This window comes from Triticum dicoccoides, chromosome 5B, assembly GCF_002162155.2.
Source record: "Triticum dicoccoides isolate Atlit2015 ecotype Zavitan chromosome 5B, WEW_v2.0, whole genome shotgun sequence".
NCBI classification, from domain to species: Eukaryota; Viridiplantae; Streptophyta; class Magnoliopsida; order Poales; family Poaceae; genus Triticum; species Triticum dicoccoides.
Window position 1 is genome coordinate 110,772,997 of NC_041389.1, and position 72,089 is coordinate 110,845,085.

The 72,089-nt window shown below is 47.3% G+C and overlaps 1 pseudogene; it reads left to right on the top strand.

Annotated features, from left to right (window-relative positions):
* The first annotated feature begins 35,086 nt into the window (after nucleotides 1-35,086).
* Nucleotides 35,087-45,072, top strand: LOC119309187 (annotated as a pseudogene).
* The last annotated feature ends 27,017 nt before the right edge of the window (nucleotides 45,073-72,089 follow it).

Genomic DNA, 72,089 nt, shown 5'->3' on the forward strand with positions numbered 1-72,089 from the left:
TTTTTAATACCGCTCGCAAGAAGTAGTAATGCTACCCTTAGCAGTAGTACCGCTACCCCTAGCAGTAGTACCGTGAGGTCAAGCGGTACTACCGCTCCGACGGTTCTTTTGGCTTTTTTGCCTCCTCGCTGTTGTGTTTCAAAGGGCTACTACCGCCCTAGCGGTAGTACCGCTCCTTGGAGTGGTAGTACCGCTCGGTGCGGGCTGTGAGCATAACGGTTGGATTTTTCCCCACCTATAAAAGGGGGTCTTCTTACCCATTGAACCTTATCTTTTGAGCTCGTGTTCTTCCCCCATTGTTGACCTTCTAACTCTCAATCCCTCCATGGATTCTTGCTAGTTTTATAGGGAAAAGAGAGAGGAGATCTAGATCCACATTTCCACCAATCACTTTCTCCTCTATGTGAGGGGAACCCATTGGATCTAGATCTTGGAGTTCTTGGTGTTCTCCTTCTTGTTCTTCCTCTCATCTTCCTCCCTAGCATTAGTTGCTTCGGCGGGATTTGAGAGAGAAGGATTTGGGCACTCTGTGTGCCCTTGCCATTGCATTTGGTGCATCGGTTTGAGTTCTCCACGTGATACATGGAAGTTACAAGTTGAGAAGCTTATTACTCTTGGGTGCTTGGTACCCTTGAGCTTGTTACTCTTGGGTGTTTGGACACCCTAGAGCTTCGTCCTCTTGGGTACCTTGGCGCCCTAGACGGTTGGTGGTGTTCGGAGCTCAATCATTGTGGTGTAAAGCTTTGGACAAGCGTTGGGGTCTCCAATTAGGTTGTGGAGATCGCCCCGAGCAATTTGACGGGTACCGGTGACCGCCCCAAGGGTTGCCAAAGTGTACGGGTTCGGTGACCGCCCTCAAGGGTCACCATTTGTACGGGTTCGGTGACCGCCCTCAAGGGTCCCTTAGTGGAATCACGGCATCTTGCATTGTGCGAGGGCGTGAGGAGATTACGGTGGCCCTAGTGGCTTCTTGGGGAGCATTATGCCTCCACACCGCTCCAAACAGAGATTAGCATCCACAAGGGTGTGAACTTTGGGATACATCGTCGTCTCCGCGTGCCTCGGTTATCTCTTACCCGAGCCCTTTACTTATGCACTTTACTTTGTGATAGCCATATTGTTCTTTGTCATATATCTTGCTATCACATAGTTGCTTATCTTGCTTAGCATAAGTTGTTGGTGCACATAGGTGAGCCTAGTTGTTGTAGGTTTTGTGCTTGACAAATTAACCGCTAGGTTTATTCCGCATTTGTTCAAGTGTCACGACCGGTTTTCTGGGTATTAATTTCCAGAAATTGGCCGTTGTGCTCACCAGCACTAGGATTACTGTTAGCTGATGAGGCACCAAATTGATAGAGAAATTCCAAGAAAAATACAAAATATGTAGTACAAGACCATTCTGGCCTGTGAGTACAACAAATGGCTTCTAGTGGTTGAGGGCGGAAGCGGTTTGTGGATCATCAGTGTCTATGGGACTCCATTTCCCAACAGGAACAGCTGACCAGGTTAAGTCACGAGGCTCCTATCACCGTTGCTTAGGTTCCGGGGCTGTCATCGCGTCGCTCCTCTCCGTGCAAGAAATCTGGCCAAGACAATAGCCAGGGACAAGCCAGGGAGTATTTTGAATGTACTTGCAAGCATTATGAACACTGGGATAATATAATTGATAATCATGCACTGAAATATTCTATGATCCCATCGTCAATCATAAATAAAAAATCTTTTATGCATGCAAGCAGGTTATTTATGTGCAACATGAATATGCAATAATGGAGTGGAAATAAAATGCCACAGTCGAGCATCTGTGCAACACCACATAAAGGGCTTATAAATATATAAATAACAAGCAATACCACAGTCGGGCATCTCAGCGACACCACATAAAGGGCTTATAAAGTAAATAAATAACAAGCAATGCCACAGTCGGGCGTCTCAGCGACACCGCATAAAGGGCTTATAAAACAAATAATCACAGTGAATATCTAGGGGGTAGAACCGTCCCAGCAATACTCAATGATATAATGGGTTAGTCCATATTAAGAATAAACATAATTATCACAAGTCATAAGTCATGACCCACTTCTGGTTTAGTAGTTTCTCCTTCGAAGACCGACACTAAGACCGACACTTGACCCATCCCAGACTGTATTCCTTAACCATGGACACGACTATTCGAATAGGTTTAATCTCTGCAGAGGGTGTACTCTTTACCCACGAGTAACGGATTCCTTTAGTCCATCAAGACTAATTCCGTCTGTGGTCTTTTAAATGAAAACGCACCTGACTTGCACACACCAGCTTAACTTACCGGTGTCTGGAATCACCCACGACACTGTTAAGCAAAACTCTAAGTGGGGAGGCTACAACCTCGATTAGCATGGGATCACAAAATTGATACCGCGCGCAAAACTGGGGAAGCTACCCCCTCGGCTACAATCGAAACACCCATGCCCCCTGACCGGATGACTAGCTTTAATCCATGGCCTTGGTACCCTCATTCCGGCCCCTTTGTACGGTGTGTGCTAGAAAGGGGTTGACAAATTACTTAACCATACCCTACCTGTGGCAGGGACAAGTGGTAGCACGAAACAAGTGTGGGGGTTACTGGAACAAAACTCGATCTACGGTCGACTCAGGAGGTTTATAATTTTCCCTGCATGACATGTATAGCAAAAATATTTCAACCAACAGAATCACCTCTCATCATACCTTACTATGCCATACTGGACATAACCGTCCCGACGGAGACCGGTGACAAACTCATGCCTACCCAAGGCAAAGGTTTTCCCGGATTCCTTCCGGCATGCATGCAAGGCACATGAGGATGATTACCATCACAAGTGTGTTCATTTCCAACAGCATGGAAATCACTAATATGCATCCATGCAAATGATCATATCACATGAAATAACAAGTTCTCCGAAATGAGGTGGTGTTATAAACGTGTCAACGAACACAGCAAAAATATTATGCCGGGGTTCAGAATGCTTGCCTTCAAGTTGTGGAGGGGCAGGGTGCATCCTAAAACTTTTGAAAGTTTTCTCCTCTCTCCCAAAACCCTATTTAAAATATTTCTTAATTAACACACATTTCCAAAACAGCACAAAAAAGTTGTCTGAAACATTTTGAAATAAATCTTAAAATAAACTAGACAATATTTGGGAGAGGGCGGGAAAAGAATCAACTCATTTGGAGTTATAATTTAAAAATTATAGCCAGTCAAAGTTTAGTCAAAATCTGGTTTTAAAATAAAATAGAAAAGAAACGATTTGAATATACACGTACACGTCGAAAGCGTATTTTGGATTTACGCTTCCACTTACTCCAGCGTGGACGGCGCGCGTGTCACTGACAGTGGGCCCGCCTGGCCCACTGGTCAGGTTTGACCAGTCCATCTCTCCCTCCTCTTCCTCTGCCCGAATGGAGGCGAGGCAACGGCGATCAATGCCGGTGAACGGCGGCTCCCCGCGGGCTCCAGAGGGTCGGATGGATCCGCAAGACCGGGGCGGTCCTCCCGGTGGTTGTTGGGTTGGCGGGGGCGGAGGGAGTCGCCGACGGTGAGCTTCGCGGCAGAGGAAGCTTCGGGAGCAAAGTGGTTTTGGGGCTGCGGTGGTTCCCGATCAATATCGAGCAGGGGGGTGTGTTCACGGGAGGAAGAGAGAGCTTCTGGTGGAGAGAGTGGAGAGGGGGAGGCCCTGGTGGCGCCGGAATGGCCGGGGCAGTGGCGGCGGCTGTGGTTGCCGGAGATGTGGAAGGAGACCTCCCCGGGTTGATTGGCTGCCAATGGGGGTCCTAGGGAGATGGCTTGGGATTGCCTGCGTGCGGGGATGAGCTCGGGGCTCCTTAAATAGGCGATCGGAGTCGGTTCCGCGGCGGCCATGGATAAGGTCGCCGGCGACCATCTTTCTGTAGCTAGGGGGAAACGTGGCGGCGACGCGTGCTAGGGGACGAGGCTGTGGATGAGCTCGCGCTGTTCCAGGGGCAGGTGGCGAGCGGGAGAAGCTCGGGCGGTGCCGACATGAGCAGGGGCTGTCGGGCGGCCGTGGAGGCTAGCTCCTAGCTTGCCGGAGACATGGCGAGGGCATGCTTGGCGTGTTGCGGTGAGGAGGGGAGTGAGTGGCGTGGCTCTACAGAGCGGGCAAAACCAGGGGCGCGACGTGTCGGCTCGGGCACGGCACGTGCAATACGCGTGCTCTGCTCGCGCCCAGAGCACGCACGGAACGTGCTTGACGAAATGCCGGGGCATGCTAGGGGTCTCGGGTGAGGTTGGCAAGCAACAGAACTAGATTAGTGATAGAGGGAAGATCAATGGATAAGGTGGTTTGGTCAGGAGACCAAGTTCATAATGCAAACAAAAACTCATGCCAAATCTGTTCATGCTCTCAAGATGTTTTACAAAATGCCACAGGCACCTAGGCATTTCTTGGAGTGGCCAAATCTTCCAGAGTGGGGTCTCTTTAGATGGAAGAGAGCGTGGTGAGGTTAGTTTGTGAAAAGCACAAACTTGCTAGTGCTAGTTTTGCAGAACTTCAATTCTGGACAGGAGGTGAATGGCATCATTTCATGAACCAAAAATGATCCAATGGGTGCATGCTCCTGGACTGAGGGGTTTAGCATGGAGGAATACAAGTAGGAGAAAGCTCATGGGTAGAGGAGCAAGTTAGCAGATGGTTGTAGTACAAATCACCAAGTTGCACCAGAATGAAGATGAGGGTGATTCACTCAAATCTTTCAAAGAACATCACTGGGTTTTTGCATAAAAGTTGAATCATATGCTGCTACTAACATCCCATAATTTTGGTGGAGGCTAGAAAGAAGTATTTAAAAGAGTTGCAGTGCAAAATTGCCCACTGGACCAGAGAAGAAAATTGCGTGCAGAGCTCAAAATATTTCATTAATAAAAGATATTTTTGCATAAAAGTGATTTAAAAACATCACCTGACATCTCCAGATGTTGGTTGGAATTTTAAGTGTATTTATCAAATGGTTGTAGTTCAAATATGGCCATATAACCTTGGAAAACCATTTTTCAAGAAAATAAAGATCAAGCAAATTAATTATGTAATTAGTTCTACTAATAAAAGAAAAGTTTTTCTTGAGAGGTTAAACAAGTCCAATAACATATTTGAAAAGTTTTCACTTTGGGGAAAACTCCATAATAGCAAGAGAGAAAAAGGTTCAAAAATCAAAAGGGAGCCCAGAAAATAAAAGTTTTAATTTCCTGGTAAAATTTTAATTAACAAAACAAGGTTAAAAATTTTGGGGTGTTACATCAAGCCTCTATCGTAATTATTTTAAAACGCCTATTCACCCCCCTCTAGGCGACATCCACGATCTTTCAGGAAGGAAACACAATATCCGGATCGCCAAGCTTGCCTTCCATGCAAAGAGGAGTCCCATCCGGACACGGGCCGAAGTCTTGAGTCTTGCATCTTCACGCTTCAATAGTCCGGACGTTGTACATAGTCCGGGTGTCCGGATACCCCCTAATCCAGGACTCCCTCAGTAGCCCCTGAACCAGGCTTCAATGACGATGAGTCCGGCGCGCAGTATTGTCTTCGGCATTGCAAGGCGGGTTCCTCCTCCGAATACTCCAAAGTACCTGTTACGACGAATGGTGTCCGGCCTCGAATCAATGTTTTGCCCCTCGGCTTTAGTGCCTCAGTAATGACCATCTCCACATGTCGAGCGAATGCGAGGAGTCGAGGCATTGTTGCACTTGCCACCCTTGATCCTCCGGGCTGACCGTCTATTTGATGGGACGGGGATTCTGAGATCCAAACCTCACTCTTCCTCCCAGAGCTACCATCCAACAGAGCGCTCCGCGAAAAACCATTCCAGCATGGCCGGCCGTCCCAGCTCTTCTGCTCGCCCTTGTCGTTCCAAGTCGGGGGATTGGGGAGAGTGTTCAGTTCCTCATAGTCGTTTGTAGAGTTACAAACCCAAGGGTTTCTCCCTCCGGCGTTCATGGTCCCTGTCCGAGCTGGAATAGCCACTTATGACGGAGGGGAACAAGCTGAGGGATCTCCTAACCCATCTCCAGAGGAGCGTGTATGCCTCATCCCACATCTGCTGAGGGGCGTCGGGTTTCCTATCCACCGGTTTCTTCGCGGGCTCCTGGAGTTCTACGGCCTCCAGTTACACAACCTTACCCCTGCCTCCATTCTGCACATAGTGGGGTATGTCGCGCTTTGCGAGCTGTTTTTAGGCTGCGAACCACACTTCGGATTATGGAGGAAGCTATTCTACCTCGTCCCCCGCACCCAGGGAGAGTCCCTATGTCAAGTGGGCGGGGCCGAAGTATGGCGCATTGCCGAGACAGGATACCTGTCCGGCACTCCTGAAAAGGCACGAGAAAACTGGCCTTCAGAGTGGTTCTATATAGACGACGTTCCCCTTCCGGATCCAGTCCGAACAGGTCTCCCCAAGTTCAGCAACGCACCGCCGAGGGCACACCTAAGGTGGCGCCCCCGGGGCCCTCAAGAAGAGGACACAAGGGAAATATACTTCCTGATGAACAAGATAAAGTTACTGGCCAAATCCGGACTAACGATAGTCGAGGTCATGGAGATATGCATAAGGCGGGGAGTACAACCGCTTCAATATCGGGGGAAGCCCATGTGGCACTTCAACGGGGAAGACAACGCCACCCACTGCGGTCGTAAGGGTCCGGACTCCGCCAATGCTTTGGCAAGGATATTGTCCGATTTATACAAAGGGGAAGAGGAGGAATTCCTTCGCATTAAAAAGCGGGACGGATTCTCCATGTACAACCCCCAGAGTGGGTAAGTTGCCATTCTTTCCCTGCTTCACTTACTTCAGCGTCCTTCTGCTAAGATTACTTGCATCAATGCTTCCGAGAAGGAACTGAGGAGGGACGTAGAAGGAATCTTCAGCCCCTCCCCGCAACCAGAGGACCCCGGAAGGGCCCTAGATCCGGGACTCAAAGAAGATCTGGATATCATTGTGGAGCTTGTCAATGGGGTATTTTATCAAGCGAGTTGGGACGGCGCCTTAGTGGCCATTACGGCCGACTATCCTGGACTGCTCCCTGCGTCACGTGTAAGCCGAACTAAAAACCCTATCCTCCGAAGAGGATTCCCATCAGGATTATGATTTACCCTGGAGGCGTCGTGCTGTTTGGAGAGACGACGGTCGGAGCACGAGACCGAGCCCCTAGGGACTCGTCAACCACGGGAGTCCGGACCGGGCAGGCTCAAGAGGAAGGCGGTGAGGGTTGACACACCGCTGCAGAGGTAAAGTAATAACCTGTCCTACGGTTATAGTATTTGAAATATGACAACGCCCTTTGTGTCTGGCAGGAACAGGAGCAACCGGACTATATCCAGGGATCCCACCAATCGCGCCTCCACCAGCCAGGTTCTAAAACCTTCTTCGAGGGAGGAGGCGGACACAGGGCCAGAACCGTGCAGTTCTCTGATAGAGGACGCGGATATGTGTTCGGCCATGAACTCCGAGGTGGAGAGCGCCATGAATCACCGACGCAGGAGGGCCGTGCTTCGGAACAACATCTTTTCCGAAGAGGCTTTTAATGACTTCAATTCGGCAGACGCATACGTTTGAGCGACGAACCAGTACACCAAAGATATACGGGTAAGAAAGTTTTGACAAGTATGTATAGCAGTAGCCCCTGAGACTTGAAATAGTTGGGATAGCTGTTTGAAGGATCAATATATGCACAGGTCCTTGTGGTCAAGAATGAACAGTTGGCTCGGGAGCTGGAGGCATGTAAGGCCTAGCTAATGGACGCGGTTGCCAAGTTAGAGGAATCCCAGAAGGCCCCCTCTGGTGATGTTTGTTTCTCTTGTACGTAGATGTACCCGTTAGTAAATGGTTGGTGTGATTAGTCTAATACAAAATTCTGCAGACAATCCTGGGGTGAATCCTGAGGGCGCAATGGATGATGACTCGCATCTCAAAAGGCAGCTTAAGGCTGGCGAGCGCATCCTTACGCAAGTGAGGCAAGAGAAGAACAAGCTACAAGATGCCAATATTCGGCTGGACGTGGAATTAAAGGACGCCCGCGCTCAACTGGCGGACTCTGTGAAGGAGAACAAAAGGCTTCGACGCGACATTTATGGTGAGTGCTCCAACGAACTTAATGATAGTTCGGCGAGGAAGTATTTTGAAAGAATTTTGCTTGTAGGAATGTTAACGGGTCGCCCTGAAGAGGAGATGCCCTCATCTGCAAGTGATTTGCTGCAAGAACTCTCGCAGTTACACGAGCGTGCTCGGCAGGTGATGCACGGCGTTGCTCAGGCCTTGTGGCCATCAAGCCTCCTGCCGAATGGCATGGGGGAGCTTGCGGACCTGCTTCAAGGAGCCCGGTGGCTCTTCCGTCTGTGGAAGATATCGGCATGCCGACAAGTTGCAAGAGAATCCTGGGCAATGGTGAAGACGCGTTACACCAAGCTGGACCCGAACCATATGGCTGAAGTAGGACCGGTGGGGCCCAATGGGCAAGAAATTCCCGTAAGTCTGGTATATGACCAGGTACCGTTAGCCGCTAAGTATTCTCAACAGGATTGTAAGCTAGATAGCCTGTTAGATGGTATAGAGGAGGAATATAGTCAGTCCAAGTGACTGTGTAATTTAATGGGCGTAATTAGCCCCTAGCCGGATTAAAATCATTTGTCATGGCGGACCTTTTCGCTTCAGCCCCCGAATCCTACAGTCCGGGGTGTGTCCGAATACCCGCTCAGTTATACAAAACCGGGGTATGCGTGGAGACCAGGAGTATGGGTCATAAGTGCTTGAACAGACAAGTACCCATCTAGTTATGTTATATTACATGGATAGTAAGAAACATCTTCCATGGAGAATAGTTCCGTTAGGGGTTCCTTTCCCTGGGTATGCATGCGCCAATGCACATGTCCAGACTGTGAACGATGGCGCAGGATACAAAACTTCTGGGTTTTTTTGTTGTAACCAACGAATACATCCTTTGTTCACCGATCGAAGATTCTCTTAAGGAAACTAGCTTTCAGCTTCACCCAGTCTGAGGTACACATCCGGCTTAACCGGCATTAACAATCGCAGAGGTGCTCCCCTTATGCCCTAGCCAAATTAACGGGAACGTAGGGCATAAACACAAGAGTCAGGCAACCCAGCTTGGCCACATCTTAAGTCATATCGATGCATATAATGGTGAAGAAAAGGCACATATGGAAAAAGAACGCATATATGATGGGCAAAAGGCCATTTAAAGTAATTATGTCTAGCTTCCGAATAGGAAGCCCCCAGGTATAGCTTACACACATAGTACGGCCGGAGTGATCCGGGAGTCCACACTGTATTAAATACTTTGTGTGAAGAGAAAAAGGGTCGAGAAAGGAGAGAAAAGGGGTGGAGCATAATGAAAAAGGAGGGGTAAGGAGACGAACGCTGAGTTCGGCGTTAGGCGTAGAATCTTCGGAGTCTGGCCGCGTTCCATGGGTTCAGGCCGAGTCTGTTATCAGATGCATTACGTAAACGGTACGTTCCTCCGGTAAGAACTTGTCAATGACGAAGGGACCTTCCCACTTGGGTTTGAGTTTGTCCTTCTTCTTCTCCGGTAGGCGTAGAACGAGCTCGCCAATATTGTAAGTTTTGGCCCGCACTTCTCTGCTTTGATATCATCGAGCCTGCTGCTGATAGAATGCCGAACGGGATTTTGCGACATCGCGCTCCTCCTCCAGGGCATCCAAGTTATCCTGCCGATCTAACTCGGCTTCCTTCTCTTCGTACATGCATACGCGTGGCGAATCATGTATTATGTCGCAGGTTAGTACTGCTTCCGCACCGTACACCATAAAAATGGTGTATATCTGGTGGTGTGATTCGGTGTGGTTCGCAGCCCCCAGAGTACGGAGTTGAGCTGCTCCACCCAGTGTGTATCCGATTTTGTTAAAGATCGCACTAGTATGGGTTTTATGCCGCTCATGATGAGACCATTTGCCCGTTCGACCTGGCCGTTTGTTTGGGGGTGGTAGATGGAAGTTTAGTCGAGCTTAATGCCCATTTTGCCGCACCAAGTTTTCACCTCGTCGGCTGTGAAATTTGAGCCATTATCAGTGATGATGTTGTGGGGGACACTGTATCGGTGTACGACCCCGGATATGAAGTCTATTACTGGTCCGGATTCGGCCGTTTTAACTGGTTTGGCTTCTATCCATTTGGTGAACTTGTCCACCATGACCAATAAGTATTTTTTCTTATGGCTTCCCCCTTTAAGGGGTCCAATCATATCCAGCCACCAGACGGCGAAGGACCAAGTTATGGGGATTGTTTGGAGAGCGGTAGGGGGCATATGACTCCGATTGGCGAAAAGCTGGCATCCGACGCAATATTGGACAAGGTCCTGTGCGTCTGCTCGGGCCGTCGGCCAATAGAAGCCTGGACGGAAGGCTTTGCTGACTAGCGCTCAGGCCGCGGCGTGGTGTCCGCCCAGTCCGGCATGGATTTCAGCCAAGAGTTGCCGCCCTTCCTCTTCGGAGATGCACCTTTGGAGCACTCCAGTCGCGCTTTTCTTATAGAGTTCCCCTTCGTGGACTTTGTAAGCTTTAGAACGCCGGACTATGCAGCGTGCTTCGTTTTGGTCTTCGGGGAGCTCCTGCCTATTTAGGTAGGCCAAGAAAGGCTCAGTCCACGGGGAAATTACGGCCATGATTTCGTGGGCCGAAGATGTTATTTCGGTGGAAGAGCCTCCGATTGTGTCTGATGGTTCGGAATCTAGGGGTGTGTTCGGATCCGTGCTGGTATTGCCGGACTCCCCTTCCCATACTACGGATGGCTTGAACAACCTTTCCAGGAATATATTAGGTGGGACAGGGTTGCGTTTGGCACCGATGCGGGCGAGGACGTCCGCTGCTTGATTGTTTTCTTGAGCCACATGATGGAATTCGAGCCCCTCGAACTGAGCTGACATTTTGAGGATGGCATTACGGTAGGCCGCCATTTTCGGATCTTTGGCATCAAAGTCTCCGTTTATTTGGGATATTGCGAGGTTCGAATCCCTGCGCACTTCCAGTTGTTGGATGCCCATAGAGACTGCCATCCGAAGACCATGCAACAGAGCCTCATATTTGGCTGCATTGTTGGAGTCTGTGTATAATATTTGTAGGACATACTGGACCGTGTCCCCGATGGGAGACATCAGGACTACACCCGCTCCTAATCCGGCCAGCATTTTAGAGCCGTCGAAGTGCATGATCCAGTTGGAGTATGCGCCATACTCTTTAGGGAGTTCGGCTTCCGTCCATTCGGCGATAAAGTCGGCCAGTACTTACGACTTGATGGCCCGCCGTGGTTTGTACATTTTGTTGAACGGAAGGAGCTCGATGGCCCATTTAGCAATCCGTCCTGTAGCATCGCGGTTGTTTATTATGTCATTGAGTGGTACTTAGGAGGCTATTGTAATCGAACAATCTTGAAAGTAGTGTCGCAGCTTCCGAGATGCCATGAAGACCGCGTATGCTATTTTTTGATAGTGTGGGTATTGGGATTTGCATGGGGTGAGTACTGTGGATACATAATAAACTGGCTTTTGGAGCGGGAATTTGTATCCGTCAACATCTCGTTCGACGACGAGTACTGCGCTTACAACTTGATGTGTTGCCGCTATGTACAATAGCATAGGCTCGCCGATGTTCGACGCTGTTAGGACTGGATTACTGGCCAGTAAGGTCTTTATTTCATCGAGTCCGGCCGCGGCTGCATCCGTCCATACGAAGTGTTCGGTGCGCCGAAGGAGGCGGTAAAGAGGCAATGCCTTTTCTCCTAGCCTGGAGATAAAGCGGCTCAAAGCGGCCACGCATCCGGCTAGCTTCTGGATGTGCTTGAGGTCTGTTGGTATAGCCAACTGTGACAGAGCTCGGATTTTTGCCGGATTCGCTTCAATTCCTCTATTGGAAACAATGAAGCCCAGCAGTTTCCCCGATGGGACGCCGAAGACGCATTTTTCCGGATTCAACTTAATGTCGTATGTCCAGAGGTTATCGAATGTGAGCCTCATGTGATCTATCAGGGTTTCGACGTGTCTAGTTTTTATGACCACGTCGTCCACATATGCTTCCACTGTTTTGCCAATTTGTTTTTTCAGGCATGTTTGAATCATGCGTTGATAGGTTGCGCCGGCATTCTTGAGCCCGAAGGGCATAGTGTTGAAGCAAAAAGGGCCATATGGCGTTATAAAAGTTGTTGCAGCTTGGTCAGACTCTGCCATCTTTATTTGATGGTATCCAAAGTATGTGTCGAGAAAACACAGCGAGTCGTGTCCAGCTGTGGCATCGATGATTTGATCGATGCGAGGGAGGGGAAAGGGATCCTTGGGGCAAGCCTTGTTGAGGTCTTTGAAGTCGACGCATAGGCGCCAGGATTTGTCCTTCTTTGGTACCATTACCAAATTTGCCAGCCAATCCGGATGTTTAATATCTCTGGTGAATCCGGCCTCGAGTAGCTTGGCTAACTCTTCCCCCATTGCTTGTCGTTTGGGCTCTGAGAATCGCCTTAGGGTCTGCTTGACCGGTTTGTATCCTTTTAGAATATTGAGGCTGTGTTCGGCCAATCTGCGTGGGATGCCTAGCATGTCCGATGGGTGCCAGGCGAAAATGTCCCAATTCTCGCGTAAGAAATCTCGTAGTGCGGCGTCCATCGCGGGGCTCAGCTGTGTCCCAATGGAAGCTGTCTTCATGGGGTCCGTTGGATGGACCTGGAATTTGACTATCTCGTCTGCAGGCTTAAATGAGGTGGACTTGGGTCGCTTGTCTAGTATCACGTCGTCCCTGTCCACGGTGGCCCGCAGTGTTGTTAACTCTTCGGCTGCTAGGGCTTCAGACAATGCTTCCAAGGCTAGTGCTGCGGTTTTATTTTTGGCGCGAAGTGCAACGTCCGGATCACTTGCTAGAGTGATGATTCCATTGGGCCCGGGCATTTTAAGCTTCATGTACCCATAATGGGGTACAGCTTGAAAGCTTGTAAATGAGTCCCGCCCTAGAAGGGCGTGGTATACGCTGCTAAAAGGAGCCACCTGGAATGTGATTTATTCGGACCTATAATTCTCCGGGGTGCCGAATACCAGATCGATTGTGATTTTTCCCGCACACCGCGCTTCCCGAGTAGGGATAATTCCCCTGAAGGTCGTGTTCCTTTGTTCAATGCGGCTTTTATCAATCTCCATCTTGCTGAGTGTTTCTTCATAAATCAGATTTAATCCGCTTCCGCCGTCCATGAGTACTTTAGTGAGACGAAAGCCATCTACGATTGGGCTAAGGACCAGAGCGGCTGGTGCTTGGACAGTCTGGAATCGAGGTTCATCACTGGCATTAAAAGTTATAGTAGTGTCGTTCCAGGGGTTTATTTTTGCCACATGGTAAATTTCAGCGGAGCTTCGACGAGCTCGCTTGCGCCTATTGTTCGAGGCAAAAGTCTCAAAGACTGTTAGTACCATATTGTGTTCGCTGGCAGGATGTTGTTCTGCTTTATGGCCCACAAGAAGATCCTCGCCACTTTTTGCCACCTGCCGGAGTATCCAACATGCCATAAGGCTATGAGTTGGTGTTGTATCCGGAGTACTGTGGAGCTTACATGGCCCGTCGAGCCATTCTTCCAATACGGATCCCCGCCCTGGAGTTTGGATCGGATGACTTACGAGAGTTTGTCCGTTTAGTTCAGACAAAGGTCTTGGTGAGAGCAGTACTATCCCAAAATTCTGTTTGGGTCTTCCAAGAGCTCTCCATCGCACAGTACTTCCGTACTATGATTGCCAAGTCCGCGAAGCATACTATGTCACGAAGGCTTATAGCATTGAGGAGTCCTTCGTCCGTGCAGTTTTTGCAGAAGAGTGAGACCACGTTCTCCTCACGGCAGTCCCTGACCTTGTTAAGCGCAAGGAGGAATCTGGCCCAGTAGCGATGTATGGTTTCCTGGGGCTCTTGCCTGATGCGGGAGAGACAGTTTAAGTCTAGGTAGGTGCTGTTAGCAGAATCCGGATTTTGATCCGATCTAACGCCCAAGGGCGCGGGCGGTTCCGAGCTTAACAGCTCAGAATCCGGGGTGCTGCCCAATTTCTTCGGCCCAATGCCCGATTCTAAGTCCGGGACCTGGGTCAAGTTTTCCTTTGAGCAGGTCTTCGGCTCAAGGAGTTCGGTGATCCGAACATAATTTGTCCTCAAAGTTGAGGGGCAATCCGCGTGTGGTTACTCCACTATCGCTATCTCATGGGTTTAAGCCCAATCAGGTCATAGTCTGTAGCGACTCCCAGAGCGGCGATGCGATCCAAGAGTTCTTTAAGGGAGGAGAGCTCCATTGGATCCATCTGTTCGGCAAGTTCCGAACTGACGCGAAGGTTATGATTGATGACCCGAGAGGCCATCGTCGGCGCCACCGCCGATGGGGCGGCCATGATAAAGCCGCCGAGCCGTAGCGTCTGGCCTACAGCCAGAGCCCCCTCCGAGGTAATGTCGTCATTAACGATGAGACGAGCCATCGAGCCTTGCGGCGACGTCACAGAGGAACTCTCAATGAAAGCACCAACATCGGTGTCAAAACCGGCGGATCTCGGGTAGGGGGTCCCGATCTGTGCGTCAAGGCTGATGGTAACAAGAAGCAAGGGACACAGATGTTTACCCAGGTTCGGGCCCTCTCGATGGAGGTAAAACCCTACTTCCTGCTTGATTAATATTGATGATATGGGTAGTACAAGAGTAGATCTACCACGAGATCGTAGAGGCTAAACCCTAAGAGCTAGCCTATGATGGTATGATTGTAATTGTGATCGGCCTACTAAGGACCAACCTCTCCGGTTTATATAGACACCGGAGAGGGCTAGGGTCTACATGGAGTCGGTTACAAGGAAGGAAACACAATATCCGGATCGCCAAGCTTGCCTTCCACGCAAAGCAGAGTCCCATCCGGACATGGGCCGAAGTCTTGAGTCTTGCATCTTCACGCTTCAATAGTCCAGACGCTGTACACAGTCCGGCTGTTCAGATACCCCCTAATCCAGGACTCCCTTAGGGGGTCAATCAAAAAATGTAACATATGCAATGTGTGTGAAATAGAGTCCTGGATATAAAATATATATAGAGGGGCGATCCACGAGAAGAGAGTGGAGGTATCATCGGCTTGAGGTGTCCATATAATCGAAGAGAGGGATGATGTGTGTGTGTGTGCGCGTGCGCGATCGATAAAGAGTGCCACCGAATTTGTGTGTGCCCACGTCAAAGATATAGAGTGGCTGGCCTACTGGAACGTGAGATGGGACATGTGCAGTTTTCTCTGTGGCATGGATCCTACCTGCAGCGCTCAACTATCGGTGTGTGGTGGGGGAAGAGGGAGGCGCAGTTAACTATAGAGGTATGATACGTCTCCAACGTATCTATAATTTTTGATTGCTCCATGCTACTTTATCTACTATTTTGGACTATATTGGGCTTTATTTTCCACTTTTATATTATTTTTGGTAATAACCTATTAACCGGAGGCCTAGTCCAGAATTGCTGTTTTTTGCCTATTTCAATGTTTCGAAGAAACGGAATATCAAACGGAGTCCAAACGGAATGAAACCTTCGGAAACGTGATTTCCTCACCGAACGTGATCCAGGAGACTTGGACCCTGCTCCAAGGAACAACAGAGGTGGTCAAGAGGGTGGGGGCGCCCCCCAGGGCGCACCCCCTGCCTCGTGGGCCCCTTGTTGCTCCACCGATGTACTCCTTCCTCCTATATATACCTACGTATCCCCAAACGATCAGAACAGGAGCCAAAAACCTAATTCCACCGCCGCAACCTTCTGTATCCACAAGATCCCATCTTGGGGCCTGTTCCGAAGCTCCGCCGGAGGGGGCATCCACCAGGGAGGGCTTCTACATCAACACCATAGCTCCTCCGATGAAGTGTGAGTAGTTTACTTCAGACCTTCGGGTCGATAGCTTGTAGCTAGATGGCTTCTTCTCTCTTTTTGAATCTCAATACAATGTTCTCCCCCTCTCTTGTGGAGATCTATTCGATGTAATCTTCTTTTTGCGGTGTGTTTGTTGAGATCGATGAATTGTGGGTTTATGATCCAGCTTATCTATGAATAATATTTGAATCTTCTCTGAATTCTTTTATGTATGATTGAGTTATCTTTGCAAGTCTCTTCGAATTATCTGTTTGGTTTGGCCAACTAGATTGGTAGTTCTTGCAATGGGAGAAGTGCTTAGCTTTGGGTTCAATATTGCGGTGTCCTTTCCCAGTGACAGAAGGGGCAGCAAGGCACATATTGTATTGTTTCTATCGAGGATAACAAGATGGGGTTTTTATCATATTGCATGAATTTATCCCTCTACATCATGTCATCTTGCTTAAGGCGTTACTCTGTTTTTAACTTAATACTCTAGATGCATGCTGGATAGCGGTCGATGAGTGGAGTAATAGTAGTAGATGCAGAATCATTTCGATCTACTTGTCTTGGACGTGATGCCTATATACATGATCATACCTAGATATCCTCATAATTATGCTCAATTATGTTAATTGCTCAACAGTAATTTGTTCACCCACCGTAGAATATCTATGCTCTTGAGAGAAGCCACTAGTGAAACATATGGCCCCTGGGTCTATTCTCATCATATCAATCTCCATTACTTTATTACTTGCTTTGTTTTTACTTTGCCTTTTACTTTTCACTTTGCATCTATATACCAAAAATACCAAAAATATTATTTATCATCTCTATCAGATCTCACTCTCGTAAGTGACCGTGAAGGGATTGACAACCCCTAATCGCGTTGGTTGCGAGGAGCTATCGTTTTGTGTAGATATGAGGGACTTGTGCGTGGTCTCCTACTGGATTGATACCCTGGTTCTCAAAAACTGAGGGAAATACTTACGCTACTTTGCTACATCATCCTCTCCTCTTCGGGGAAATCCAACGCAGTGCTCAAGAGGTAGCAAGAAGAATTTCTGGCGCTGTTGCCGGGGAGGCTCACTCAAGAGCAAGTCAACCATACCAAGTACCCATCACAATCCCTATCTCTCGCATTACATTATTTGCCATTTGCCTCTCGTTTTCCTCTCCCCCACTTCACCCTTGCCGTTTTATTCGCCCTCTCTTTCCCAATCTCCTTCTCTCTTTTGCTTGCCCTTTCATTTGCTCGTTTGGTTGGAATAGATGCTTATTTATTACTATACAGAGAACCTAAGATCTATGGATCCTCATCCACTTGCTAATATTTTTAAGAGATCCAATTATGATGAACCAATTGCTAGTGAGTTTTGTGCACTAGATTATCTTTATGAAGTTTTGCTTGAAATTCGTGAATCTGAAAATTGTGATGAAGAACTTTATGAAGTGATTCACGATAGATCTTTGAATAAAATGCATGACTGCAATGATTTTACTATAAATTCTCTTGATGTCAATTGTGCTAATAATATGCAAAACCCTAAGCTTGGGGATGCTAGTTTTGCTGTGTCTACTACTTGTTGCAATTATCATGATTGGAGTGATTCTTCTTATGATCTCGAATATTTATTTAAGCCCCATGATTAATATGAGATTGATAATAGTATTTGCAATAATATTTAAAGTGGGTTTGGAAGAGTGTCAACTTTAGATCCCACATATTTGGAGTATGTTCAATCTTATGATATTTTTGATAAAAGTGGGTTCGGAAAGGTCATGACTTTAGTTAATGTTAATCCCACTATCTTGGAAGAGTGTCAACTTTGCATGCATGCGGATCATGTTGAGAATATGTTTTGTGATAGCTATTTTGTTGAATTTGCCTATGATCCTACATGTAATTATTATGAGAGAGGAAAATATGGTTGTAGAAATTTTTATCTTATTAAATTACCTCTCGTCATGTTGAGATTGCTATCATCTCTTTGTTCTTCCTTCCATATGCTAGTTTTTGCTTGCCTTGATAATTTGTTTGCTTACAAGATGCCTATGCATAGGAAGTATGTTAGACTTAAGTGTGTTTGTCACATGTTTTATGATGCTCTCTTTGTGCTTCAATTCTTGTCTTTCATTTGAGCATCATTGAAATCTCAATGCCTAGCTAAAAAGGCTTTAAAGAAAAGCGTTTGTTGGGAGGCAACTGAATATTTTTCCTTGCTGTTATTTAATAAATCTTCCATCTAGCCTCTGTTTGGATGTGGTTTTATGTTTTAATTAGTGTTTGTGCCAAGTAGAACCTATAGGATAACCTACGATGATAAGTTGATTTGATTCTGCTGAAAAACGGAAACTTTGCACGCATAAATATAATTTTGTTAAATCACAGAAACGTGCTTTTGTGTTGATTATTTTTTCTGCTGTCCAATAGACAAATTGTCCAGGACTTCATATTTTGGTAGGATTTTTAGATTTCCAGAAGTTTGCGTTAGTTACAGATTACTATAGACTGTTCTGTTTTTGACAGATTATGTTTTGCATGTGTTGTTTGCTTATTTTGATGAATCTATGGCTAGTAAAATAGTTTATAATCCATAGAGAAGTTGGAATACAGCAGGTTTAACACCAATATAAATAAATAATGAGTTCATTACATTACCTTAAAGTAGTCTTTTGTTTCTTTCTCTAACGGAGCTCATGAGATTTCTATTGAGTTTTGTGTTGTGAAGTTTCCAAGTTTTGGGTGAATTCTTTTGATGGATTATGGAACAAGGAGTGGCAAGAGCCTAAGCTTGGAGATGCCCATGGCACCCCCAAGATAATCCAAGGACACCAAAAAGTCAAAGCTTGGGGATGCCCCGGAAGGCATCCCCTCTTTCGTCTACTTCCATCGGTAATTTACTTGGAGCTATATTTTTATTCACCACATGATATGTGTTTTGCTTGGAGCGTCTTGTATTATTTGCGTCTTTGCTTGTTAGTTTACCACAATCATCCTTGCTGTACACACCTTTTGAGAGAGACATACATGAATTGGAATTTGATAGAATACTCTATGTGCTTCACTTATATCTTTTGAGCTTGATAGTTTTGCTCATAGTGCTTCACTTATATCTTTTGAGCGTGATAATTTTTGCTCTAGTGCTTCACTGAGATCTTTTAGAGCATGGTGGTGGATTTGTTTTAAAGAAACTATTGATCTCTCATGCTTCACTTAGATTATTTTGAGAGTCGTCAATAGGATGGTAATTTGCTTGATCTTAATATACTTGGTATTCAAGATATGTGAAACATTCTTTTGAGTGCGTAGATGTCATTTATAGTCTATCTCTTTCTATATATGGAAAGTCAAGAAATTCTCATCGAAACATCGAGAAATTGTGCATATAGAAAACTCTAAAGAAAGAAAAAAAGGAGACCCATGCCATGATTTTCAAATATTTTCTATTTAGTAGTCTAAGTTTCTCGATGAGGATAATTAATTCGGTCGTTGTGGTCAGACTCTATTATGGATTTCTGACTACATTCTCCATAGGTCCCTCTTAGATCTTCTTTCTCCAATCTTGGATTAGGGAAGAAGGAGATATTCGCGACTACTGAAGAAAAGTTTGATGCTTGATAATTGTTTTGAGATATGAATATGGTGATATTAGAGTCATGCTAGTTGAGTAGTTGTGAATTTAAAGAATACTTGTGCTGAAGTTTGTGATTCTCGTAGCATGCACGTATTGTGAACCGTTATGTGATGAACTCGGAGCATGATTTATTTATTGATTGTCTTCCTTATGAGTGGCGGTCGGGGACGAGAGCGATGGTCTTTTCCTACCAATCTATCCCCCGAGGAGCATGCACGTAATACTTTGCTTTGATAACTTCTAGATTTTTGCAACAAGTATATGAGTTCTTTATGACTAATGTTGAGTCCATGGATTATACGCACTTTTTCCCATCCTTCCACCATTGCTGGCCTCTCTAATATCGCGCACTTTTCACCGATATCATACACCCACCATATATCTTCCTCAAAACATCCACCATACCTACCTATCATGGCATTTCCATAGCCATTCCGAGATATATTGCCATGCAACTTTCCATCGTTCCATTTATTATGACACGCTCCATCATTGTCATATTGCTAGCATGATCATGTAGTTGACATCGTATTTGTGGCAAAGCCACCGTTCATAATTCTTTCATACATGTCACTCATGATTCATTGCATATCCCGGTACACCGCCGGAGGCATTCATATAGAGTCATACTTTGTTCGAAGTATCGAGTTGTAATTGTTGAGTTGTAAGAAAAATAAAAGTGTGATGATCATCATTATTAGAGCATTGTCCCAAGTGAGGAAAGGATGATCGAGACTATGATTCCCCCATAAGTCGGGATGAGACTCCGGACGAAAAATAAAAAAAGAGAGAAAAAAGAGGCCAAAAAAGGAGAAAAGGCCCAAATAAAAAAAGAGAGAAAAAGAGAGAAGGGACAATGTTACTATCCTTTTACCACACTTGTGCTTCAAAGTAGCACCAAGATCTTCATGATAGAGAGTCTCTCATTTTGTCACTTTCCTATACTAGTGGGAATTTTTCATTATAGAACTTGGCTTGTATATTCCAATGATGGGCTTCCTCAAATGCCCTAGGTCTTCATGAGCAAGCGAGTTGGATGCACACCCACTTAGATTCTTTTGTTGAGCTTTCATATACTTATAGCTCTAGTGCATCCGTTGCATGGCAATCCCTACTCACTCACATTGATATCTATTGATGGGCATCTCCATAGCCCGTTGATACGCCTAGTTGATGTGAGATTACCTTCCCTCTTTTTGTCTTCTCCACAACCACCATCCTATTCCACATATAGTGCTATATCCATGGCTCACGCTCATATATTGCATGAAGATTGAAAAAGTTTTGAGAACGTTAAAGTATGAAACAATTGCTTGGCTTGTCATCGGGGTTGTGCATGATTTAAATATTTTGTGTGGGGAAGATGGAGCATAGCCAGACTATATGATTTTGTAGGGATAACTTTCTTTGGCCATGTTATTTTGAGAAGACATAATTTCTTAGTTAGTATGCTTGAAGTATTATTATTTTTATGTCAATATGAACTTTTGTCTTGAATCTTTCGGTTCTAAATATTCATATCACAATTAAGAAGTTTTACATTGAAATTATGCCAAAGTATCACTCCGCATCAAAAATTCTCTTTTTATCATTTACCTACTCGAGGACGAGCAGGAATTAAGCTTGGGGATGCCTGATATGTCTCCAACGTATCTATAATTTTTGATTGCTCCATGCTGCTTTATCTACTGTTTTGGACTATATTGGGCTTTATTTTCCACTTTTATATTATTTTTGGGAATAACCTATTAACTGGAGGCCCAACCCAGAATTGCTGTTTTTTTGCCTATTTCCGTGTTTCGAAGAAACGGAATATCAAACGGAGTCCAAATGGAATGAAACCTTAGGAAATGTGATTTCCTCACCGAACGTGATCCAGGAGACTTGGACCCTGCTCCAAGGAACAACAGAGGCGGTCACGAGGGTGGGGGCGCCCCCCCTAGGGCGCTCCCGCTGCCTCGTGGGCCCCCTGTTGCTCCACCGACGTACTCCTTCCTCCTATATATACCTACGTATCCCCAAATGATCAGAACAGGAGTCAAAAACCTAATTCCACCGCCGCAACCTTTTGTATCCACGAGATCCCATCTTGGGGCCTATTTCGGAGCTCCGCCGGAGGGGGCATCCACCACGTAGGGCTTCTACATGAACACCATAGCCCCTCCGATGAAGTGTGAGTAGTTTACTTTAGACCTTCGAGTCCATAGCTAGTAGCTAGATGGCTTATTCTCTCTTTTTGGATCTCAATACAATGTTCTCCCCCTCTATCATGGAGATCTATTCGATGTAATCTTCTTTTTGCGGTGTGTTTGTTGAGACCGATGAGTTGTGGGTTTATGATCCAGCTTATCTATGAATAATATTTGAATCTTCTTTGAATTCTTTTATGTATGATTGAGTTATCTTTGCAAGTCTCTTCAAATTATCCGTTTGGTTTGGCCAACTAGTTTGGTAGTTCCTGCAATGGGAGAAGTGCTTAGCTTTGGGTTCAATCTTGCGGTGTCCTTTCCAAGTGACAGAAGGGGCAGCAAGGCACGTATTGTATTGTTGCCATCGAGGATAACATGATGGGGTTTTTATCATATTTCATGAATTTATCCCTCTACATCATGTCATCTTGCTTAAGGGGTTACTCTATTTTTAACTTAATACTCTAGATGCATGCTGGATAGCGGTCGATGAGTGGAGTAATAGTAGTAGATGCAGAATCGTTTCGATCTACTTGTCTTGGACGTGATGCCTATATACATGATCATACCTAGATATCCTCATAATTTTCCTCAATTCTGTCAATTGCTCAACAATAATTTGTTCACCCACCGTAGAATATCTATGCTCTTGAGAGAAGCCACTAGTGAAACCTATGGCCCTCGGGTCTATTCTCATCATATCAATCTCCATTACTTTATTACTTGCTTTGTTTTTACTTTGCCTTTTACTTTTCACCTTGCATCTATATACCAACAATACCAAAAATATTATTTATCATCTCTATCTGATCTCACTCTCGTAAGTGACCGTGAAGGGATTGACAACCCCTAATCGCGTTGGTTGCGAGGAGCTATCGTTTTGTGTAGGTACGAGGGACTTGTGCGTGGTCTCCTACTGGATTGATACCTTGGTTCTCAAAAACTGAGGGAAATACTTACGCTACTTTGCTGCCTCATCCTCTCCTCTTCGGGGAAATCCAACACAGTGCTCAAGAGGTAGCAAGGTACAATGGCTGGTATATGTGTGGAGGAGGAGAGAGGCCTACCTCATGTATTAAGGAGATCGATCTGCCTCATGTATTAAGGGTGATCGATCGGCATCCATGCATATGTGTAGGAGAGGAATAAGGTTGGGAGAGAGACAGAGCTAGAGTGTTGGAGGGGGTGGTAGTGGAGTTGCTTCTAACAAATGGTGGGATAGGCTTGCTAGACAAACGGAGGGCACGCCTGCAATATCAATAAGAGAGGAGATGGCTGCTTGTTGTCTGTGCATGTGCGTGTGAGAGACGGGTCAGGAGGCATGCACGAATGATGAGGGGGGATGATGTGGCTGTGGTAAGCAGACGTAACTACATAGGAAGATCAATCGCCCTTTGGTAGATAAAGGAGAGACATAACTTGTGAGGTACATCGATCGATGGGGGGGTAGTTAACGTCGATCTAGGTATATGTTGGGAGATCGATCAGTATACATGCATGTGTGTGTTAGAAGCAAATGAGGCACGAGGAGAAGGATAGAGAGAGAGGGATGCATGTAGGAGGTGGTACGAGAGGCATACTATATCGAGGGGGAGGAGTGTGCGAGTACAAGAACGGTGAAAAGAGTGGTGGGAGTGAGGCATGGACGGTGACAAGAGAAGAGGGGAAGCTTCTGTTTGTGCTAGGCACACCTGGCTAGAGAAGCATATCGATCGATGTGTCGTAAAGAAGGAGCTAGGGGGCCTACACACACCGTGGGTGAACAACCTAAAGTGAAAAGACGAATTTGCGCGATGGAGCTAGAGAATGCTGAGGGAGGGTGAGAGGGATGCGAGCATGTGCATGCACAAGAGAAAGTTAGTGCTAGCTACAAAGATAAGAGGGTTGTGTGGGTGTAAAAGATGAATAGTGATCATATATACTTCATTATAAAAAGCGAATTCAGATATTTGAAGAATTTATCATAGTGTTTTAAACCGACGCATGTGTGATTATATATAACAGTGATACACATGGTGTGGTATTGAACATGTTATACTACATTTAATATATTTTATCTCTACTCTTATAAAAAACGGAGTTGTTGATGATGGTGTGTCTGCCATCCTGCATTATAGGTCGTCCGATTTATATCTGGCGGATGGCAAGGAAACTATGATGGTTGAAGTTGGCAACAATCATGATTGTAGATTCTTATTGAAATAGATAAACGAATTCAAATTTAGTTTGAATTATAGCGGTAGTATAGACATTTGGAATGCACTAAAATGTTGGTATGAGTAGGTTACATTCATTATATACAGCAATTGAAAAAATTTAATCGGACATAACATGGATTCATACTCCCTCCTTCCATCTATATAGGGCGTAATGTGTTTTTTAAGACCGCCTTTGACTATTGACAGGATTAATAGTACATGACATGCACAATGTGGAAACTATATCATTGAAAGAACCTTTCACAGACGAATTTAACGGTGTGCTTTGTGTAAGTTGCATGTCATGTATCATTGCTCTAATATTTGGTCAAAGTTAGCATTGAAAAACGCATTAGGCCCTATATAGATGGAAGGAGGGAGTAGCTTTGAATAGCATTTGTATAGTAAAATGGGGCAAGACTCTCTCTTTGTGTGGTGTGAATAGTTTTATTTTTTTCATTTTCTTTTTGGTTGAGGGAAGTGCGAATTGATTTGGTACGTACAAGTACAATATTACTACATGTTAGGCTTGTCCCTAAAATTCAACCCGCGTCTTGTTATATCCCGAAAATTCAGATATTGTGCTCTCAAAACTAGCGCCTTCACAACCCGCGCCTTGCTATCCTGAAATTACAACGCGCGCGAAAACTCCCTCCAGCTGCCAAATCCCGACACGCGAAATCCCCCTTCTAACCGTGAGCCAGAAGGGCCGCTAGTTCAAATTGGTGGGGGGTACTTTTGTAACACACCCTACATTTTGGACAAGCGTGTCCCTAAGTCATGCTTCACCCCCTCCCATCGCCCCCTTTTTGCCATTCAAAATCCTAGGCTGCCATAACCTCTCCACTCCAGCCGCGAAACCCCACCCTCCTTCGTACGCCACGTCACCGCTGCCCAGCCGGAGCCTCTTTTCTGATGACGTCGTCCACCGCAATAGCTCGACGTCCCTCGTCCACCTCCCCGGATGAGGATCCGTCATCCATCTCGCCGTCCCGCCGGTTCAGCCGCCCCGTCCTCCACCTCCAAGGAGGTGCTCCGACGATCGCCTCGTCTATCGCAGTTGCTCCATCCCCACAGCGCCGCCTTAACCTGCTCCACCGGAACCGCAGCATCCTCACCGACTACTCGGACAAAGCCAAGGCCTACTCGGCCCCACCAAAGAGGTTGTACACTCATCGCATCGCACCTTCTCCTTAACTCGACCTCCCGGCGCCGACGGTGCTCCATCCCGCACCCCCATGGAGCGGCTACCTTGAAGCCGGCGCCGCAGGCGACATCTCGACGGCGGCTCTCCCCCAGTGCAAGGCCCCTTCGGCGGCGGCGTCCATACCAGCCGGATCTGCTGCTGCTGCTCTGGCTCTCGCACGCTCCATCGCGCTGCTACTGCTGCTGCTCCGGCTCTCGCTCGATCGCTCGCTCGCCCAGCTGCTCCCCCTCGCTCGTGTTGCTGCTCTGCTCCGATTAAGCCACACTTCAGTCGACTGAATCAACTTTTGGGTCAGTCGATTTTCAGGGGTTGGGGGGGCTCACCGGAGTTAAGGAAGAACCACCCGCAGCGGGGATGGGGGCTCGCCGGAGAGGTACCCCACTATCTATCTTAGGGTTCAGGGTAGGGGCGGGGGGCCTAGAGGGCTGGCCGGGGCGGCGGTGGCGAGTTGTTTCGGGGCGGCGAGGCGGCGCTGGGGTCGGCGGTTTGGCCGGTGGTGGCTGGCGGCTCAGGGGGGTGCAGGTTGAAGATGAACTGCAGGCCCTCCCTAAACTACATGTCAAGTGCCTCTCTGCTACCATTGCGTTCAGTTTCGACAGTAGCATTTAGATTCCACAGTAAATTTCAGTTTCGATAGTTAAGTTCAGAGTCAATAGTTTTTACCTCATCTGTTGTAGTCGGGTAATTTTGGTGATGTTAATTTTACATCCATTTTACATCATCTATTGGAGATGCTATTAGAATCCCACTTGAGATAGACGATGTCTGTCTTGTGCTGCTTCAGCCTTGAAGTCTTACGGCTCACCGGAGCTGCTCCAATGACAGAATGATCCATCACAACAGAGCAGTGCCCTGGACGCCGTCTACAGATTCCTCAGATCTTCCTCCACACCTCCGACAACCACCTCTGCCTCAACTGCTTCAGCGACCAACCCAATGATGTTGAGGTCGACACGGCTATGGCAAAGAGGTTGTACACTTGTTGCATCACTTATTACTATACATTCACGTCGATCCATTAGGGCTATTTTGGTTCAACGGAAAAACATCGATCCACTGGTTGTTACCATCACTCTAAGGCCCCGTTCGGAAGTGATCTGGCTCCATGCTTCTCTGGAAGCTGGCGAGGAGCTAGCCGAACGCGTCGGATCCATGGAGCTAGCTTCAAAAGCGGTGGCCTCTCGACGTGCAAATCCATGGAGCGAGGGAAGTCCAGCTTCGCGAAATATAGAAGTAGGTGTTCGTTCAAATTACAGCCCGCTGCCATTGCGAAGTGCCTGCCGAACTATTTTCCTCTTTGTTCGCAGCCCAGCCTGGTAGGCCCGACCACGGCGACTAGCGCAGCTCCTCTCCTATGCCTGCCGAACGGTGCTGGCTTCGCTGGAAAGCTGGCTTGCGCTGCTCCGTAGAGAAGCTAGCCCCATCGGGAAGCTGGAGCACTTCCGAACGGGGCCTAAATTCCTGCATGCTCTCCTTACATAATCTCACCATTTTTTTTCATATGCATGTCAGGTATTGTACACGGTCATGCTGAACATATAGAGAAAAAGAGAAGAGTTTTGCGCGGCAATACAATGTCATGCAGACATCGCTCCATGGTGGGTTCAATGGCAAACCCTCCCCACCCCTCTCCAGATTGTAATCCAGAGGAAGATATCTGTTCGGAGGCGGATTCAGACGCCGCTGACCACTCTTATTTACCCCCAAGGTGTTTGCTCTACCTTGGCATGATGATGTTAGTCATATCATGCATATGTTGCCTTGCAGTGCCTACTTTTGACATCATATATGTCATCTGCTTAGTTTAGACATGTTCTGTAATGCCACCTGTTTAGTTTCTATATCATATATGGGAATTATGCAGTCTCATGTCGTTTAGCCAGCCATAATATATATGAAATGTGCAATGCCATCCTGTTTAACCAGGCATCATATATTTGAATGATATCTTGTCCATCCTTTTCTTCATTACATTTCCATCTGTTGACAATGTTTGTACATTAAACTACTCTTCTGTGAATCAGCCATTTCGGTGGGAGATGGAAAAATCTGGAGTGAAAACAAGGCCTTCAGAGCAGACAGTGCTACCTGTCGAAGCAGATCTCTTGTTGGGTCCCGATAGCTCCTCAGAGATGGATTCAGAGACAGATGACCAGTCATATTCCCTCACTGAGGTGTATGCTCTAACTTGGCACGATTATACTGCTCATATCATGCATACAGTGTCTTGCATTGCATAGTTTAGACATCATATACACAATACTCAACACCATGTTCTTAGTTCATACATCATATCGAATGCCCTCTGTTTAGCATATAAATCACATATGTGAATTAAGTGATGCGATCCTGATTACTTAGATAACATGTAGGTGAATTATGTCATGCGATCCTGTTTAGTTATTCATTATATCTTTGAATTATGTTATGCTATGCTATCCAGTTTAGATAGACATCATATATGTGAAATTATGTCATGCTATCCATTTTAGTTAAACAATATACATGTCAACTATTTCATGCCCTCTTTTTTCCACACTATCTATTGCATCTGTCTCTCATACAATGTTTGTACATTCAACTATGTTTCCTGTTTATCAACCATTTGAATTGGAGTGGGTGATGCCAGTATCTAGCGGCCTAAAAACACGGTCTTCAAATAAAACAGTGCTACCTCTTGGTGGAGATAGCACCCCGGTTGTACATGCACAAGAACCAGCCCTACCACACATAACCCAAACTCTTGCAGATTGTACCCCTACTGCGATGGACAGAGAACCAGCTTCACCCAATCTAACCCCAACCACAGCCGATAGTAACCCAGTTCCTGTTGACACAGCACCATCTCCACCACAGAGCTCCCAAACAAGAGCAGTTAGTAAGGCAGCTCCAGTACCCAAAGGGTCAGTACTATCACGGCGAACCCCAACTCCACCAGTTAGTATGCCTATTCCTGTGGAGGAAGCACAACTAGCTAGTCGCAGTTTAGCATCTATCGCATTTGATGTTGTTAAATCGTATGTGTGTATCTTCCCATCTTGGAAATGTTATACTGAAGATGAAGGAAAATGCCAGTTGCAGGTGTTTGTCCAGGAGTTACGTGTAAGTAATGTTATTCATGGCAATTACTTTGCTTCGTCCCATACATCCTACCTCCAGGATGGTTATAATACAGCAAATATTCCCATTTTTCTCTATAGAGAAGGACCGATTTGGAAACTCAAGATGAGGTAATCTGTGCTAATACCTCTGCTATCTTCAAGAATACTTGGTGGCATCAAAATTACCTGAAGAAAACGTACTTCACCGGCAAAGAAACTCATCAAATTCCCTTACGTTCTCTTGAGACACATTTACTGGACGATGACTGGGAACGCCTTGTTCTGTACTGGTCCTGAACCAAGAATTTGGTAAGATCTATGATCTCATTTTCTATTTTTAAGTATTATATTCTTGCGTCTTACTGTACTCTGTTCATGTAGAACAAGTGCCTAAACCTGAAGAACAACTGTTCTAATTTAAGATTCCATTGCTCTCATAGTTCAAAAAAGCGTTAGGCGTTAATTGTGCGTTTTGCCACCGCCTTGCGCTTTACCGACCAAAGCGCATGCTTATGCGCAGTTATGCACAGATTAAGCGTAGTTATGCGCAATGCGTTTTGCCAACGCCTAGAGCCTAGGCGCGCTTAAGCGCTCGCTTACGCGCGCCTTTTTTAACTATGATTGCTTTGCTATTGTATCACTGTATTTACTCATACAAACTTATTCTTAAATTGAAGGATCCAATTGAAACTCCAATGGCACAACAGGTATGTTCACGTATGTTTCTTTAACAAGTTTGCTCTTATCAATAGCTCTGTTGATTTCAATTTCAATTGTGTATACAGTTGACTTTCATATCATGCAGATTACTAGCATCACAACAGAGCCAATAGTGTTGTTGTACATGTAGACCCGTGGTACCCATCTGAAATCTTGTTGTGCCATGTAGTTTCCCACACTTTGTATTCTTTCACTGCTGCTTTGTCTTGAACTGATATGATTTGAACCGTGTCTCTATTTTGATTTGGCAAGACAATGTAGTGACCATAGGACATAGATATATGTTTGTTTGATGCTTTTATTATGTACTAGTACTTGGCAATAGAAGACTTGGTAGTTTAATCCTGTCCACCTTACTAATGAACTGGTTCACCGAAATGAGTTTCATATACTAGTACATGCTAAACTTGTTATGTGTCTGCTTGTTTCTTCTTTTAGAATGCTGACAGAATATTGGGGAAGAGTGCCTTATTAAGCAATGGTAAAGGAAGTAATGCAGATAAGGTTCAGGATAGTGACACATCCTTGTTGGTCTCCAACAAAGCTGATAAAACAGCTAAGGAAGACTATCTTGAAGACAGCGAGACAACCCCAAAGTCCTGTCTTAGTTTAGTGTTCGAGTTACTGGCCACTACCGCTTGCACAAGCTATTCAAACTCACTGTCTGAATCAGTTCGGTTTCTTGAGTCTCAACTACAAGCTGAAAGACATCGATCAGCTGTGCTGCGACAAGAAGCGGAAGGACCGCGGAAGTCCCTGGAGCATTCAGATGCATACTTTCTGGTGCAACAGCAAGCATTGGAGGATTTTAACGCCAAACGGGACAAAGCTAATAAGCTTCCTAAGCTTATTGCCAGCATGGTGGATACCCAGCATAACGTTTCTTGAGCTCTTCTGAAGTTGTTTCAGTTATGCTCTTGTTTTGCTGCCGCGTTTATTTGCACTGGTTGCCAATTTTGACGGCCAGTGTATGTAATGTGCTGCTTTGTTCCCTATATTTGCACTGGTGGCGAACTTTGATGCCCAATGGATGTAATATGTGTAATAGCGGTAATAGGCTAGCGTTAATTGCTTGCTTATTTATTTCCTTATTGTCTTGTTTAGTTGTTTTCTTGTAGTCACTGTAGTTCTTTTTCTGTGTTTTTCTAGTGTCCACAATAGCCTATTTTTGGTAACTAGGCCAAAATAATCATGGCAACACACGGATTGTTGTAACCATGGGCCTCTTGCAGGCCGTATGATCCATGGGCCTTCATCCGGCCGTATGATCCATTGGCCTTCTATACGGGCCTTAGGATCCATCGGCCTTCTATATGGGCCTTAGGGTCCATGCGCCTTCTACGGGCCGTAGGGTCCATGGGCCTTCTACTGGCTATAATATCCATGGGCCTTCTACGAGCCGTAATATCCATGGGGCTTCTACGGGCCGTAATATCCATGGGCCTCATACGGGACGTAGGATCCATGGGCCTTCTACGGGGCGTATCATCATTTCGCCAATCATGGGTCGTACTATTCGTGGACCATAATGGGCCATTAATAGGCCGTATTTGATAGCTCCATGAAAACAGCCCAAACGGGTTTTTTTGACATGAAAACGGCCCAACGTATTAACGGTCCGCAAACGGGCCGACTGTAACGACGGGCTGAATTTGGCCCACAAGCAGAGAATGACAGTAATGGGCCGTATGTAACCGAATGCTGCAAATGAGCCCAGGAATCAATGGGCCCTGAGAAGGCCGAAAGATAACTTGGGCTGGAAACGGCCCAATGGAATAACAAGCCATTAATGGGTATAAAGTAATACACTGTTCATTACGGGCCAGTTTCACCATGGGCCATTAATGGGCCAAGAGTTACAAAGGTCCTCATATGGGCCGAAAGAAGTCATGGGCCACACATGGGCCGGAAGTTAAAACGGGCTGGAATCATATTGGACGGCAGATGACGCTACGGGGCCTAATTCGGATAGGGCATAACGGGCCCTGGGTTAGCGGGCTGTAAATGGGCTATATGCGAACATGCCATTAACAGGTTTTCCGTGGGCCGGCCCGCCACCTTTTGACAATGTCAAACGGGCGGGCCTTTTCACAGGAATGGGCCTCTCTTGGGCCGTGCCACGTGTCGCCGTATCATAGGCGCCTTCGGTCCAATGAGCGGATGACACCTGTCCCAACGGCGAGCCGACACGTGTTTCCTCCAGCCAATGATGATTTTACACGTGGAAAATCCCCATTGGTCGGGGCTGTTAACGGGTTATCGGATCCAAAACCCGACCCGATAGCTTAACGGCGTTCCGTTACGGTGGATGCCACGTGTTGGTCACCCTTGACGAAAGCACTTCTGTGACGCGCGATTTATCGTCATGGAAGTGGACACTTCCATGATGATAATTTTGGTAATGTCATGGAACACTTCTACGACAGCACAGGTATGACTATCTTGATTCTGTCATAACATCGTCATGGTGGATGACAAAAAATGCGACCTACTGTGACAAACACGCATCATCACGGAAGTGTATTTTTTTTGTAGTGTATGTCTATGTACATCCTTGTATGTTCCTTGTGGGACTAACCCATGTATGTATTGAAAGTGCAACACTCCAATGGATTGCTCCAAATGATCTACATCAACATTGAGCATCCACATCTTCGCTATCTACATGAAGTCATCATCGACAAAACCCAAGGTTAGTTCATCCCTCTTAGGGGGGATATCACATCTAGGGGGAGCTTTGCCCTAAATATTGAGCTAAACCAACTCTAATGGTGTGAACACATCAATGCTTTATGTAAAAGTGGTAACCCCACCTGTGCTTAAACATGATTATGACCTATGATCAAATGTTCTCATTTGACTACTAAGTCAATATACTAATATATAGATGACCTAGTCATAGCCAATTGCTTGATAGATGCTAGAATTGTTTGTGCATGCTTTGACACATGTTTCATTTGCTATCTTATTGTGTGAGCATGTTGGTTGCATAATTTCTCCATTCGAGGACATCCATTTGTTGTTTTGTTTGTCTGGTTTTTATTAACCAAATGAATGGACAAGGATGCCTAAGAACCTTCTCTAGCTATCTATGCTTTTCTTGTCTCAAACTCTATTCATACTATATCACAAAAATTGAACAAGTCTTTTTCTGACCCTCCGGGCAAGGAGCACTCGGAGCCACCGATCCATCAAGGGCTGCATTCCAAAACCTTCTATTGCATTTCGGGCAGACCAACTCACTCAAACACGGTCACATCGAAAGCAATAGCCTGATCTAGGATTTTAATCTCGGTGCTACTGATTAGAATGACTCGGTCCCACCGAGTTGCAACAACTACACACAATTTTGCATCTCGGCGCCACCGACAACACATTGGTATATATACTCAGCGGATCCGTACGGTTGAAAAATCCTTCAAACATCACGAGCCCGCTCCCCATTGCTGCCCCCCTTGGTCTTTGGATCATCGTCGTCTTCGCCTGTGCATCTCCACCGCAGGTCTCCGTCACCGTCAACGGGAATCAACACCGCTGTTGCCGCCGTAGAGAATCGTCACCAAGTTAGGGTACAGTTTGATCTCCTCGTGCTATCCCCTTCCGATTCAATGCACAAGGATAATGCCATGTATCTTGGCACGTTTGAGATTCTTCTATCCACCGAAAAGTTCCTTTAGAATAGATTCAAAGAAAAAAAATTAGGGTTAGGTTTCCGCCGAACTCATCTCGGACTGACCGAAATGAAACTTCTGGTCCCAGTGATTGGCTCTGGTCATTGCACTAAATACAACTCGGTGCCACCAAAATGTACTACTCGGTGAGACTGACAGTAAATTCTCAGTGAAACCCTTATATCTTGGAGCCACCGAACCATAACTCGGTCTGACCGATCTTGTGTGTTTAGGCTCTGCGGGTGCTTTGGTGTCACCGAGATGATCATATCGGTAGCTCCGAAATGCCTTCTGTAGAAAACTAAAACTAAAGTTTGGATTCAAATTTTTGAAAAAACGTCTGCTTTTTTTTGATACTCATCTACTCTATCCACACCCATCTATTCACACGGTCGCAAGATGTCAGATACCAGTGACAAAAAGAAGAGGTCAGAACAAGAAGCAAGTCTGAGTGAGGGCACAAGCCCTAGTGGTAGTTATGATGAGGGCAGCAGGAGCACACCAAGGAATCGACCAAAGGCTGCCGCTATAACAAGGAAGAAGAGAACCTTAGAGAGTGAGGATGAGGACTTTGTTGCAGATGAGGAAGTAACCTCCAAGGAGAAAGCAGTTCTCAGAAAAGAGTATGGCTCTGCAGTCACCACCAAGCCATGTCTCAAGAAGAAAGCTCCTACCAAGAAAGCTCCAAATCTGAGCCTAGGAAATCTACAGCTCCACAAGAGACAATGACATTTACTCTTGAACAATCAGATGATGATGAGGCTGATGTCCGTAAGAAGAAGAAGGGAGCTAGGAAGACCACTGCCACCGTTCTTGGAAAACCTTCCATGAGAAGAGATGAAGATGCAGAAGAGGAGGAAGAAGAACCAGTTGCACCTCCTGCCAAGACTCAGAAATTGATGTCTGATGCTATGAAGTCTGTTGCTCCCTCCATGTCTAAGCCCAAAGCTCAAGTTCCAGCACCTAAAAGACCAATTAGGAACATCCTACCTGCTGAAAAGAACAAGGCCCTAGTGCCATAAGCTCAAGAGGATGATGAGCCACTAGTGCTCAGAAAATTGAAAAGATTCCAGATCATGATGATGCTCATCCAGTTGCAGAAAACATGAAGCTCAGGAAGGACAAAGGTCTGAAAGAATGGAGGAAAGCGGATCCATATTCAGTGAGGAGGAGGACAACTGTGACTATCTTTCCCATACCCATGAACAACAAGATTTCTATGAGACAGTGCTGCTCGACAAGAAGCGCATCATAAGCAACATTCATACTTATCTGATTTCACTAAGAAAACTCTATGCTTATCGAAGTGCCAGCTCGAGAAATCTTTGATTGATCTCGTAAATAACTGTTCTCATAGCTATGCTTGGCAATCTCATGTGTGACTCGATTGGCCTCCCGAGGATAATTCTATGTTTCACATCACGCTTACTATTTCTTTGAGACAACGTCACGCTTACTAGTAATCTCTAAAAATTTCGACTTTTTTTAATGCTCCGCTGGAAGCGAACCACCACCACATCCCGCTTCTGGGCTGCGACCCATGTAGGTCCGCGTGAACAGCCCACCTCACGCTTGTGCCACCATCACCTCTACTGGCCCATGTTCTTAATCTTGAGTGTTACTGGGGCAGCGTAACCGTCAAGTAGGAGGTCTCGTCCGAGATATACATGGCCAAATGGGCCGGCCCGACACGGCCAAGTAGTTAGCGTGCCTGACCAGGCCCGTTTAACCCAGGTCGGGCTGGGCCGTGCCGCGCCGGCCCATTTGACTAACTACTTGGGTCGTGCCGGGCCGACACGCATGCCCTCCTCCCAGGCACAGCCCATGGCTACACGTGCTGGCCTGTAGGCACGTTTGGCATGAGATGCCCTAATTTTTTCAAAAAAAAGCCGCGTCTGTCCGTGCGCAGGCGCGCAACGCCGCAGCCAGAACGTGCCCACGAGGCACATCGATGCAGCAGGGCTGCCTGCATGCATGCCTCTCTGTGACACACCATTACACCAGCATGATTTTCTTATTTAAAAGTAGCACGTAACAGCATAGCAGTAGGCAGTAGCATACTTGCACATTTAAGGTTTTTTCATTTTTTGAGACAAACTTGCACATTTAAGTAGCATGTCCCACTCGCTGTGACACTCTTGTGCGTGCCGTGCCGGGCTGGCACGCATGCCAGGCATAGCAGCCCAGGCACGGCCCTAGCCGGGCCACGTGCCAGGACCGGCCCGCGTAGCCTCGTGCCGTGCCAGGCACGCGGGCTATCGTGCCGGCACGATTAATAGGCCCGTTTGGGGAGGTTTGGTCCGAGACGGTATCGCGCACAGCCCGGCCCAATCCCTCCATAAGTAGGGCCTCTCATGCGAGACAAGGCCTGACCGACACGAGGAGGAAAAGAGAAAAAAAATCTGAATGGATCGCCGCCTCCGCCGCTACACGTCCACGCCGTCGACGCGATGATTCCCATCCTCTCCGGTCTCTGCCGTCGACATGATGATTCCCAACCTCTCCGGTCTCCGCCGTCGAGAACCACTTCGGCACCGCCGCGGCCGGCAACGAAGACTTCGGCGGCCTCTTCTCCGCCGACACCGACGACCAGCTCGCCCTCGAATTCCCAACCTCTCCGCCCTAAAAAACCACTTCGGCGCCGCCGCGGCTGGCAGCGACGACTTCGGCGGCCTCTTCTCCACCGACCAGCTCGCCCTCGAGTTCCCCACCTGGAGCCACGTGCGTGAGCCTTCCCCTCCCTCAATCCCCTTTTCTCTCCACCGGCTTCTGATCTGTTTGCGCCCCTATTTCGTTTCCCGGTGGGAGTTCGATGGGTTCCAGACCAAGGAGATGGTGAACGACAAGAAGGGGACGACCACGCTCTCCTTCATCTTCGACAAGGCGTCATCGTCGCCGCCGGCTCCCGGGCCAGCATGGGCGGGTACACACGTGAGTCCCCTGTCCCTTGGCCTCACATTCGTGCTAGGGTTTTGTCGTGGAATTAACACGTCAGATGTCCTTAGTGTGAGGACTTAGTTGCGAGGCTAGCGCATCTATGTGGTAGCTTGAGAGGGGTTGAGCGGAACCGAGAGACGCAACACAAGACAAGGGTTTAGACAGCTTCGATCCCCGAGAAACATCATCCGGTAAAAACCCTACATGTTGTTTGAGGCTAGGTCTCATTATCATCACGAGGGAGTCGCCGTAAACCGGCTCTCCTCTTTGTGTCTAGACCTAAGATTGTTTCTTCTTGCTTCTAGCTTGTTCCTCTTTGGGGAGCCCTACCCCTCCTTATATATGTTGAAGAGGCCGGTTGCATGTAGAGTCCAACTCGGACTTAAGACTTAACTATTCTAACTTATTGCCATGGGCTTCTTAACATCTTGGGCTTCATATCGTCTTGGGCTTCATAACCCCTGGCAACCCAGTTATCACTGTCTGCCGGTTTAACATTGTCTGCCGGTTTAACATTGTCTGCCGCTTTAACATTGTCTGCCGGTTTACCACCTGCCGGTTTACCACCAGCCGGTTTACCGTCTGTCTGAGCCATCTGTCTTGACTGTCTTAACTGTCCGCCGGTTTAACATCCGTCGGTTTACCAAGTCCCAGCCGGTTTACGACTCCGGCCGGGTCATTCCGCGAGGTATATCCCCGACATTAGCCCCCAGTTTAATTTGGATTTATCCATGTTAAACTGACTCTGATCATCCTTAAGTCCTTGTCACTTCCTTCTTCTAGAAAATCCGGTTTAATAGGCCAGCTTCATAATAAATTTGCTGACATTGGTTTGTCACAGAGAAATATTGTGAAGAATAACTTCTTTGACTCAGCTCCCAATGACTTAACAAAAATAATGGTCCTTGAAATCCTCATCTGAGCTTCAGCCGGTTTAAGAATGTAGAACTTGCTGGTTTATAAATATTAATAGCACTGGGTCATACTTGTAGTTAACATCCAGCTTGAAAATATACCTCTTATACGACTATCACTTGTAGCCCTCAAGTCTTAAGAAGGTAGCATAGGAACAGCTTAAGACTTGCTTCAATATAAATATCACAATCTTGAAGAAATCCAGGTTGTTCATCTCAATCAGTAGTCAGAATTGAGTATTCCACATATGTAGCCCCCAAGTGTCGGGTTGTCATGCTTGCAACAACCTGGGACTTGTAATTTCCTGATGCTCATAAAAACTTCAACTAGTGTAGCCTCCAAGGGTCGGGTCATTATGCAATAACGAACAGGGACTTTGTAAATATAATCATGTAAACTTTGAATAGCAACAATGTAGCCCCCAAGGGCCGGCTCAGTAAGATAATATTGAGCTGGGACTTTGATATATACTTCAATGAAAATAACATCATATGATATATCCCCCATCATGGGGCTTGAATCCACGTCCACAAAGTTAAGAGCCTTGTGCTTTACCAACTGAGCAATGTACCCTTCAATATAATGTAGAAAAAGCTTTTGTACCTTTAATTGTTGATAGGAGCAATTGGCAGCCCCCAAGGGCCGGCTCATTGTAATGTGATGAGTCGGGTCTTCAATAAGATGAGCAAAAAATGACTTTGCATTAGCCCCCAAGTGTCATGGTGCATGCTTGCAGCGACATGAGACTTATATATTTGATGTAATCGTGACTTAAATAATGTAGCCCCCAATTGCCGGGTTGTAAGCCTGCAGCAACTCGGGACTATTCCTTCAATGTAGAATAAAAATCATATCCATTGATAATATGATAGCCATTGCGCTAAAGCGACTTTGAAAACCTTAATCATAATACTGGTTATTGATAACCATAATAAAATCCAGCCATGTTAGATTTTTGAAGATTTGAATAATATAATCCAATGATTTATTAGCGCATGATTCCAATGGCGCAATCCAAATATATACTGGCGACTCATAGTCGAAACCAGACCGGGCTGATAGTCTCCGGATTATGATTTAATTGTGTTCCGTCAATCTGTAACTGACAGTTGAACCGGATTTAATAATGCTTGTCGGTTTAAAAAACGCAACCAAAACAATAGTCATTTAAGAAAAAGACTGAAGAAAAAGGCAATGATAAAACCATTTGCAAAAAAGATGCTTTATTGAGCTGATCAGATGGTGTTACCATGGTCAGACAGGACCAAGCCCCCTAATAGGTGTGGCGATGGTTCAAATCAGACAGGTCCCGAAATGAAACCGTGGCATTTATGCCAATCAAAAGGCATGGCAATGGTTCGGGTTCGACCAAGCCCCCAAGTGATTCTGTGGCCTTATGTCGATCAAGAGGTGTGACTGGTTCAGACTTGACCATGTCCCCAAGTGATCTTGTGGCTTTCGCCTATCAAAAGGTGTTGCATTGGTTCAGACGCGACCAAGCCCCCAAGTGATATGTGGCATTGCGCCGATCAAGAGGTGTAGCTATGGTTCGAATACGACCAAAGCCCCCAAGTGATCAATGATATGATAAGCCAATAAGGCATGATACCCATGTTTGAACCGCGCATTCTGGCAGTAGGTCCTCTTTGGTACCTTTTAACTTATTGTAAGAGATAAATCCTTCTTGAACCGGATTTTGAACCGGATATTGAGAGCTTCAAAGTTTTGTGGGAGATAGCTTTCCCTTGAACCGGATTTTAAACCGGAAACCTTCTTTTTAAGCTGGAAATTTTCTGACGGCCTTTAAATTTGCACCAATATGGCGGTTTAGGGTCCTGCATTAGATAACTTTTCGCAAGCCGGAGTAATTGCTTTTTCAAAGAAAGCAATATATAATATAAAAATATATTGGATGGATTTCACCTGATATGTCAGGCCAGTTGATACCCATCACGGGGTTATACGCCAGTACGGATAAAAGAGTCGACCGCGGCATTGCTGATGTAGTCCGGACTGCGGGGGTGGCGGCTTGTGTTCCGGTTCATCAGTGTGATATTCACAAATGCCGACGTAGAACAGCTAGCGCGCGCCATCCGTAGTAGGGCATCACTTTTATAATGAGCACTTGTCCTGTATAGAAAGATATAGGCCAGAGTAATCGTTCTCGGAAAAACAATATCTACAAAAAAGAAACAGATGAAAAAGATAGCACCTAGAAATTTAATTGGCCGTGCCATCAGCGAGTAGTAGCATGCTTTTTGTCTGCACGTACAGACTGCTCCACCGTAAACCGGCCAGAACACATTCTATGGCCTTGTGACTGTTAGCACTAGGATTTGACCCTCAGGTTCTTCTTTTTTTTCACCTGAGCAAATCTTCTCTGCTTTCTTTCTTTAAGAGCAGCCGGATCAAGGGGCCGGCGGCACGTAGACCGGACTACGGGGGTGCCCGGTAGCACAAGGCGGCCAGGCGGGACCGCAACTCGGCAGGGGCGCGGGGCAGGAGCCGGCCTGGGGAGGTGGAGCCGGGCAACCGAGGTGCAGCAGCGAAGCGGCCTGGCAAGGCGGAGCCGCCGAGGGGCGGGAGGCCGGCGTCGCGGGAGACCGGCTGGACGGGTGTGCGCGGGACGGCCAGTCAGGGCGGAGCGGAGAGGTGAAGTAGAGCGGGGCTAGGGCGGCTCAGGGCCAGGCCGGTTCAACGTCAGGGCCTGCCCGCGGCAACTCGAGGTGAGGGGAGACCCTAGCGATGGTTGAGACCACGCGGCGGCAACTTGGCGGCGATTTGGCGAGGCACTCTCGGCGGTGACTCGGCGGCGGTTTGGCGAAGCGCTCAGCAGTGACCTGGCGGCGATTTGGCGGGGCACTCGGCGGTGACCCGGCGGCAATTTGGCGAGGCGCTCGGCGGTGATTTGGCAGTGCACTCGGTGGTGACCCGGCGGCGATTTGGCGAGGCGCTCGGCGGCGATTTGGCGAGGTGGACTAGAGTGAGGCACGGTGACTCGCGGCAGAAGCCAGGCCGGGTCAATGCACGGGAGAAGTAACTCGGGGACGACCGGGTCAGTATAGCCAGCAGATAGCGAGTATAAGGGTGACTCGATGAAATCGTGGTGACAACCCGGATTCGAGGAGACGGATTCCGTGGCGATTCAGCATGGGCGGCGGCGGGTCAAAATAGCTGCGGCGGCAGCCCACGGCGTGGCGAAGTGGTCGGACGCGTGGAGGCGACGGCGATTTGAGGTGGCCGTGGTGGTGCGAAGCAGCGCGCCGTGTGGAGATCAGTCGTGGAGGAGACGTCTCTGAGGCGGCTTTGTCCGCAGGGGAAGAGCGGCGTCGAACCGGAGGCGTCTCTGAGGCGTCCTTACTCCAGTTTATAAGAAGGAAAACGGGCATGGTGACCCGGCACGGCTGCTCACACTGCAGAAACGGCTTGGCTGTCCAAGGCAGGCTCTGTCCGGCGCGATTACTCAAGGATCAGGAGTGGGCGGTTCGTCCGGTGACTCGCAGGAGAGCCGTCCGGCGGGCGCGACCACAGAGTGGTGCAAGGAGAAGAGACTCGGGCGCGGCCCGGCGGAGAGCGGAGCGAGCACCGCGGGAAGGGGCGCGACCAGCGCCTGTACGAGGGGACGCGAGGCTGTGTAGGAGGTGCAGGGCCTGCGTGACGCGGAATGGCGCGAGGTGGAAGCGGTCTGCTCCAGGGACAGCGGCAGCGAAGACCACGGCGACAGCGGGGGCGAGCTGCTGGCTTGATACGAGGCTCGGGGTCTGGGTCAACGACAGAGTTGGAGTCCGTGGACGACCCGTTCCTGGGTCATGGGCTCGTGGCTCTCTTCTCTGTTTTTTTTCTTTGAAAATTACCCTGATGATGATCCGGCTGCCGTTCTTGGAATCTTCTAACTCGGATGGAGGTAGTAATCTGATCTATTAGCACTCAAGTAGGAGTAGTACTAGTCTTGGACTTGCGGACATGGAGTAGTACTAGTGTTGGACTTTGTGGACGTGAAGTAGTACTAGTCTTGGACTTCTGACTCGGCTGCCGCTCTTGTAACACGTACTAGTGCAAGTGCTCGTTGATTTTTCAGATTTGACTATTCTTCACATCGGGAAAAAAGGTAACAATAACCGGTTGATTTCCACGGCCTTGAACTTGTGGACATGGGGTAGCAGTGGAAACTCGGCGGTTTAAACAGTAGTCTCGGATCAATCTCCAGCGCTGCATATAGGACGTGAAAGTAGCGTCCAACTGATCGATCTGCTCCAAACTATTACTTGCAACGCCGTAGGTAAATCACCTGTGCTGCAGTCTTTGTCTTGGACTCAGCGGAACGCACGATCCAGCGGCAGTGACTCGTCAAATCTGACCAAACAAACGTAATTCGATGATTTTGATACGTACTGACAGAATCCCTTTTGCCCTTGGCTTCTTACGACGGTGCAGCGGAAAGTGATCCGGCCATGACGGATTGTCTGGTGGCATGTCACGATGCACATAGATGCCATCTGGTTCTGCTTCATCTGAAAACCACGAACTTCTCGAAACCTTGGAAAGAATCCCTCCAAGAACTCAACACCATCGTGCGCAGGCCCCACGGTGGGTGCCAACTGTCGTGGAATTAACACGTCAGATGTCCTTAGTGTGAGGACTTAGTCGCGAGGCCAGCGCATCTATGTGGTAGTTTGAGAGGGGTTGAGCGGAACCGAGAGACGCAACACAAGACAAGGGTTTAGACAGCTTCGGGCCCCAGGAAACATCATCCGGTAAAAACCCTACATGCTGTTTGAGGCTAGGTCTCATTATCATCACGAGGGAGTCGCCGTAAACCGGCTCTCCTCTTTGTGTCTAGCCCTAAGATTGTTTCTTCTTGCTTCTAGCTTGTTCCTCTTTGGGGAGCCCTACCCCTCCTTATATATGTTGAAGAGGCGGGTTACATGTAGAGTCCAACTCGGACTTAAGACTTAACTATTCTAACTTATCTCCATGGGCTTCTTAACATCTTGGGCTTCATATCGTCTTGGGCTTCATAACCCCTGGCAACCCAGTTATCACTGTCTGCCGGTTTAACATTGTCTGCCGGTTTAACATTGTCTGCCGGTTTACCACCTGCCGGTTTACCACCATCCGGTTTACCGTCTGTCTGAGCCATCTGTCTTGACTGTCTTAACTGTCCGTCAGTTTAACGTCCGCCGGTTTACCAAGTCCCGGCCGGTTTACAACTCCAGCTGGGTCATTCCGCGGGGTATATCCCCGACAGGTTTGGTTCTGCGGGGATTCGATTTACTGGCGTGGATGCGTGATTAGGGTCGGGATGTTCATAGATCTCCTATCAAAATCGGGTTCCTTTGTCCGTTGATTATCTCTGGGAGGACATTTTGGTGGTTAGGGTTGTGTTCTTTTAGTCTTGCGTACTAGGGATGTACATTTTTTATATCTAGTAATTCAGGGCAGTGATTCATACTTCTATGAAATCTCAAACCAACTTGATTTGGGTGTGAAGAACTTCTTCTTAGGTTCTAGTGTACAACAGAGAAAAACATATCACAACCTCACAATATCTGAGCTACCAATTGTAGTGCCATAACCTCACACAAGTTGTGGTGGCCCTGCTTGGATGTGGCGGTTCATTTGGATTACGTGGTGAATACAAAGATACTAATTGAGTTTGGATGCTAATTATCTGTAGGAACTGGGAAGGGAGGTAATCTGTAGTGGGATTGGTAATAATAGAGAGTTGTGAATTGATGTGATATTGATATCACACACACAAAAAAGATAGTTTTGCTAATAGTTACCATTGGATTCAAGTCTCCTTATCTGAAGGTCCAACATTTGTGCATATTGATTTGTGTCTTTGTGGTTTGAGAAAGCCAATAGAAAGCTGCTGTTATTGTATAACGTCTATTTTTCCACAAGTGCTAATCCTTTTGTAAAATTGCCCTTGCATGATGTTTGTTAGTCGTTGTAGAAGGCTTTTGCTTGATGCAAGGATCATCACTTAATCATTCATCAGAATGTATTTCTGTCCTTACATGATTCTGTGTTTCCTTTTCTGCAGCTTTAATCCCTACATGCGGAACCATGGTTTGTGGGGCTGCTGATTGCCAATTTTGGCATAGAAACTTGGGTTAAGGTAAAATTCCACGTGCTTGTCTACTTGCATCTCATATTTTGCATAGCACTAGTTGAGTGCCCGTGTGTTGCAATGGGATATTATATTTATCTTCTTCAGCGTCTACTATGTTATCCATCTGTCTATCCACGTCCCATAGGAATACAAACTTTTATTCTCCCTCCTTTTTTTACTCTTGCATGTATTTTATCACAGCTCCATCTTTTATGTATTTCCACTTTGCTCACCATTGCTCATGGGTGTTGTCACATGATACGGAACAAGAAATTTATGTATATAGAAAATAAGTTCTCAGGATTGTAACAATACAAAGCATCATTAATTTTGCAGCCAACATTTCATTTGCATGGTACTCGACAAACTGCACCAATGTTAATCCTATATCCCATCAATTGAGTTATTCCACGACAAACTATCTGTGACTAAAGTCCCGCGTTGCTATCTGAACTGGGTGCTACCACAAGTGAAATCCACCTCGAATTACCTATTTTTGGATCGCATTGATGCGCAATGGTGTAGACACAATCCAGTCTTCTACTGACGAAATATCGAAACAATGTTAGTAACTCTGTTAATGTTAAATACACATAAGCAAAATGTCTATCAAAACTTCAATGACGAGATGCCTGCAACATTCTTGAATTTGCATTACTAAGTACTCCCTCCATCCCAAATAAGTGTCCTAACTTTGTACTAAATCAGCGGCACTTACTTTGGGATGGAGGGAGTATATACAGAACTAAAGTTTAACCAAGGACATTACGTCATTGCATTTCTTTACAGAATTAGCCCACCGCTGTGATTACAATGCTAATTGTAGTAATTTTTAGATTCAACTATGTTATACTCCCCCCGTCCCAAAAAGCTTGTCTTAGATTTGTCTTGATACAGATGTGTCTAGACACGTTTTACTGTTAGATTCATCTGTATCTAGATAAATCTAAGACAACCTTTTTGGGATGGACGTAATAGAACTGAAGGTGCCTACACCAAATTTCTTCAACATTTCTGAAGAAAGCAAAAATAAGAAAATATTTGCCCTAAGATTTCTCCAAGAAATGCATAGCAGGAGCAAAATTAATATATTGATGTAGATGACTTTAATCTTCATGTAAGGTGGATCATCTGCCATACATGAGGGTCCATGTACATGCTCATAAACTTGGTTGATGTTGCCGTGGCTAATCTAGCCTTATTTCTTGCCGCTGGTTTCTATGAACAAGAAACCAACAAACTAAAGTTTACTTTAATATAAAGTTTTAGATGCAGCAAGAAAAGAGCCGCCAAGCTCTTGTACATTTAGTCGATGGACTTTAAAGAAAAATCATGGATAAATGAAGAAGCTAGATCTGGCCATATACTGCAAGAAACAATGAGTGAGCGAGACAAAAGCTTAGTGATGAGGAACAAATACGTTGGTATTGAAGACAAACACTAGGGAAGCCTTAAAAAATCTACTCTTCCACCCTTTCGGCGGCCACGCAAGCACGGACCATGAGAACTCCAAGAACCTCTCTTGAACCCATGGCTCACGTACAACTGGAGTAGCTGCTGCACTCAGAGTGTGTGCTGCTGTGGTGCCAGTCGTACATGACATAGAAGACGGTGAGCTACATCTTGCATTTTCAAACGAGGGCGACCTAGGCTTGTGTTCGACAATGCAGTTCTTGGTTGGTGTGTCCGATAGCGACCAGGCAGTGATGCGAGGCGGCGACGACCGAACGCGATAGTAACCCTAGCTGGTCGCTCTCGCTCTTCACGGGAGAGGAAGAATAAATCAGATTGGGTCGAGCGAGTCGATGAGGCAGGGAAGAGAGCGGGCGGGTCCACTCGCCGGCGAGAATTTGGTTGAGAAGAGGAAGCGACACACGAACATGTGAATCAGCGTACCACGACCTACCATCACAACCACACCCCCCTTTGATAATAAAAGATAGTAAGCATAACAATAGTTTCTTCCTTCAGAGCTTGATGAGCTCCATGAGCTCCTGAACAAGAGAAAAATCTCTATTGCTGGTTCTTTCAAGACGTTGGCTAATATCCTTTATTTTCATATGACGGGATGGTACTTTCAATTGGTACAATGATTGTGGATTTGATGGAACTGTTAGTGGCCCTTTGACATATTTTAGTGTCGTTAAGCTGAACTTAGGTCTATGCTTAAAAATTATGCTCTTTTTCTAGGGTCTGGTCTTGGTACTATGTTGATAAGCGAGGGTGCAAGGCTCAAGGGAAGCCGGTTCTCTAACTCTCTGTATGCTTATGGTATCTTGGACGAGGGGTATGTATTTTTATACCTCTATATGTTGCTTTGCTCACTATTCATATTATCTTGAAGTTGCATCCCTTATGTTTGTGTTTTACATTTCAGGTACAAATTCAACGTGTTAGTTGCGGAAGCTGTTGAGTTAGCATGGCGGGCTTTTATCATGCAACATTCCGTGATGGAGCCAGTGGTGGTTGTATTCATATTGGTATGCATTCTATTTCCTAGTATCTATCCTATTATTTGTTTTGTTCACTCGATAAGCATGATACAACATGCATCCATATTTGTTAAACACCTTATCATTATATCTTCCTTTTGAAATCGCAAACATAACTGTTTATTGAGTTACAATTACTTTCGTAAGTTTTTGGCAAAGTTCAGAGTTTATTGTATTTTTCATCATGTTTGGGAATAGAGATTACCGTATGGTGATAAATTAAACCACACCCTTCTGTTTACAAATGTACAGTGTTGTAGAGTATAGACATGGGTGTAGACATCTACTGAGACCTACCTAGGATTTCTAAAACAATATAATATAATGGTTACATGTAAATTGGATGCGTAGATTTATTCCTTTTTTCATACGTTCACATGTTAGTAGATTCTAAAAATATGGTGTGATGTATAAAAAATTATGGTCAATGCTATGTCTAGTGTTTGGGTCAGACTATTATTTGAAAGTCAGGGTTAAAGTTTATTGAGAAAAAAAGATTATCCTTTGGGCTGGATAGAGTATGACTATATCCCACTCGGTCCTGTTATGCAAACGATGGCCCACTTTGGAGAAGAATACACCAACCATTTTGGTAGTGAGCCTAACTCATCTCAGCAACTCTGTTTGGGCCTCATTCCCCTAATACGCTAGACTATTTCTCTTATTCACTTCACGATTTGAGAGAGGGAATGCCAGCGGCCATGGCACAGTTGTCCCCCGGCCATTCATGCCACTTGAGAGGATGAAGGCTCTTGTGACATCGTGCGAGAGGCATTAGCGCTAGGCCGCTAGCGAGTTTGCCACCATCCGAACCACGACGGCAATGCCATAGAGCATATAGTGGAGGGTAGAGCTGGATTGTGGCGTGCCGATGTTGCAGGAGGAGGTGCACTCGCACGGGCACTACGGTCTGGTTCTTCTTCCAAGCAATCAGAGAACCACTAGAAATGCACAGTAAGCAGAAAGTGAACGACGATCCAAGGGACCATTCCAATATGCACGGGAGTTGTAATGAATGGGAACAGGGAAAGAATATATAGTGAGGGATCGTGCCACGAAGATATATCAAAAAACACGAAGATGACTATAGTGAACCGAGGTGGGGGTAGAGACGATCTGACTCAAAATATGGACATGATAGGAGATATCCGGGCGAGTGATAGCTAAACGACTCCCAACAAGATGACGATAACATGTCGGAGCTGACAAAGGGTCACCATCAGTAACACGGAGCTGAACATTGAGCTACATGGGAGTCAACGGTGCGCTCATCAGTAAGAGCAATACGAGCAAGAATATCTTGGATTACTTTTCTTGACCAAGAAGAGACCATAATCCCAATAAAGTACCAAAGTGGGCCAAGATCATACATAAGAAAGTGCTCACTAAGACTGCCTTCACAAAGGCAATATACTCGGTGTCTTTGCCAGTGGTGAACATGTCATCAACTTATAAAAGAAGAGTCCAACCAAGAGCAGAAAGGTGGCAAACAACACAGGATCATGAGCACTCGTTGAAACCAGCGACAACCATCATAGAGGCAAAACGCTCAAACCAGTATCGAGGGCTTGCTTCAGGCCATGGAGAGCGTCGAAGACGACAAAGAATGTTGTAAGGAACAAAATACCTAGGTGGTGGATGCATGTAAACCTCCTCACGTAGCGCACCATTAAGACATTTTTAACATCAAGTTGAGATACAGATAAGTGGCGAATGTGCGAACAGTGGTCATATGGTTCGCATGAGCAAAAAGTCTTAGTGTAATCAAGATCATGCTCCTCCTGAAAGCCACGAGCCACAAGACGAGTTTTGTAACGCTAAACAGAACCATCAGAGCGAGTCTTAACCTTGTAGACCCCTTACAAGTGACGAGATGTCACGACCGGGTTTTCCGGGTAATAATTTCCAGAAAAGACCGTCGTGCTCATCAGCCCCAGGATTACTGTTAGCTGATGAGGCTCCAACTTGATATAGAAATTCCAAGCAGAAAACAAATTATGTAGTACAAGGCCATTCTGGCCTGTGAGTACAACAAACGGTTTCTAGTAGTTGATGGCGGAAGCGGTCTGTGGATCATCAGTGTCTATGGGACTCCATTTCCCACGGGAACAGCTGACCAGGTTAATTCCTATCTTCGCGAGGCTGCTATCTCCATTTCGTGGGTTCCGGGGCTGGCATCGCGTCGCTCCTCTCCGTGCAGGAAAATCTGGCCAAGACAATAGCCAGGGACAAGCCAGTGAGTACTTTGAATGTACTCGCAAACATTATGGACACAGGTATAATATAACAATGATGTGCTAAAAAAAATATTTTTATGCTCATGACGTCGGCCACAAAAGATAAGTAACTCTCGGATGCGTGCAAGCAAGCTATTTATAAAATTGCAATAACCTGATAGTATAAAAGAAATTTATGAAATAAATAACAAGTAATGCCACAGTCGGGCGTCTGAGCGACGCCACATAAAGGGCTTTAAAAGAAATGCCACAGTCGGGCGTCTGAGCGACGCCACATAAAGGGCTTTAAAAGAAATGCCACAGTCGGGCGTCTAGGCGACGCCTCATAAAGGGCTTTAAAAGAAATGCCACAGTCGGGCGTCTGAGCGACGCCACATAAAGGGCTTTAAAAGAAACAATCATAATGAATATCCCGGAGGTAGAACCATCCCAGAGATATTCGGTAATAACAATAATATCACGGGTTAGTCAACAATAATAATAATCATCATAGATATCACAAGTCATGGGTAGTAATTCCATTTTCTGGTTAACAGTTTCACCTCCGAAGACCGACACTAAGACCGATACTTGACCCATCCCAGACTGTAATCCTTAACCATGGACACGGCTATTCGAATAGGTTTATTCTCTGCAGAGGATGTACTCTTTACCCACGAGTAACGGATTTCTTTAGTCCATCGGGACTAATTCCATCTACGGTCTTTTTGTTGAAAACACACCTAACTTGCACACACCAGCTTATCTCACACGTGTCTGGAATCACCCACGACACCTGTTAAGCAACTCTAAGTGGGGAGGCTACAACCTCGCGTAGCATGGGATCCAATTTATATCGCGCGCTCTAAGGGGTGGCCTCCCCTCTCGGTCCCAACAGGAAACACCCATGCTCCCGGACCAGGTGGCCTGCCTACCAGTTACAACCAGTATCTTCCACCATGGCCTCTCTGTACGATGTGTGCTAGAAAGAGGTTGACAACTTACTGAACCGTACTCTACTTGCTGTAGAGACGAGTGGTAGTACGAAACAAGTATGGGGTTACTGGAACAAGACTCGATCTACGGTCGACTCAGGAGGTTAAAGTATTCCCTGCATGATTAGTATAACAAATATAATCCATCCAACGGAGTCACCGCTCATATCACCTTGCCATGCCATATCAGACATAACCGTCCCGACGGAGACCGGCGACAAACTCATACCTACCCAAGGCAGAGGTTTTCCCGGTTTCCTGCCGGTATGCATTCAAGGCATATGAGGGTGATTATCATCACAAGTGTGTTCGTTTCCAACAGCATGGAAATCAATAACATGCACCCAGGCATATGATCATATCACATGAAATAACAAGTCCTTCAAAATACGGTGGTGTTATAAATGCATCAACGATCACACCAAAAATATTATGCCGGGGTTCAGAATGCTTGCCTTCAATGTGTGGAAAGGCAGGGTGCTCTCCAAACTTTTGAAAGTTCCTTCTCTTGCCCAAAATCCTATTTAAAAATATACTTGAATTAACACATATTTCAAAAACAGAACAAAAAAGTTGTTTGAAAAATTTTCAAATAAATCTTAAAATAAACTAGATCAATTTTGAGGAAGGTAGGAAAAAGAATCAACTCATTTGGAGTTATATTTAAAAAGTTATAGCCAGTCAAAGGTTTGGTCAAAATCTGTTTTTAAAATAAAATAGAAAAAGAAAACGTTTCGGCAGAATACGTCTTCGAAAACGGGAGACGTACTTAGGGTCTTTACGCTTCCACTTAAACGCGTGGAGGTGGAGCTGGGTCACCGACAGTGGGCCCGCCTGGCCCACTGGTCAGGTTTGACCAGTCGCCGTGCGTCGTCTCCCTCCTCTGCCCGAGCAGAGCGGGGCTCCGGCGATCGTCGCCGGCGTTTGGCTGCTCCTCGCGGGCCCCCGAGGGTGGGAATGGATCCGCACGGCTGGGGCGGTTCTCCCGGTGGTCGTAGGGTTGCTGGGGAAGGAGTAAATCACCAGCGGCAAGCTCCGCGGCGGAGGGAAGCTTCGGTGGCAAAGTGATTTGTTGGCGGCGACGGCTGCCGATCAAAATTAAGTAGGGGGTTGGGTTCACAGGGGAATGAGGAAGTTCTTGGTGGAGAGAACGGAGAGGGGGAGGTACTGGAGGTGCCGGATTGGCTGGGGCGGTGGCGGCGGCAGGAGTTGCCGGAGATGAGGAAGACGGCGTTTCCCTGACGATTGCGGGCTATGGGGTTCCATGGGGGTAGCCTGAGATCGCGTGCGTGCTCAGAGGGGCTCGGGGTGTCCATTTATAGTGCGACGAGGTCAGTTCCGTGGCGGTGGATAAGGGCGGCCGGCGAACCGCCGTTCTGTAGCTGCAGGGGAACGTGGCGGCGACGAGAGCTAGGCGACACCCTTGTGGATGAGCTCGCACTGCTCCAGGGGCCAGGTGGCGAGCGGGCGAGGCTTGGGCGGCGCTGCCCGTGGCAGAGGTGCACTGCCGACGCCGGAGTGCCGCCAAGAACGCCCTGGCGGCGGCGCTGTAGCGTGCCAGGGTGGTTTGGCGCGATGCTGCGAGGCGGGGAGCGCGTGGTGAGGTTCTGCAGAGCGGGCCAAAGCCGTGGGGGCCAGCGTGTCGGCTCGGCCGCGTGGCTGCAATACGCGCGCTCTGGGCGCGTCCAGTGCACGCACTGAATGTGCTCGACGAAATGCCATGGCACTCCAGAGCGCTTGGTTGGAGATGGGATTTAGCAGGGTGGGGTTATAGTCTAAGGCAAAACCATTGGACAAGCTGGTATGATCCAAGGTTCAAGGTCACAATGCAAAGACAAAATCATGTCAAAACTGGCCATGCACACCAGGTGTTTGACAAAATTCCAAGGGCACTTAGGTATGTCTTGGAGTGGCCAAAATCTCCAGATCAGTGTCTCTGTGGATGAAAGAGAGAGTGGTGATGTTAGTTGGCCAAAAGCAGAAACTTGTTAGTGAAAGTTTTGCAAAACTACATTTCTGGACAGGAAATAAATAGCCTAATTTCATGAACCAAAAATGATCTAAATGGTGCATGCTCCTGGACTTAAGGGTCTAACATGAGGGACTACAAGTAGGAGAAATAATCAAGGGTATAGGAGCAACTAAAAAGGTGGTTGCTGTACACATCCTCAAATTGGACCAGAATGGAAATGAGGTTGATTCACTCAAATTTTTCAAAGAACATAAATAGGTTTTTGCACAGAGTGAAACAATAGGCTCCTACTGACCTCCCTTAATTTTGTTAGAAGTTTTAAAGAAATATTTAAATAGGTTGTAGTGCAAAATGCACTCTGGACCAGAGAAGAAAAATTGAGTGCAGGGCTCAAAATATTTAGTGAATGAAATATATTTTTGCATAAAAGTGATTTAAAAACATCACATGACATCTCCAAATTTTTGTGGAAATTTTAAGTGAATCTATCAAATGGTTGTAGTTCAAATATGGTCAATTAACCTTGAAAAACCATTTTCAAGAAAAATAAAGATCAAGCAATTATTTTAGTTAATTAGTTATACTGATAAAAGGAAAGTTTTTCTTGAGAGGTTAAACAAGTCCAACAACATATTTGAAAAGTTTTCTTTTTGGAAAAACTCATCATAACAGGGAAGGAAATGATTAAAAGAAATCAAAAGTGGAGCTCAAAAATTCAAAGTTTTAAATCCTGGCAAAATTTTAATTTAATAAAACAAGGCCAAATTTTTTTTTTGGGTGTCACAATACTATCCCCCTTAAGAAAAATCTAGTCCTCGAGATTTGCTAAAAGCGGTGTTAAGAGAATATTTACGCAATAAAGATGTAGCTACAGTGAGAGGGCAATAAGTGGTGAAAAACCACAGTGTGAAAACTGGGGCTGCGTGGAAGAGTCTACGGTTCGGGACAAAAACGGGTGATTTCTACGCTGGATAAAAATTTAGAATAACTCCTAAATTTAGGTATACGCTGGTCGTACCCGAGAGCACAGTGCTCTCTCTGGCTGACAGGTGGGACCGGGGCCCACTGTCAGTCTCTCCTTCTTCTCCCTCTGGCTCTTTCTTCTACCTCTTCTCTCCCGCGCGCTTTCTCGCGCTTTCTCCACCGGCGATGCCTAACTCGTAGGGCATCTAGGCCGTACCGTGGTAGTGCGCGGCGTGCTAGCTGCTGGTGCAGCGTGCACTCACCTCGCGGGCCAGCGCGCTGTCGGCACTGCTCGCGGATTCGACTCCGAACACCGGCGATCGGCGACGAGCGGCGTTGGTGGACTTCGCCCACCGTACACCGAGCTCGAGCTATAAAAACGGCCGGGGTGCCTCTCTCTTCCTCCTTACACCTGGCCTCACTTCTCCTCCTCCTTATTTCTCCGCTACTGCTTACAGAAGCTCGGTCGAGGCTCTAATGGCGGAGGCGATGCCGGACTGGTTTGTGATCCTGATATGCGGAGGGCTGGCGACGCTGTTGGGGCTCTCTGTGCTCCTGTGCGCGATGATCTTCGACGAGTATCGCGATGCTGCGGCTCGGGTGTTGGCTTTCCGCGGTGGTGGTGATCATGAGGAGTAGATGAATTATGCCGGGTGCTAACTGTTGTTAGGGGGGGTGATTAGTTGGATGTAACACCGTTGCAAAGTTTTGCAAACAGTGTATGTGTCCGAATGATTATGGTTGCGAGTCTGCTCGTGGTGCTGAGTGAAATTAAATAATCCACGCCGTGAGAAAGTGTAGATGTAGCAACTCAGGGAAAAGAAAATCTCACTCCAGGGTTTCGCGAGGGGAAAACAGTTACTTTAAAGGAGCGTAAACCACAACAAAACTACACACATGAGCAGAAGCCAAATAATTAACTTCCCGTACAAACTCAGGGTATCACGCATAAGTCACATACATAAATAAATGCTGCAAGCAACAAATACAATAGTAACGTCTAAAATGAAAACGGTAACTGGACGGGGTCCTGATAAAATGTCTCTGGTAAAGGAATACACTCCTCTTCTATTGGAGGAAGTGGATTGACCAGTCGATGAATGCATCTCTCCGGGTCGGGTCTCAGTGGTCTGCCGATGGCAATCTGAGGATTTAAATCTGCGAGGCTCTGGAGATAATCCATCACTCGCTGGTTTAAATGCTCTTGAGCAATGATGTACTGGATAAGGTTGGCCAGAACTGGGTCTCTCTCAATCTGCCCACCGGGAAAAGACGTTATTTCTCCGGGTGCTGCACGACTTGGGAAGTAATAATATCCTCGTTCGCGGGCATAGGGTACTGCGGATCGAAGACGAGCAATCGCTTCTTTCGCGGCAGCCTCTATGGCCAAGTGTGGGGTTGGCATAGATTTCCCCATGAAGGAAACTTCTATTGGATCTTGATTGGGGTCTACAGGAGGGATATGCACTGCTGCCCAATATTCTGAGGTGGATGGGGTGATCCTTGATTTGAACAGCTCGTACTGGGGTGGCTGGGTAGAACCCATGGTACTGCGGGTAAAATCCCACAATAATTTGACAAAGCTACCTGGGGTTGCATCTGGGGTTCTTAGATGAATGCTGGGGTTCGGCATGACAGGAAGAAGCGTGAGTGTTGTGCGCAAAGTGAGGGTTGCTGGGTAAGGTCACAAGGTGGCCTTTATATAGCAATGGAGTCGGATCGTTTTACCATGGTGAAAGGTAATAAATTTGCCAGCTTAGCTCCAAAGGTCGGGTCAGTGTCAGAGATACACATATCTCATAAGGAGACGTGTTACTGTGGTTGTCGTCGGGTTGGTTTTGGTAGTTGTGCCCGGAAAAATATGCAACTATGCGCTGACCAAATATGCAAGGCTACTATTAAAATAGAGGCACAAAGACAGGCTGCGTTCATATACGCGGTCGCATGATTACAAAGCGAGGATACATTGAAACTTGGTGCTACTCATACTGCTTAGTCTACTTCGTTTATGTCTAAACGGGCGTGCCTGGTGGATGCCGAGGCTTCTCCACGTGTCTCTCTGCCGGGATTAGTCGGAGATGGCGGAGGAACTGCAGGGTCGGGGTAGTGAGAATGACCATCACGGGGATTGTTGGCCACAACCCCGTTGGAGTGTGCTCCCAAAAGGCGACGAAGCACTTCTGGGGTTATCGCAGCACCTTGGCTGATGGCTGGGGCAGATCTCGGGGTCTCGATCGGTTGTCCAAACAACACGACTGGGTTGTCGGTGTTGGGCTCGTTTTCTTCTCTCGCCGGGGCTCGACGAACCAGCTCTCCATGAGCTGCAATTAGATCAATGGTGATCTGGTCGAACAGTGCCTCTAGTGCACTTACATAGCGCACTAGGTGCAACAATGCAGGGTCCGTCTCGTGGTCTCCATTGGCGACTTGGGGTGGTCTACCATACCCTTCTCGTCTGGGATAGTAGTGGAATGAGCGACAGTTAACTCTGGGCGACAAGTGCCTGAGATGAACTATAGCCTCTCGAGCGGCTAGCTGGATGGCTTGTGTCCCAAAGGAAGTTGTTCTTCCGGTGAACCGGTAGGGACGCTCGGGTGCTAGACTCCTACCGTAAATGTGCACAGTGGCCCAGAATTGGCGGTCTTCACCGCTCATGGGTCCTTGATACACAACATATTCTGGTGGCTCCTCTAACGCGTAGGCACGACGGGTTAGGTTTGCGAGGATGGTCACAAAACCTCCAAGGTTGGTTGTTGTGGTTTCGTTGTGCACGACAGGGCCAGGCATTGTGGCTCGGTTTGGGGGTAGCGGCTGTGCTGTGCTGGGTTGAGGCTAGCGTGCCCCTTTTTATAAGAAAAAAAGGGGACGGAGTCTTCCTTCGAACGCTTGCGAGAAAGGACTATTTAGGGGCCGGTCACTGGCACATGAGTGACAGGTTAGGTTGATAGGTTGGGCACCGACTGCCAAAAGGTGTTGGGTCACTGTATGGCTATCTTGCACGAGAAGCTTGGCTGGGGTTTGGTTAAGGTCTGGTGGGTTGGTTTGCCTACTTTATTGACCTGGCTAAGATAGGATTTGCCAATGGTCAGCCTGGCTCTGGTACCAAGCCTGTCAAGACCGGGTTTTCCGGGTAATAATTTCCAGAAAAGACCATCGTGCTCATCAGCCCCAGGATTACTGTTAGCTGATGAGGCTCCAACTTGATACAGAAATTCCAAGGAGAAAACAAATTATGTAGTACAAGGCCATTCTGGCCTGTGAGTACAACAAATGGTTTCTAGTGGTTGATGGCGGAAGCGGTCTGTGGATCATCAGTGTCTATGGGACTCCATTTCCCATGGGAACAGCTGACGAGGTTAATTCCTATCTTCGCGAGGCTGCTATCTCCATTTCGTGGGTTCCGGGACTGGCATCGCGTCGCTCCTCTCCGTGCAGGAAAATCTGGCCAAGACAATAGCCAGGGACAAGCCAGTGAGTACTTTGAATGTACTCGCAAACATTATGGACACAGGTATAATATAACAATGATGTGCTAAAAAAAATATTTTTATGCTCATGACGTCGGCCACAAAAGATAAGTAACTCTCGGATGCGTGCAAGCAAGCTATTTATAAAATTGCAATAACCTGATAGTATAAAAGAAATTTATGAAATAAATAACAAGTAATGCCACAGTCGGGCGTCTGAGCGACGCCACATAAAGGGCTTTAAAAGAAATGCCACAGTCGGGCGTCTGAGCGACGCCACATAAAGGGCTTTAAAAGAAATGCCACAGTCGGGCGTCTGGGCGACGCCTCATAAAGGGCTTTAAAAGAAATGCCACAGTCGGGCGTTTGAGCGACGCCACATAAAGGGCTTTAAAAGAAACAATCATAATGAATATCCCGGAGGTAGAACCATCCCAGAGATATTCGGTAATAACAATAATATCACGGGTTAGTCAACAATAATAATAATCATCATAGATATCACAAGTCACGGGTAGTAATTCCATTTTCTGGTTAACAGTTTCACCTCCGAAGACCGACACTAAGACCGATACTTGACCCATCCCAGACTGTAATCCTTAACCATGGACACAGCTATTCGAATAGGTTTATTCTCTGCAGAGGATGTACTCTTTACCCACGAGTAACGGATTTCTTTAGTCCATCGGGACTAATTCCATCTACGGTCTTTTTGTTGAAAACACACCTAACTTGCACACACCAGCTTATCTCACACGTGTTTGGAATCACCCACGACAGCTGTTAAGCAACTCTAAGTGGGGAGGCTACAACCTCGCGTAGCATGGGATCCAATTTATATCGCGCGCTCTAAGGGGTGGCCTCCCCTCTCGGTCCCAACCGGAAACACCCATGCTCCCGGACCAGGTGGCCTGCCTACCAGTTACAACCAGTATCTTCCACCATGGCCTCTCTGTACGGTGTGTGCTAGAAAGAGGTTGACAACTTACTGAACCGTACTCGACTTGCTGTCGAGACGAGTGGTAGTACGAAACAAGTATGGGGTTACTGGAACAAGACTCGATCTACGGTCGACTCAGGAGGTTAAAGTATTCCCTGCATGATTAGTATAACAAATATAATCCATCCAACAGAGTCACCGCTCATATCACCTTGCCATGCCATACCAGACATAACCGTCCCGACGGAGACCGGCGACAAACTCATACCTACCCAAGGCAGAGGTTTTCCCGGTTTCCTGCCGGTATGCATTCAAGGCATATGAGGGTGATTATCATCACAAGTGTGTTCGTTTCCAACAGCATGGAAATCAATAACATGCACCCAGGCATATGATCATATCACATGAAATAACAAGTCCTTCAAAATACGGTGGTGTTATAAATGCATCAACGATCACACCAAAAATATTATGCCGGGGTTCAGAATGCTTGCCTTCAATGTGTGGAAAGGCAGGGTGCTCTCCAAACTTTTGAAAGTTCCTTCTCTTGCCCAAAATCCTATTTAAAAATATACTTGAATTAACACATATTTCAAAAACAGAACAAAAAAGTTGTTTGAAAATTTTTCAAATAAATCTTAAAATAAACTAGATCAATTTTGAGGAAGGTAGGAAAAAGAATCAACTCATTTGGAGTTATATTTAAAAAGTTATAGCCAGTCAAAGATTTGGTCAAAATCTGTTTTTAAAATAAAATAGAAAAAGAAAACGTTTCGGCAGAATACGTCTTCGAAAACGGGAGACGTACTTAGGGTCTTTACGCTTCCACTTAAACGCGTGGAGGCGGAGCTGGGTCACCGACAGTGGGCCCGCCTGGCCCACTGGTCAGGTTTGACCAGTCACCGTGAGTCGTCTCCCTCCTCTGCCCGAGCAGAGCGGGGCTCCGGCGATCGTCGCCGGCGTTTGGCTGCTCCTCGCGGGCCCCCGAGGGTGGGAATGGATCCGCACGGCTGGGGCGGTTCTCCCGGTGGTCGTAGGGTTGCTGGGGAAGGAGTAAATCACCGGCGGCGAGCTCCGCGGCCGAGGGAAGCTTCGGTGGCAAAGTGATTTGTTGGCGGCGACGGCTCCCGATCAAAATTAAGTAGGGGGTTGGGTTCACAGGGGAATGAGGAAGTTCTTGGTGGAGAGAACGGAGAGGGGGAGGTACTGGAGGTGCCGGATTGGCTGGGGCGGTGGCGGCGGCAGGAGTTGCCGGAGATGAGGAAGACGGCGTTTCCCTGACGATTGCGGGCTATGGGGTTCCATGGGGGTAGCCTGAGATCGCGTGCATGCTCAGAGGGGCTCGGGGTGTCCATTTATAGTGCGACGAGGTCGGTTGCGCGGCGGTGGATAAGGGCGGCCGGCGAACCGCCGTTCTGTAGCTGCAGGGGAACGTGGCGGCGACGAGAGCTAGGCGACACCCTTGTGGATGAGCTCGCACTGCTCCAGGGGCCAGGTGGCGAGCGGGCGAGGCTTGGGCGGCGCTGCCCGTGGCAGAGGCGCACTGCCGACGCCGGAGTGCCGCCAAGAACGCCCTGGCGGCGGCGCTGTAGCGTGCCAGGGTGGTTTGGCGTGATGCTGCGAGGCGGGGAGCGCGTGGCGAGGTTCTGCAGAGCGGGCCAAAGCTGTGGGGGCCAGCGTGTCGGCTCGGCCGCGTGGCTGCAATACGCGCGCTCTGGGCGCGTCCAGTGCACGCACTGAATGTGCTCGACGAAATGCCATGGCACTCCAGAGCGCTTGGTTGGAGCTGGGATTTAGCAGGGTGGGGTTATAGTCTAAGGCAAAACCATTGGACAAGCTGGTATGATCCAAGGTTCAAGGTCACAATGCAAAGACAAAATCATGTCAAAACTGGCCATGCACACCAGGTGTTTGACAAAATGCCAAGGGCACTTAGGTATGTCTTGGAGTGGCCAAAATCTCCAGATCAGTGTCTCTGTGGATGAAAGAGAGAGTGGTGATGTTAGTTGGCCAAAAGCAGAAACTTGTTAGTGCAAGTTTTGCAAAACTACATTTCTGGACAGGAAATAAATAGCATAATTTCATGAACCAAAAATGATCTAAATGGGGCATGCTCCTGGACTTAAGGGTCTAACATGAGGGACTACAAGTAGGAGAAATAATCAAGGGTATAGGAGCAACTAAAAAGGTGGTTGCTGTACAAATCCTCAAATTGGACCAGAATGGAAATGAGGTTGATTCACTCAAATTTTCCAAAGAACATAAATAGTTTTTTGCACAGAGTGAAACAATAGGCTCCTACTGACCTCCCTTAATTTTGGTAGAAGTTTTAAAGAAATATTTAAATAGGTTGTAGTGCAAAATGCACTCTGGACCAGAGAAGAAAAATTGAGTGCAGGGCTCAAAATATTTAGTGAATGAAATATATTTTCGCATAAAAGTGATTTAAAAACATCACATGACATCTCCAAATTTTTGTGGAAATTTTAAGTGAATCTATCAAATGGTTGTAGTTCAAATATGGTCAATTAACCTTGAAAAACCATTTTCAAGAAAAATAAAGATCAAGCAATTATTTTAGTTAATTAGTTATACTGATAAAAGGAAAGTTTTTCTTGAGAGGTTAAACAAGTCCAACAACATATTTGAAAAGTTTTCTTTTTGGAAAAACTCATCATAACAGGGAAGGAAATGATTAAAAAAAATCAAAAGTGGAGCTCAAAAATTCAAAGTTTTAAATCCTGGCAAAATTTTTATTTAATAAAACAAGGCCAAATTTTTTTTTGGGGTGAAACAAGATCCCACGTCGGTGCGCTCAAGAGCAGCAATCTGCTTGTGGGGACCCCGACTCATAAGTCGAGATCACCGAATGCACGTGTACAGTGATCCCAGAGATCAATGCTCACTGAACACACAGAAGCTGAATAACAAGAGTCTTACATCCATACATGCCGTTTTACACAAGTAGGACCATTAGGGTCAAGTCTTGAGTGTATCATCGCAGCGGAAATCTTCAATAACAACTTGGGCCCATCCCATCTACCTTAACCCTACAGGCATTCTGACTGGGAAGCGTCCTAGCTCGCATGTTCATCACAGAAGTATTCTTCATCATATCATGTTCTTTCATGCCTGGCCAATAAAATAGCAAGTGGCAAGCCAATGAGTACTTTGAATGTACTCGCAAGCAACCCAAGAGTGATAACAAAATAATTATGCAAAGCTCTATTGCTTAATTGGCATTGTTGCGGAAAGCTAGTTTTTCTCATGTAAGTATGATCAACATTTATCAAGGACAGGAATGCGTCTGCAACAAGCATTAGGAGGTTACAGACATCAACATCGATAAGGAGCTATGAACAACTCATGCTCAAGCTCATCGTGACTTCCTCACGAGTCACATCATCAATATCACCAAACGGTGTTGTTTGTCAGAAACATATGGACATAGTCTAAGCAGCACCGCCCAACTGTCCTTGGCCGTGGACACGGCTATTCGAATAGTTTTTCACTCTGCAGAGGTTGCACACTGTACCCACAAGATCCAGGGAACTTCTGTGTCATCCACGACCCGCGATACCTCAAGTACCCGGGGTAAGCACCCGATCACTACCTTTCCCTATACGACACTAACATGGAGTCCACTTGATTGGAAGTAACCCCCATGCCCAACATTTCACATAACATTTTTGTGGAGCCTTGCTCCCATATTTATCACATACCACTGGCACGGGGTACCAACGGTGTGTCCAGTGCCCCATAAAAATGGTCATGGCCGCCCTACCTGGCACGACCCCGTCCCGAGAGAGAGCACCAACTCTCCCCCGTCACTAGTAATGTGGGCTCCAAGCTAGTATCGACCTAGGTAATCAATAATGCCCTTTCCCATATAAGGGTAGAGTGGTTGCGCATGTAAGGTTGGGACAGTCATCAAATCTTAAATCTAATCCGTCTCTGTAAACAACACTTTCATCAAGCCTCGGTACACTACCTCTCCCCCAAGTAGTGACCTAGTTCATCATCATCTCCCAGGGGCATTAGTGGCACCCACTGGGCTATTTGCAAGCATGTCAAACCACACTTGGTTTCTTTCCATGCATAACCCCGACCCATTTTGCTCAGCCAACAACTATAGCATACTTCTACAACCCACCAACACAACTCTAAACAAGGATAGAGTCATGATCGATGCAAGTATCAACGGGGTATGCAACGAAGGCAAACCTAGCAAGGTTGCCATTCAAGATATCATGCATTCAACAATCACGGAAAGAAATGTTACTATGATAAAAAGGGTTCATCATGGTCAAAGGGCTGCTTGCCTGTTTCATCAGAGTCTTGAGATCTTCTAGTCCTTCTCCAAGCACTCCGTCTACTTCGTCAACTAACGTCGGAAACATTCATGATAAGCAACACAACAAGATAGGAAACAAAAGTGCTCTAAAAATATGAGTTGGACTTTTCTAGGATACCTATGGTCATATGGAAAATAACCAGAGTGGTTTCATTGGAATTGGATCAGTGGATATCTCTGAACATTTTGATATGATGGAACCAAGGGGTTTATGGATTTGCAAGAAGTGTCCAGAAATATATTTTTGGAAAATGATCAAAGGCACCCATTTAACAATTCATGATTTTAGAAGCATCTAGCAGTTGGTTTCACTGAATTTGGAGTTCAAATGAATTCCCTATGAATTTGCAAAGTTGACAAATATGAAGAAAGGGCTGATTATATTGTGGGGTACAGAAAGTTTTAATAAAAATGTTCATAAACTAAGTTATGAACTTAGAAGCATCTAGGAATTTGAATCATTGCATTTGGATCAAATATGAGCTCTCTATAATATTCTAAAGTTCTTCACAGAAATAGGAAAAATGGGATTTGATAAATATCTGTGAAGAAAAAGTCTTTGGAAAAATGTGCATGTTGCATCACCTGGTAGGTCATGGTTTATAGAGTCACTAGAAATTTGAATCATCAAATTTGGAGTCCATTTGAATTGTTTGTGGATTTTACAAGTCTATAGAAAAAGAAAAAGGATAAGGTTTTTACCCAAATGGGCTGGATCTGGGCGGTGGCGGCGCGCTGGGGCGGAGTTTAGCAGCAGGGCTCCACTGGGCCGGCCCAGCGGCTCGGCTGCACGCGCGCAGGGGCCACGTCGAAGGCGGCTTCCTGGAAATACACCTTAGCGCAGGGGAGGCGGTAACGGTGGAAGCTGTCTCCACTTAAACGGGCGGGCCCGCCCACTGGTTCACTGACGCGCGGGGCCCGCCTGTCTGGTTCATCCCCAACCTCCCGCGCGGGCGCGTCGGGAGACAGAGGAGGCGAGGCCGGACGGTGCCGGCGCTCTCCCCGGCGGTACCGGCCACCTCTGGCGACGCCCGGCGTACCGGAGCGCTCAGGAGGCCATGCCGCATCCAACCGTGGGTGGCACGGTCTCCCCGGGGCACCGGGCTGAGCAGGGTGTTGGCCGCGGCGGAAGAGGTCGGCGGCGGCGGTTACGGCGCTACGGCCATCGGGAGGAGAGGGAGAAGCACGGGAGGGACTCGCGGTGATGGTGATGATGCTCTAGTGCGGTCCAGAGGGAAGGAGGAGGAGAGGTGGGCGCGAATTTAGGCGGAGGCCGACGACAAGGCTCCGGCCATGGTGGTGGATGGAGGGCACGGGAGGAAGAATGAGTTGGCCCAGACGGTTGCTGGGAGGGAGAGAGAGGAAAAGGAGTAGAGAGGAGGCTCGGGGGTGGCCTTAAATAGAAGGGGGCGAGGTGCACAGCGGGGCCGTGCGCCCGCGAGGCTGTTGCCATCGCTGCAAGCCACGGGGGCTCGTGTGGGCGTGTCTGGGGTGTTCCTGGACGTCGACTACGTCGGCAGAGATAGAGAGAGGGAGTGGGGAGAGGCCAGAGACGCGCGCGTGTGAGCCGCACCATTGGCGCGCTCGGGCGGCCTCTGTTTGCTAGCGCAGAGGCGCGGGGAGGAGGAGAGAGGAGGGGGCCGACCGCGTAGCGTGATGCGGACGCCGAGGCACCTCGACTGGCGCGAGGGGGAGGCTCGAGGTGGACGGGAGCGCCGTGTCAACGGTCGGGAGCACGGTAGCGTGCCCAGAGCGCGTCTTTTGCCGGCATGCATGGCTTTTGCGCGCGCACTCGTGTGTCCACTAGTGTCAAAGGCAAGCAGAGGGAACAAACAAGGGGGAAAGTGGCATTGGATGCTCTGGAACCTGCCAGGAGTGAGAGAGAGATGAGAAGGGGAGGGGAAAGTGGCTGTCCAGGGAAGAAAAATGGGTCTCTGCCCCCCTCCATCATTGCCTCTCGGGCAGGAAAGCACACCAGAGGTAGAGGGGGACTAGGAGGGGCTGTGGTAAAAAGGATAACTCTTGGAGATTAGTGGAAGGGGATAAAACGTGAATTTTGAGATTCTGCCAGAAGGTGTTTGATGTTGGTTTGGGCAAGAAGATGACTTCCATTTGTCATGAGGCTCCACAGGGTGAAATGGCACACATAATTAGGGCCTTCCACCCATTTTGAGCTCATTTGGGCAAAGTAGCCAATGTAACTTTGGTGAACCCTAGAAATCAGCAGAAATGGCTTTGCCAAGATTTAGTCATGCAAATCTATTCTCCTTGATGCACCACTTGGTGTAGTGTCATCATTTGAGGATTTGAACATGTTCACAAAAATTCAGATCAAAAGGACACACTTGGCAATGTAGAGTTGTCCAAATTTGGTTCTGGACAGGAAGGGTTTTGGGGCACTTTGATCAAGTTAACTTGTTCTCCAACTTGTGCCACTTGGTCTAGATGAATTATTAGAACCTTAGAGAATGTGCACAAAGTTTGGGAGCATTTGGACATGTTTGACAGTGCAAAGCTGTTCAAACTTGAAAATGGACAGAAGTGGTTTTGAGAGGGTTTCATGGGGTTATACTGTTCTCCATGACTTGATACTTGTCAAGATCATCCAACATGTCATATGTGACATGCTAGAATTTTCTTGGAATTGTTGGGGAATATTTCCTTTGTAAATATTTCAAAAGCTTGAAATATCCAGAAAGGGTTTTTGAGGGATTTGACCAATATTTTGAACATGACCATGTGTTGAAACTCTTATATATGGACAATATATGTCCACTGAGTTTCCTTGATTTTTGTCAAATATTTTTTTTAAAACAATAAAATAATTTTTCCCTATTAAAGACCATTTCTGGCCTTAAGAAAAAGCTGTTAAATAAAATAGGAAAATAACTTTTAAAATTTTATTTTTGTGGTTTCTAGGTATCCTATATCTAATAGGAGTCAAATATATTTTTGGAAAGATTTTTACTGCCCTTAATTAAGTACTTGCAGTGCAAACCTCAATTCAGGGGTTTTTGGAAAACTAATTTTTGAAAATACCATTTGGCCAAATTATTTTTGTAAGAAATTATTTTTATGTCCTATACACATGGAATGATCATTGGTTCAAGAGTTTGGAGCAAGGATATGAAGTATAGGAGTTGGAGGATTTATTTGATTTTTAGAGCACTTGCAAATAGCATACAAAAATCAAATCAAGCAAAGTCCAAAACACTCAAAAGTTTTTGTCAAACCACATTTTAGCATGATTTAATGACTTTAAGTGTTGTGCCATGAAAATCAGGGTGTGACAGACCTCCCTCCCTTACAAGAATCTCGTCCCCGAGATTCCCAGACTAGGCGCGGAAAGGAGTATGGAAACTTGGATTTGGGGTAGTCTTCACGTCCTCATACTGCTTCTGCTTCTGAGTGGTGCTCCATTGAATCTTGAAGGACCTGGTGTTGTAGCTTCAAGTATGATGCTCTCGGTTGATCCTGGTTTCTAATGGGTAGCTCGCGGTGGGTTAGATTGGGCAGGGGTCGATGGCTCAGTGGTTAATAACCTCGTAGAGATCGGACAAGTTAGGAAGTTGGAAACACTTCCGGGGTTGTGATGCATGGAAAACATTGTGCACAACAGGTAACTCAGGCGGCAACTCCAGCTAGTAACTGTGTTCTCTTCATCTCGTAGTGATCTCAGAGGAGGTTGTTAAATCTCTGAGTGATCTCGAAGGGGGCCGATGAATCTTGGTGTGGGTCTCCTTGTCATGGAAATGCTTGGTTCCTTAGAGGGAAGTGGCCCGTAGATACACCTGGTCTTCGACGCGGAGATTTACTTCTTGACGATGGTGGTTGGTGCAGTTCTTCTTCCTTGACATGGCGGTCTTCAGATGTTCCTTGACCAGCTGAACGGTCTTTCTTCCGCCTTCGGGTAGACAAGTAGGTCACCAAGTAATGACGACAACTATCTTGTTTAAGTGCTCCATGAAGACGTTTTTCACGGGGTACATAAAGTAGGCTGGGGAATTAATGGTGGTCTTGTTGAGTGTGGGCCAAGGTCTTCTCGTCCTAGGTCCAAAGCCCATGGTCATGATCCAACCATGTTGTGGCTTGGTAGGGCTTAAGGGTTTCAAGGATTCTAGGGTGCGAGTGAACGTTTATCATCTTATTCTTGAGCACAATTTCTGAGATGCCAATTGTTCTACCTAGTCCTTTAAACAAATCACACCATATCACTGATAGTATCATTCCGCATAGGTCAACTCCAATCATCACTCATGTGATTCATATCCTCATGGCTCCCGAGAGGAGGTCTAACAAAATCATATATGTCCACAATCCCCAAACTCATGTGTGTGGCTACCCATAAAAATCCATGGGTAGAGCATATAAGCTGCTAAGCTTGAACGTGACAATCCAAGTGCTCAGCCTGTTCTTCCAAGGTCTAAGATAAAGCACCTCTATACTAAGGAAACACGTCGTAAGCCACTCCAAGATCATGTTTCCTTCCTATGATTCAACCCCAATAGTCCATTAATTTCCATCACCAACTACCTAACCCATTAATTCTACAAATCCAATGTCCATGGTGTTCCACATGATCTTCTAAAGTCCTTATAATCCCCAAATACTTGAAAAGGCTATCTCTACTATAGTCAGTCCACCAATTCCCATTATCGGGGTCAAGTAACTCCAAGGTCAAGCTTATATCAACTCCGACAATTAATCCAATCTCCTAATTTATTGTCCTCCAAGAGACATGGTATCATGATCGAGATCATCAATCTAAATCCAATTTACTCCGAACCATGTAGACTTACTCACCACCTATACTCAACTAGGATCACCTATTTAAATCCAAATCTCATGTCCAACGAGAATTCCTACATGCTTCCCCAAAGTCATATCATAATGTCAACTATCTCCTATCAATATCCCCTGGCTAAGTCAAATCCTCATACTTTCAAGAATTCAGCTTGCGATCTTAATTGTCCCATTCAATCCAATTTACTCAGGGGTCATGAAAGCTGTGCTACTCTATAATCATGATCCCACCAAGTTCATCTACCAACATGAAAACCTCATAATCCACCAAAGTCTCAGATAATTCCTCAAGGTCACTGATATAAACTCACCAAGTCATTGTTCCTCAATTCCTATATCCTCAAACTGGTCTTCCCTATGGCATCGTCAGTCCTGGTGCTATATTAGGATGATAATGTGCTTGTTCACTATGTCCACTAGTTCCATAGTGAACCCAGCGTTGTGCGAGGTTTACAGAGGCTTAACTGGTTCTCTTGCAATTCTGTGGGTTAAGCACATGGTTAAGGACTGGGGTATCTCATGAAGTCTCGAAGGGTCTAGGAATGGGTTTCTAGTGTGGAGGGTTAAACATAACTCTACGGGGTTTCACTTGGTCAAGGAGGCTGCAACAAAAGTCTTCATTGCTAGTTGGTTGCCGAAGCAGATTTCTTGGTGCATCTTGTCTTGCTGGTCTTCAGTTGAGGAGAGAGAGATGAGAGGGAAAAGTAGCATAGAGGAGGGGAATGCCTAAAGGGGGTTCTATAGTGCTAGTGCAAACAAACAGGTGCAAAGAGGCCCAAACAAAAGAAACAAGGTGAGGAAGGTTGTCGGTGTCAAAACCGGCGGATCTCGGGTAGGGGGTCCCAAACTGTGTGTCTAGGCGGATGGTAACAGGAGACGAGGGACACGATGTTTTACCCAGGTTCGGGCCCTCTCGATGGAGGTAAAACCCTATGTCCTGCTTGATTAATATTGACGATATGGGTAGTACAAGAGTGGATCTACCATGAGATCAAGGAGGCTAAACCCTAAAGCTAGCCTATGGTATGATTGTTGTAATGTATGTTGTGTCCTATGGACTAAAGCCCTCCGGTTTATATAGACACCGGAGGAGGCTAGGGTTACACAGAGTCGGTTACAATGGTAGGAGATCTACATATCCGTATCGCCAAGCTTGCCTTCCACGCCAAGGAAAGTCCCATCCGGACACGGGACGGAGTCTTCAATCTTGTATCTTCGTAGTCTTGGAGTCCGGCGGACGATGATAGTCTGGCTGTCCGGACACCCCCTAGTCCAGGACTCCCTCAGTAGCCCCTGAACCAGGCTTCAATGACGATAAGTCCGGCGCGCATAATTTTTGGCATTGCAAGGCGGGTTCCTCCCTTGAATAATCCAGAGAAGATCATGAACACCAGGATAGTGTCCGGCTCTGCAAAATAAATTCCACATTCCACCCTAGAGAGAATAAAATGCACACAAGTCCAATCTGCTGACGTATTATGCGGCATGGCATCACACCGCTACCAGGTTTTTACTTGAATCGTTTTTTACTATACCACCTCAGCATGTTTACGCGAAGCGGTTTCCTTGGCACGTCTTGTCGAAGCAGAGATCGTGTTCCCCTTATTCCGGGATTCTCATCAATACGGACGTGGGTAACCCAACCGCGCCATTGATGGTGGCGCTTGGGAGATAAGTGAGTTTTACCAGGCCGGTGGGGGACGCATAGTTTTCGTCCGCCTATATATAAGGGATAAGGACTTACCTTCCCACCTACGCCTTCTTCCTCCTTTGCTTATCCATCTCATGCGCACACAAGCTCCAACGCCCAAGCTCACGCATCTCGCCTCGACCTTCTCCTAATATGTTCGGAGCGGGAGGCAAATGGTTGGCCTCCTCCATTAAGGAGGAGCACATCACCAAGCTGTGCAGCGCCAGATACCTCTCCGGCGATATCGCGCATCGGCTGCCCGACGAGGGGCAGCTCATCCCCACCCCAGGGCCCCATGAGAGGGTCGTCTTCCTTCCCCACTTCCTCCGCGGACTGGGCTTTCCTCTCCACCCATTCGTCCGGGGGCTCATGTTTTACTACGGCCTGGATTTCCACGATCTGGCGCCGAACTTCATCCTCAACATCTCGGCGTTTATCGTCGTGTGTGAGGCGTTCCTCTGCATCCGGCCCCACTTCGGCCTATGGGTCAAGACCTTCAACGTCAAGCCGAAGGTTGTGAATGGCACGCAGGCGGAATGCGGAGGCGCCATGTTGGGCAAGTTGCCCAACGTCCTTTGGCTCGAAGGGGCTTTCGTGGACTCCGTCAAGGGGTGGCAATCGGGGTGGTTCTACATCACCGAGCCGCGCAAGCCCACATGGGCGGCGGCCCCCGAGTTTAGATCTGGCGTCCCCACGCAGCTCACCTCCTGGAAAGAGAAGGGCTTGCTGTGGGGCAATTCGAAGGAGCTGACGGGACTCCGAGTTTGCATCTAGAAGCTGGTGAGCAGTAAGCTCAGGCTCGTCGACGTGGTCCAAGTCATGCTCATCCGCCGGATCCTCCCATGCCAAGAACGGGCATTCAATCTGTGGGAGTTCAATCCGGAACAGCACCAGGCGCTAAGAGGGCTCTTCTATACGACATACGAAGGCGCCTGGAGGGTGCTGTTTAAGGGCGCCGAAGCCCCCGTATCCGCGACGGAAGATCGCGGATTTCGCTTGCAGCATCCGGCTGACGAGGTAAGTGATTCAACCCATTTACGGGACACTTGTGGTAATCAAATTGATTCTAGAAGGGTTTCATTCTTTCTTTTCCTTTGACAGGAATGGATGGAGAAGGCCAAGCAACTCATCAGCCCGGCCCCCATGCCGGAAGACCCAGTGAACGCCCGTTTGGCAGGGCTGCTGGTTCCGGCACCGCACGTGGTGCCGGAGAAGAAGGCCAAGAAGGTGGCCGCGGGGACTCGAAAGATTTCCCGTAATCAGGCGTCCGACGACGAGGCGGACTCCTCCCCCGAAGACGAGGAGGAGGAAGAGGACTCTCTCCCGGAGGAGGGAGAGAAGAAGAGGAAAGCTTTCCCGATAGGGGAGGCCGAACGGTCCAAGAGGGGGAGAACTATTCCCCCGGACAGTTTCGCCAACACCATCGTTGGCGAGGACCAGTGGCCTTCAAGGGCCAGGCGTCCGGCAAGATCGTAAGTGTCCGGATCCTTAATATGCAATTTCTTTCGTGTCGCGTAGTGTCCTTCTAATGTCGCATTCTGTCCGTAGTCCGGCCGATGATGATCTCCCCGCTTCATTGAGTGGGTCGTTGGCCCCGTCGGATGTGTATTCACTTCCGACTGCCTCCAACCCCCGCGCCGACGAGGACGCCGAGGTGGGATACCAAAGAGGGACCCATCAGCAGGAGGCTCCGGAGGCGCCATCAGGCAGCCTCCCGGACTTTGCGTTGGACTCTACATCGGAACCCGCAGTGGTTCCAGAGTCCGGCAGGCGACCCCTTCGAAAGAAGGGCAGGACAGTGACACCGGCGGCCTCCGTCCAACCGGAGGCACCGGATAACCTGTTGGAGGCTCTTAAAGGCGCTTCCATCGAGGAAGAACACCACACTATCATGAGTGCGGTGATTCAGAAGGTTCAGCTCGCCAAAAGCAGGCTGACCGAAGCCTGCAACAGCCTTCGAACAGGCTTTGAGGTAAGAAGTTAAAAATTATGTAATGTAATACCGCATAGACAGTAGACCCTAATGCTCAGTTCGGTGTTCAGAAAGAAAAGCCGTACTGAGGATCTAACAAGATATACGCAGGGTTGCTTAAAATATGTCAATATGGGTTTGCAGGCTGCGCTGCTGAGCTCTGCCGCACTAACGGCGGAGGTCGATGTGTTGAAGCAGGATCTCGAGCGGTCCGAGCAAGAGCTCGGCCATGCCAAAAAGCAGCTCGAGGACAAAGAAGGTGAGTCACACCACTTTGAATAGTTACCTTACAGAAAAGGATTTTGGTTGCAATAAAATTAACAAGGATAATATGGGTATTGCAGGGGCCACGAACGAGGTGGCAGCCCTGAAGGAGGCTGTGTCCACGGCCGAACGCAGTGCGGCCGCGGAACGGGCAGAGCGAGAAAAGCAGGGGGCACGGGTGGCGGAAGTTCGGCAAGAGCTCCAGGCTCTCATGGAGAAGCATGAGAGTTTGGAGCGTGACTTCAAGACTCGAGAGTCCGAGCTTGCCTCGGCTCTCGAAAGTGCCAAGTCCGCCAAGGCCGAGGCCCATAAGGCCCTTCAGGAGGTTGAAGATGTAAAGAAGATAGCGGCGGGTAAGGCATTTTTCATGCAAAGCAGGCATGTTAATGTAAACTACCTGACACTTACCCGCATTCGGAGCTCTCCAGGGGCGTCTGCAGATCTGCCGCGTAGTGCGTCCGATGCCACCATATTCTATCGTGGCGAGGAGGGGAGCTCGACGGAGAAGGTCTTCTGGTCTCAGTACGCTGAGGCCGGCCATCCGGTGCCCCCAAGCGACCAGCTGAAGCAGCTGGTCGAACTCCACAAGGTAGCTGAGGAGGCCATGAAGGGCCTTATAGTCCGGCTGTGGCCTGAACAGGCCATGCCTGGGAGCTACTTCGGCCTCGTGCGGCGGCTGGTGGATGCGTGCCCCTGGGTGGAGGTCATCAAGCGCTCCGCCTGTATTGAAGGTGCTCGCCGGGCCCTCGCCCGCACAAAGGTGCATTGGGGAAGGTTGGATGCGGAGAAGCTTCTTACAGACCCACCGCCGCCGGGCAAGGAGTATCGCACGCCCGAAATGTATTATAAAACTGTCCTGAACGGAGCCCGCGATATTGCGGATGAGTGCCCCAGAAATGTAATTTTTGAGTAAACTCGTTATGTATTATCCTGTGCACTGAAACTTTGTTCATGTGCGCATTAAGCAACGCTTGTTTAATTAAAAATATTACCTTCTGTGCGGCCGTTTATAAAATCTGAGAGATGGCAAGTCGTTGGCTTCAGCCCCCAAGCCACGAGTGCTGGGGTGTTCGGGATAAACTTGAGCACTCTTGTTCCCATTTTTGGGTCCATCTAGGGAGGCGCTCAACACAACGAACAAGGCAACCAGACTTATAATGCTTGAACACTCTCACTTAGCCATAGAATTCTATAATTTTAAATTTCGGCGAGGCCCCTGGTATTCGGAAGACCGAATCCGGGGCGCTATCCACGCCTTCGTCGGACATTGTCCGGAACTTCGCTCGAAGCGGCGTGAGTCTTTAAGGACCCGAAAAAGCCTCTCGAACAACGACCAGTCTCTCGCCTTATCATGCCAGTCAGTTTTAGCTTTCTCCACTGAGGCGCTCGCCCGGCTCAAGGGGGGCGCAATCGCAGTGGTTCTCCCAGTGCCACCTTAGCCGACAGAACGGAACGTAAGGCACCAAAACGTGGGAGCCGAGCAAACCCAACTATTGACCCAAGACATGATTCGGAGCCGATTCATATAATGCTATAAGTTCGGGGTGCCGCACTTTTGAAAGTGTTCGGACTTAGCACACCGTAATGTGGGGAACATAAGCCCCTGGTGTATTAGGCCGTACCAAAATATACGGATGCAAGATGTCATGTAATGGACATATATATATAAAGAGTAATGCAATTGCAGTCAAAAAGGTGCTGCATTATTTATTAAAGAAAGTCTGCTATAAGCGCGGACTGATGCAAATAGTGCGGTAAGCAAGGGGTTTGGACTAATTAAACATGTCCCCCTCCAGGGGAGAGCTGCGGACTTGGTGTATATAATCGAATTTAATGCTCGTGATTGAGACCACCTGAGTGTTCGTCGCAGCCTTCTTTCTTCCCTGGCTGTTGCATCATGAGTTCGACAGGTTCACCGCCGGACAGGGCCTCTGATTAACGAAGTCCTGTGTACACAAAGAAGGAAAATAATAATAAAAAAAGGGGGCACACTTGCGAGCCCCTGGTGTGGTCGAACCGCACTCTGGGTCCATTGTGATCATGCCCCTTCCCCTGCGCCCATGGTATCTCCAAAGCGTAATGATGTACGCGGAGTGTTATTCTTCCGATCATGTGCGTGCTCTGATCGCGCCAGGTTGTCTTGGTTGGTATTGCTTCGGGCGTGTTTTGCTGTATCCGGCCGTTTAACGGCCGGACTCGAGAATTGCCTTAAAAGGCTGCTCTGTACTTCTGCCGCGAGAGCCGCTGTATGTTCCTCCGTTCGGAGGGAGCGTTCCATATTCCCGTTGACCGTGATGACTCCACGAGGGCCTGGCATCTTGAGCTTGAGGTATGCATAATGCGGCACCGCGTTGAATTTTGCAAACGCGGTTCGTTCGAGCAGAGCGTGATAGCCGCTGCGAAACGGGACTATGTCGAAGATTAACTCCTCGCTCCGGAAATTGTCCGGGGATCCGAAGACCACTTCCAGTGTGACTGAGCCTGTACAGTTGGCTTCCACACCTGGTATGACACCTTTAAAGGTTGTCTTTGTAGGTTTAATCCTTGAGGGGTCTATGCCCATCTTGCACACTGTATCCTGATAAAGCAGGTTCAGGCTACTACCGCCATCCATCAGGACTCTCGTGAGGTGAAATCCATCGACGATTGGGTCTAAAACCAATGCGGCGAATCCGCCATGGCGTATGCTGGTCGGATGGTCTCGTCGATCGAAAGTGATCGGACGAGAAGACCATGCATTGAACTTCGGGGCGACTGGCACCATCGCATAGACGTCCCTCAGTGCGCGCTTCCTCTCCCTCTTGGGTATATGGGTTGCATAAATCATGTTCACCGTCCGCGCTTGTGGGGGGAAACCCTTCTGTCCTCTATTGTTCGGTGGCCGGGTCTCTTCCTCGTCGTCGCTATTTAGCCCCTTGTCATTGTTTTCGGCAATTAGCTTACCTGCCTGTTTGAACACCCAGCAATCTCTATTGGTGTGATTGGCTGGCTTTTCAGGGGTGCCATGTATCTGGCATAAGCGGTCGAGTATTCGGTCCAAATTGGATGGGCCCGGAGTGGTTCTTTTGAATGGCTTCTTCCGTTGACCGGGTTTAGAGCCTCGGAATCCGGCGTTGACTGCCGTATCCTCCTTATCGTCGCCGTTAATGCGGCGTTTGTTTTTGTTTCGACGTGACCTGCCGTTGTTGTCCTTAGTATCCGAACTGCCAGAATTTTTGCGGAGATTGTTGCTGCGAGCTAGCCAGCTATCCTCTCCCGCGTAGAAGCGGGTCGTTAATGATGTGAGGGCTGCCATAGATCTAGGCTTTTTCTGTCCCAGGTGCCGGGCTAGCCATTCGTCGCGGATGTTATGCTTGAAGGCTGCAAGGGCCTCTGCATCCGGAGAGTCG